The sequence below is a fragment of the Moschus berezovskii genome, chromosome 12 (genome assembly GCF_049115385.1).
Source record: "Moschus berezovskii isolate FMDL1 chromosome 12, NW_MosBer_1.0, whole genome shotgun sequence".
Lineage (NCBI taxonomy): Eukaryota > Metazoa > Chordata > Mammalia > Artiodactyla > Moschidae > Moschus > Moschus berezovskii.
Window position 1 is genome coordinate 45,401,184 of NC_142471.1, and position 59,844 is coordinate 45,461,027.

The 59,844-nt window shown below is 39.8% G+C and overlaps 2 protein-coding genes and 2 pseudogenes across 2 annotated transcripts; 2 read left to right on the forward strand and 2 right to left on the reverse strand.

Moving 5' to 3' along the window:
* Positions 1-6,358: 6,358 nt before the first annotated feature.
* On the reverse strand, positions 6,359-7,520 carry LOC129555169 (shugoshin 1 pseudogene; annotated as a pseudogene).
* A 4,030-nt stretch (positions 7,521-11,550) lies between these two features.
* On the forward strand, positions 11,551-12,531 carry LOC129555994 (olfactory receptor 6C75-like). Its single transcript, XM_055425951.2, has one exon. It carries the CDS (start codon positions 11,563-11,565, stop codon positions 12,529-12,531), a length of 969 nt encoding a protein of 322 aa, XP_055281926.2. The 5' UTR covers positions 11,551-11,562.
* Positions 12,532-16,952: 4,421 nt separating this feature from the next.
* Positions 16,953-19,337, forward strand: LOC129555112 (olfactory receptor 6C2-like). The gene is made up of 2 exons (XM_088842487.1): positions 16,953-16,973; positions 18,342-19,337. Exon 2 carries the CDS (start codon positions 18,354-18,356, stop codon positions 19,335-19,337), a length of 984 nt encoding a protein of 327 aa, XP_088698613.1. The 5' UTR covers positions 16,953-16,973; positions 18,342-18,353.
* Positions 19,338-47,680: 28,343 nt separating this feature from the next.
* LOC148775987 (olfactory receptor 6C75-like) lies at positions 47,681-56,073 on the reverse strand (annotated as a pseudogene).
* Positions 56,074-59,844: the final 3,771 nt, after the last annotated feature.

Consider the following 59,844-nt stretch of genomic DNA (forward strand, 5'->3'; position numbering starts at 1 on the left):
AGGTGGATTCTTTACCATATGAGCTACCAGGGAAGCCCTTATTGACATTGGCATATTTTTAAAACCACTTTACATGTTTTACAGTATTATCAGTTTGTAAATAAATGCAACAGTAATAGTAGTAACACTTCCTTTAAATATCTAATTTAAAATATACAACAAACTCTATGGTCCAAATCATCATTTGATGAGGACTCGACCATTGCCTGATACTTTGCTGGTCGCCAAAATTTAGTATTTCTGTTTCTATCCACCATAATCATGTTAGGCATTATGTTTTCCTCACCTGTTCTTCTATAAAAGGAGAAATTGAGAATTAAGAGTTCCAGGGGAGTATGTCACCTAGGTGGGATTTTAGCTCTATCTCCTAGAATCCAGAGCTCCTGCTATTTCCAAATGCTGTGACCAAAATATTTTAAAATAGGAAGAAATATATTGTTGATGATTTCAAGCTTAAGTGAAAGCTCAGGTGTATTTAAATTTTCTATCATCCTGTTAGTATCATTAATTAATTAACATTAGTCGCTCAGTCGTGTCCGACTCTTTGCGACTCTAAGGACTTTAACCTGCCAGGCTCCTCTGTTCATGGAGTTCTCCAGGCAAGAATACTGGCGTGGGTTGCCATTTCCTTCTCCAATCATTGATTAATGCTGACCTACAAAAAACACAGGCCTTAGAGATGATCTTCAGAATAATCGATTTATAGAAGAGACTGGAGGCCAGAGATATTGGGGGTTTCTCAACAGCATGATATAAGTTGTAAAGCCAGGATGGACTCTGCCGTTCTGAGACTTCTGCTGGCATGTAAGTGAGATGAAGAGTAATAGCAGTTTACAAGATTGGCCAATTTATGAAGGATGGTCTGGGAACAATGGCACCAGTATGGCATCGCTCATATCAATGGTCAATGAGCATTCTCTTTCTCTCTTCACTCTCCTCAGTAAATTCTATTTTGAGAGTGTTGTGCTCTAGAATCTTTATAATAAGCTGAAAGCCTGCAACATGGAGTGAATCTTTCTTTCTAATCTCTCATGGGTCAAGTTGTGAGAACTGGTGCTCATACAACCAAACTGTTCACCCCAGACTGGCAATGCCCCCAGGGTAGTCTGGAGGAGCAACTGCGTGTCTTCCATTAACTGCAGCAGGTCCTCCAAGGTACCACTGTCTCTGAGGCCAGGAATATACTCGTCATCTCATGAGGGGTAAGGCCTTCTCCTCCTGCAGTGATTCTCTTCCAAGAAATCCCGTGCTTGCTCTGGGCTGAGCAGAAAGTAGAGGAAAAGGAAGCTCAGTTGTCAAAGTCTGTTGTCAGAGAGTGAGGTGAATATGCATCCCATGTTCCCAGTGTCCCTGACTGAGGAAATCCTATTTCTAAAGCTCAGGTTCTTTCATACCACAACAAGGCTTCACAGAGCTTTGACCACTGAAGTCCCAGAAAGGAGCAGAATTGAATAAAACAACCACATCTCATGGCCTGCAATTCTGGGGGAGAACTTAACGCTGGGACTACTTAGGGTTCTGACAGTAGGTCTGGACTTGCCTCTCTCAGTGGGTAATAGAGCATCTAACATGCAACATTGCTGCCTCATCCTTTATCAGGTAATAGGAGCAGGGGTCTTCCGAACCCACCCCTGGGTGATGCTGAGACAAAGATTCTTATGCTGAAGCACATCATTTTGCTGACATGTTTGCTCCAAGTCACCTTCTGTTACACTGGCCTCCTCCACCATATGCTCACCTTTCCTTGTGCAGAAGCCTGCTTGGTCCACTGCATTGATGTCAAGATGTTCCCGACATGCACATCTGGGGCCTCTGTGATAGTTTTCCAACAAGATTGTGTTTGGTCACCAAGCAGGATGTATTCAGCCAGTGAGTAGCAAGGACAGGCTCCCTTGCTGGGAGCTGAAAGGACATGGCCAGAAGTAAAGGCAAGGCCAGTGCCCTGGGTGCAGCCAATCGGTCACCATTGAGAATACTAGTTATTTGCACAGACCTTATATTTATCTTCTTTTGTCTGTAATGACACTGGCTCCCATACGTTCAGAGTTCTCTGCCAAGATTTTTTCAAAGAAAACGCATGACTTCATTTCCCAAGGGCTCCTAAATCCCAATTTGAATGTTGCTACTGACGTGAAGTAGAATTCCAGACTAAAATTTCTGCATGTGATGTGTACACTGAGGCCGAGAATTGGAGGTTAAAAAAACAAATTTTATTGTGAGAAAGAGCTGAATTGACAGAGCTGTGAGAAAGGCTTTTGGGAAATATACTGGTTACTGAGAAAGGAGATGGTAGAAATCTACTTACCTCTCTCAACCATCTTCCTGCCTCTGCCAGCATTATGATGTTACAACTCTTTTCATTGGCTGTTTCTATCTGCAGAATATTTTTGTTGCCTTCCTGAATCGTCTTGAAAAAATAAGATGTCTTCCTCTTTCACACATCTCCCTCTTTCAGGAAGAAAAGGGAATGCTAGTTGCTTTCTGTGACATATCTAACCTGTCCAGATTCTCTCTTTTTAAAGAATCTGTAAAGTGGGTTTTGAATTTCTTTGATACAGACAAGGAGAATGAGATGCAATACTCAAGGTGGAGAAAGTTTGAAAGTGAAAGTGTTAGTCGTCACTTATGCCTGACTCTTTGCAAGCCTGGGGACTGTAGCCCGTCAGGCTCCTCGGTCCATGGGATTCTTCAGGCAAGAATATTGGAGTGGGTAGCCATTCCCTTCTTCAGAAGATCTTCCCAACCCAGGGATCGAACCCAGTTCTCCTGCATTGCAGGCAGGTTCTTTGTCATTTGAGCCAACAGGAAGCTATTGCCATAGTAATCACTGGCTTGGAAGGCTACTTTTCTTACTGGGTACCTCAGTTGGACTATTGTGGCCTGAGTGACCAATTTTTCTGTGGCCTCTGGCCTCAAAACCATAATGAGGTATCAGCTCACACATGTCAGAATGGCTATCATCAAAAGGTCTACAAATAACAAATTTTGGAAAGGATGTGAACTGTAAATAGGTGTATCCACTATGGAAAACAGTATGGAGATTCCTTAAAAAACTAAAAATAGAGTGGCCAGGAAAGGGAAAGTCACTCAGTCGTGTCCGACTCTTTGCGACCCTGTGGGCTATACAGTCCATGGAATTCTCCAGGCCAGAACACTGGAGTGGGTAGGCTTTCCCTTCTTCAGGGGATCTTCCCAACCCAGGGATCAAACCCAGATCTCCCGCATTGCAGGCAGATTCTTTACCAGCTGAGCCACAAGGGAAGCCCAAGAATACTGGAGTGGGTAGCTTATCCCTTCTCCAGGGGATCTTCCTGATCCAGGAATCAACCCGGAGTCTCCTGCATTGCAGGCATATTCTTTACCAACTGAGCTATCAGGGAAACCGAAGTGAAAATCACTCAGTCGTGTCTGATTCTTTGTGACCCCATGGACTATACTGTCCATGGAATTCTCCAGGCCAGAATACTGGAGTGGGTAGCCTTTCCCTTCTCCAGGGGATCTTCCCAACCCAGAGATTGAATGCATGTCTCCTGCATTGCAGGTGGATTCTTTACCAACTGAGCTATCAGGAAAGCTCAGAATGACCATATGATCCAGTAATTCCACTCCTGGTATATATCCAAAAAAACCCTGATGTAACTAATTTGAAAATATACATGCACTCCAATGTTCACAACAACACTATTTACAATAATCAAGACATGGGAGCAAACCAATTGCCCATCAACAGATGAATGGATTAAGAAGATGTAGTATATATACAATGAAATATTAGCCATAAAAAGAATGAAATACTGCCATTTGCAGGAACTTAAGTGGACCCAGAGAATATTATGCTTAATGAAATAAGTCAGAGAAAGACAAATACTATGTAATATCACTTACATATGGAATCTAAAAAATAATACAAATGAATGTATATGCATAAGAAAAACAGACTCACAGATGAGAAAACAAACTTGTGGTTATCAAAGAGGAGAGGAAAGTGTGTAGGGAAAAATTAGGGTTATGGGACTAACATACAAATTACTGTAAAAAATAGATAAGCAAATGACATACTGAATAACACTGGAAGTTATATCCATTGTCTTGTAATAACCTATAATGGAATACAACCTACAAAATATTGAATAACTTTGCTATACATCTGAAACTAACAGAATATAATAGTTTTAAATCAACTATACTTAAGAGAAACAACTTACAATATCAAGTGTTGGAGCGAAAGTGTAGCACCTCCATTTATCATGCATTGTTCAGAAGAGCCCTACCCCGAATTTTGGAAACTGTTTTACAGTCTCTTATAGTGTTAAGAACTATTCTATAATTAATTCAGTATCTGCACTCCAAGTTATATACTCAGAAGAAAATGAATGGTATAACTTCAAAAAGACTTATATAAAAATATTTATAACAGCTTTATTCATAGTAGCCCTTAACGGGAAAGGAAACAAATGACCTTCAATGGAGGCATGGAAAGCTGTGGTGTAATATACACCAACTTTGTAGTGGACTACTGCAAAGCAATGGAAAAGGATGTCGTTGATACATGAAATAATCTGGACAACTCCTAGAAACATGTTGAGGAAAAACAGCAGAGAAAAGGAACACACGCTGTGTTCAATTTATGTGATCTTCTAGAACAGGCAAAAGTAAATTTTGATGATAGTAATCAAAGATGTTTTCTCTTGATGTGGACTAGTGACTCAGAAGGGGCAAAGCAAACTTAACGATCAGATGGAAATGTTTTGTAGTTAGATTCATTGGTGGTTAAATGGCTGTTTACATATGAAAAATTACTGATCTGTACAGTGAAATGTGGGATTCCCTGGTGGCTCAGCAGTAAAGAATCGGTTTGCAATGCAGAAGTTGCAGGAGATGCAGGTGTGATCCCTGGGTGGGGAAGATTTCCTGGAGGAGGGCATTGCCACCCTCTCCAGTATTCTTGGCTGGAGAATCCCATGGATTGAGGAGCCTGGTGGACTACAGTCCATAAGGTTGCAATGAGTTGGACATGACTGAGGTGACTTAGCTTGCACAAATGCACAGTTAAATGTGGTACATTTTATAGAATGCAAATAATACCTCAATAAAGAAAATACCAGGTTAAAAAGATAAAAAAGCATGCTGGGTCCAGCTCTTTGTTTTTTTTTTTTTTTTATCTTATACAAACTTTATTGCTCTCTAAACACAAATCAAAATTTATAGAAGTATATAAAAGTATAGGCTTCAAGCTCTCAGAACTGGACTCTCATTGAATTTACTTTTTTCTTAGAAACGTAGATTCTATTCTTTAGTTAGGAACCTTGAAGAAATGAAGTCACACCAGGATTTACAGGCAGAGGCAGAGACCCCAAACCAGCTGGTCCGCCCCGGGCAGGCTGGAGCAGTTAAACCAGGCCAGACCCACTCCAGCTCGGGCCACTGTCTACTCCACATTGGGGTCGCAGGTTGGCTGGGTCACAAACTGGCTTCACGTCACCTGAGGACCTGACTCGAGTGAATTTGTGGCTTCAGGATTGAGCACACTTCACTTCTGCCACTGGAGTGTCCCTCGGCCACGGACTTAGGAATTTGATCAGATGCACAAAAAGAGGCCTTGGCTTTCACACATTTAACATTTGGCATTTTTGACTAAACAAGGAGCTATTCTGACAGGCCATGACGCAGTAATTTGTGATTTTGCTAACGTAGCACTTTCAACAACGGGCATGTGGAGCTGTGGGTTTAGAGGTAGTCACTTACCCAGTCCCTGAGCCTAAGCAACCATCAGTTCTCTAATCACGATCTCATACACATTTTGTCTGAAAAAATCAAATACAACGATGGTATAAGGAACCCACAAACAGCTTAGCGTATACTCTACTGTGAATGACAAGGATTCATTTTAGTCAAACACTGTACAAAGAGTTTCAAAAGATCTTCAGTCTGTCTTCAAAAACTCATTCAATCATAGTACTACCCACTTAAGGGAAAAAAAGATGCCTTATAACGAAAACATCTTAATTTGAAGAAACATGATTAATTTCCCAATGCTAGTATAAGATATATCAATTAAGTTTTAGGCAATATAAAAAATCTAAACTATGATAGTACCTCAGTCCAATTATTTATAGCTAGAAGAAAAATAAACAAAATGTATCAAAGGTTTAAGAAGACACATCACTTTTGAAATATAGTTTTGAAGACATGTTCATGATCTACAGTCTTGTCAAGAGAATATTCTATAGCAATAGTTCAACTATTTGAATACTGTTTTACAGATTCCCTCTTGGCGCCACAGAAGCGGATGAATGTAGGATGAATTTCAATAGCATGTAACACAGGCTTCATTGTAGTTGCTTCACACTTATTATTATTATTTTTTAGAACAGTGTCTGGAATCTTTATTCTGCTTGAAAATAGGTGAATTCAAGAAATGCAAATCTGTAAAAGGGTCCCTCTTCTCAATTTCGAAGTGACCGTGGGTTCGTTATAGTTCAGGATGGCGGCTTTGCACCTACGTTTACGTAGTGACACTGGTGGGCTTTCTACATTCTTTTTTGGAGAAAGAGAAAGCTTTCTGGTTTCCACCACAGGATACAAAGGGACATTCGTGATATCCTTCAGGCTAGAATGAGGTGACCGGTGAGTTTCAGGCGGTGCACCAGGGGGCGTTTCCACTGTCTTAGAGCCCTCTGTCTCCTTTCCGCCCCCATGCCTCAGTGTTCCTTTAGGTCGAGGCCTGGGGACAGCACTCCTGCTTGATTCACTGCTGAGATCTGGACTGGACTTGCACGTGGGAACATAGAGGTCATCAGAATCATCTCCTGAACAGCTTGATTAACAGATCTCACTTCAGAGTCATTGTCGGTTTCTTCTCTTGGAGCATCATTGCACACTTTTGGCCGGAAAGGAGTGAGGTGAACACCTTCTTCCAAATTAAAATCGTAAGCGTCACAGGAGGTGACAGCTTCATTCAACCTTTTTTTTGAAACAGTTTTGTTTTCACTTTTGCTCCCTTTATACTTTGATACAGATTTTGATTTTCCCCTTTCGTTAGCTTTCTCTTCTCCTTTTCTTTCTTTGGCACCTCTGTGCTTACTTTTAGTTTGTTGTGATTTATAGTCATAAACGTCTGTCTTTGTTTTGGTATATTGTCCTGGGTGAATCAGCCTTGGTGATAAGTAAATTTGACTCCTGTCGTACCGACAAACACTTTGTTCTACATTTTCAAGTATCCGTGTGATTATTGGTGGGTCTACAAGTCTAATCCTTTCTAGTTCCAAAGAGAAGGGACCATTTGTACCGAGTCCAGCCGGCAGGAACCCGTCACCAAACCAAGCATCACACACCTGAGCAGCTCTCCTTGTTACTACTTTTACCAAGCGGAGGACGGGCGGCACACGTTCCTGCACCCTGTGAACGCGCGCTGCCTCGTGCGGGAATACGGCAGCCTGGAGCGGAGCCCCGAGAAGATCTCGGCCACGGTGGTGGCGATCTCCGGCTACTCCATGTCCGAAGATGTGCGACCGCGTCATAGATACCTCTCTCACTTGCCGCTCACCTGCGAGTTCAGCATCTGTGAACTAACTGGCTCTTCAGCCTCCTCTGGTCTCTAAGGAAACCCTAGAGATATTCCCAGATGACACTGAGAAGAGGAAGCGGCAGCGCCAGAAGAAGGCCCAGGAGGAACGCCGCCGAGAGCGCCGGATCGAGATGGAGGAGAAGAAGAAGCAGGGCAAGTACCTGGAAGTCCACATTGCCCTGGAGAATCTCCAGCAGTTTCCTGCCTTCAATTCCTACACCTGCTCCTCTGATTCTGCTTTGGGGTCCACCAGTACTGAGGGCCGTGGGGTGCTCTCCCTTTCTCCTCTTAGCAGAAGTCCAGGTTCCCAAGCAGACTTTCTATTGACCCCTCTGTCACCCACTGCCAGTCAGGACAGTCCTTCCTTCTGCGTTGGAAGTCTGGAAGAAGACTCTCCCTTCCCTTCCTTTGCCCAGATGCTGAGAATTGGAAAAGCAAAAGCAGATGTATGGCCCAAAATGCTCCAAAGAAAGATGAAAACACCTTCGGTCCTCCTGCCCCTGTGGACAGCGATGGGGAGAGTGATACCTCAGACCGCGTTCCTGTGCCCAGTTTCCAGAATTCCTTCAGCCAAGCTACTGAAGCAGCCTTCGTGAAACTGGACACACCGGTGACTTCAGATCCGCTCTCTGAAGAGAAAGGAGGAAAGAAAAGAAAAAACCAGAAGTTCCTTTTCAGCACCTCCATCGTCCATACCAAGTGACACTACTGGCCCAGGCTAACTTCTCCGTCTGGTTTTCTTTTTATTTGCGCTTTTGTCTGCTGCTGTAATTATTAAGTATTTGAGTTTGAACAGATTAGCTCTGGGGGGAGGAGTTTCCACAATGTGAGGGGGATCCAAGAAAAATTTAAATACAGTGTATTTTCCAGCTTCCCGTCTTTACACCAAAATAAAGTATTGACACACACACACACAAACCAAAGAGCTTCACCAAAGAAGACATACAGATGGCTAACAAGCACATGAAAAGATGCTCAACATCACTCATAATCAGAGAAATGCAAATCAAAACCATAATGAGGTACCATTTCACGCCAGTCAGAATGGCTGCTATCCAAAAGTCTACAAGCAATAAATGCTGGAGAGGGTGTGGAGGTAAGGGAACCCTCTTACACTGTTGGTGGGAATGCAAACTAGTACAGCCACTGTGGAGAACAGTGTGGAGAGTCCTTAAAAAACTGGACGTAGAACTGCCATATGACCCAGCAATAGCACTTCTGGGCATACACACCGAGGAAACCAGAATTGAAAGAGACGCGTGTACTCCAATGTTCATCGCAGCACTGTTCATAATAGCGAGGACACGGAAGCAACCTAGATGTCCATCTGCAGACGAATGGATAAGAAAGCTGTGGTACATTTACACAATGGAGTACTACTCAGCGATTAAAAAGAATACATTTGAATTAGTTCTAATGAGGTGGATGAAACTGGAGCCTATTATACAGAGTGAAGTAAGCCAGAAAGAAAAATACCAATACAGTATACTAACACATATATATGGAATTTAGAAAGATGATAACAATAACCCTGTATACGAGACAGCAAAAGAGACAGAGATGTATAGAACAGTCTTTTGGATTCTGTGGGAGAGGGTGAGGGTGGGATGGTTTGGGAGAATGGCATTGAAACATGTATATTATCATATGAAATGAATCACCAGTCCAGGTTCGATGCATGATACAGGATGGTCGGGGCTGGTGTACTGGGATGAACCAGAGGGATGAGATGGGGAGGGAGGTGAGAGGAGGGTTCAAGATGGGGAACACATGTACACCTGGGGCAGATTCATGTCAATGTATGGCAAAACCAATACAATATTGTAAAGTAATTAGCCTCCAATTAAAATAAATTAAAAAAAAGATGAAAAAGCAAAGATAATTCTAATCTAAAAAAGAGTTTCTGTTGTTTAAGTCTTTCTTGATATACGTAATTTGTGAATCTGTAAATTTGACAACTCTAGGGCAGTTGTGCAAAATCTACCTTTAAGGACTTTCAGAGAGGACTGTGAAGCCTATTGAGAAAGATAGTAGATATGCAGTGAAAGGGTAATATAATATATGTCAGCTGGAATTTTCCATTTCCAAATATGAAGTAATTAAATGTCCTCTGGGGCTCTGTTGTGATTTTAGTTCCTATTCCATTAAAAAAAATCCCCTCTAATGAATTTGAAAGTTCCAAATCTGTGTCCACTGAACACTGAGCATCCTCCCTGGTGATGGTAAATAAGCCTGTAATAATTATATCATAAGGGCATTTGAATGTGTTCTTGCTTATGACTGCTGTGATCCTTCTCTATATGGAGTGGGGTGTCTGGTTGATGGAAAAGTGACTGATAACAGGGTCATTAAACAAGAAATTGTCCTTTGTTGTTTCATCTTTTTGACTTTCTTCTGGGATGGATACATAACCAAAGAAGTTTGATGTTCACGATGCATTGTAGCATGGAAATAAATATGTCCAGGTATTCCAAACACAGAAAGTGCTAGTGGACAGTTGGGGCAGCTTGTATTGTCTTAATGTCCAGAATTTATCAGGTCGTTATGGGGGAAAACTATGATGTAGGTTACTCCGGAGTTTGGAAATGTATCTTTTTAAAAAGTGGAACCTTAGTAATTTCCTATTAATTTAGGACACTAGGCATCCATTAATTTTGTATGAGGTCCAAGAAAGGTATATCTCAACTAAAACTGTTTTTTACCCTTTTCCAGTAGCCTTGGAAAAACATCCTGGTTTGTTTTAAGAAGAGAAGCACATTGTCAACAAAACACTGTTTCCTGTGAGCTGCTTCGTGGTGAGTACTTGATCGTGGGGCTAGCTTGCAATCTAGCAGGTCAGAGATTTTAACCAGAGATTGGCTATGTTTAAGTTTCTAATGTGGATCATGCATAGTTAAAGTAATAGATTTGGCCAAAAGGAATTAAGTAAAATACAATTAAATTATGGTTACTTATTTATTCAAGCACTGACCCCTTCCCCAAAGATTATATCAATATACTTGGATTCTAGTTAGGCATTGGCATGTTTTTTAAGAAAAAAAAATAATGTTCCTCTAGCAATTGCAATGAAAACAGTTTTAATTCAGCCACACGGAAGACTTACAATGTAAAAAATTATTCCCAGAAAAATGAATGTTGAAGAGTAATCTATAACTAATAGCGGAATGAAACACTGCCATTCTGCTGGTTGGTAGAGTGTGAGGGAATCTGATTCACCCACTGTATGTGTGTTCATTGAATCTGAATAAGCCATTCATGAAACCATTTCCCCTCCAATTTAGGTATGGTTTCTCTAAACCCACAGACTAGGTGGTTAGGATAGCATAAATAACTACCTTTATTGCTCACCCTAGGGTCTTAAAAAAAGAACTCAGGCTGAAAAGACTTCAAGAAAATAACTGATTTGAAACACACCCGGGGTGGATTCATGTCAATGTATGACAAAACCAACCAATATAATATTATAAAATAATTAGCCTCCAATTAAAAAAATTAAAAAAAAAAGAAAATGGCTCTTTCACATTTTTTATTTTCAAAGGGCTAACATCAGTGCATAGGAGGGTTCCTACATTGCATGTCCTGCTGAAGCATAGAATGAAGAGTGAGTCCATGAGATGTATTTCTGCAGGATGATAGCTTTCATTGTTAAACCATTAATGGTGTATGTGTCTGCAAAAAATCATTTTCATTTTGTGCTGTTTATCTTGTGGACTGTTATTTACAGATATTATTTTCCGAAAAGTTAAGTGACACATTAAAATGTATTAGCAAAAACAAAAATAAATCTTTAATTTTATAATTTAATAACTATTGTTATTATTAATATAATGTAATAATAATATAATATCATTTATAGTAAAATATTTCAAAATATGAAATGATCTCATTCAAAAATGTAGCATAAGGTAGTATTTTTATATTATTTAATAGTTGACATCACTTAAATGCTTTATTCTTCGGTGATAGTGTTTTCTGCTTTACAGATTAGGCAGAGGATGATGCCAAACAGAGAAACAGAGATAACTATGGAGGTAAAAAATGAGTCTCGCATCCAGGAGTTCATTCTGGAGGCGTTCCCTGCCGTCCAGCACTGGGGGAGCCTCCTCTTCCTGGTGCATCTGCTGGCGTACCTGGCCTCGATCATGGGAAACATGGTCATAATCACCATCACCTGGGCTGACCATCGCCTCCAGACGCCAATGTATGTTTTACTGAGCACTTTCTCTTTCTGCGAATGCTGTTTCATCACCACAGTTATTCCTAAACTGCTGTCCATCTTCCTTTCAGGAAGGCAGACAATTCCCTTTCCTGCTTGTCTCACACAAGCCTTTTTCTTTTTATTTATTGGAGCAGGAATTTTCTTTCTCATGGCAGTGATGTCATTGGATCGATACCTGGCTATTTGCAAGCCTCTGCACTATGCATCCATCATGAACCTGAGGGTTAGTTTCCTCCTGATTTTCTTGTGCTATTCTTTGTCCTTCATCTTCTTCACTGGTCTGATGCTCAAAGTTTCCCAGTTATCATTCTGTGGCCCCAATATCATCTCTCACTTCTTCTGTGACCTTGGCTCTTTAATTCGTCTCTCCTGCTCTGACACCAGCTCTGTTGAAATGTATTTCTTCTTTGTTACTTCGTTTGTCATTCTACTCTCCCTCATTGTAACCATCATTGCATACAGCAACATAGTCATCACAATCCTGCGACTGCCATCAGCCAAGGAGCGACAGAAAGCTTTCTCCACCTGCTCCTCTCACCTCATTGTCCTCTCCCTGATGTACGGCAGCTGTGTGTTTATATACGTGAAACCAAAGCAGGTGAACAGGCTGGACTCCAACAAGGAGGCTGCCCTTGTGAACACGGTGGTGACCCCGATGCTGAACCCTGTCATTTATACTCTACGGAACAAGCAGGTCCACCAGGCTCTGAGGGACATGCTGTCTAGGATGAGATTGCAAAAATAGAGTTTGGAGGCTGAGTGGGTCTGCTTGATCCTCTAGCTCAGTTCCCACCATTGGCAAAGTCTGTTTTCAAGAAGCTCTCCATATGGAGATCTATCTTGTGCTACTTTTCAGCTGGATGGGTACTGTCTTATTTTATTATTTAATACCTTCTTCTATTTGAAAATTTCGTTTGTTCTCTATATTCTGCTAAAGCTATCTTCCTTGATTTTTCTATTGATTGGTCTTAAATGGATTCAATTCAAGCAATATTGTGAAGCAACTATTATACATAAATCATAAGCTACAAAGTCATTAATGCAATAATAAAAATGTTGCAAGATTTTATCATTTCTATCCATGATACATTTTTATGCTCAAAGTTTATGATACCTCAGAAAAGATAGATAAACTTCTTTACCATTTGATACTCAAGGTTTGAAAATTACAGTTAAAAATTATTTCTGAAAATTATATAAAGTCATAGTACAACTTAATGGTGTTTTATCATTTGAATCTACTTATGTGAATGCTCACTAGTTCTTCTTCCTGTCTAGTTCTTCTTCATATCTATTGGCTTTCTTTTTCCACTAGTTCTTCATGTCTATTGGTTTTAGTGTCCAAACAGCTCAGTGTAACTCCAGAGTTTTAGATGAGCTCTTTCAGTGTATCATCTTCCAGATGTATCAAATTTTATCAATAACATTTTCTTTAATTCTTTCTTGAAATATAAACAAACTGAAAAGCTTTCAAATTATGTCAAGTTTATTTTTTCTGTAATTGATGTTGCCAAATCCTAGAAGCAAAAATTGCTCAAAGGTAGATAATCCCAGTAGCAAATTCTTTCCTCCCATATAAGAGGTATTTTCAGCTTAGTGTGATCTTGGGTGTAGGAGATGCCAGTGTCATCTATGTTAAGCTAATTTGTGGTTGAAAATTTGTGTAGCAAAAACTAATAGAAATCATAATTAGAAAAATATAAAAGGAAAATGAGTGCATTAATAATAAAAAAGGGGCATCAAAATGGAGCCATTTACTGTGTTTGAAGTTTCATTGAGGAAGTGGCTCCTACCTGAAGGTAATTGGCCCTAAAGGGGCATAGATCCCATCACATCTAACACTGCGTGTGCATAATGTGCATTTGATTTTTACTTTGTCTGATGTGAGTGTATATTTCCCTTTTAACTTGACTTGAAAATTACTTCTAATTTAAGGCATAATATTGTTAGGAAGAGTTTTAGATTGTCAGGAATACTGGGTGATTTAGATTTTTATGTCTGGGAGTGATTTGATGATAAGTTGTCCTAGGAATTACAGTCTTCCAAGGACATCTGTGCCTTTGTCTCTCACTTTTCCAAAATAGAAGTTAAATGAGTAATTTTTGAATCTGACAGAAGTTGGGAAGTCCTGAGAGTCCTCTGTGTTGGTCTCTGTCCATTAGATAAAAGAACCAATCTTCACAGTCTAGCCCAGACTAGTGCAGGAGATGGACATCACCAATCACCAAAAACCTTGGTGACCCAAACCTTGTGCTCATCTAAACCACTGTGTCTGTTTTAGTGTGTCCCAAGAGACTAAGGTGTGTCATCCTTATTATTCCAGCCCTAAGACAGGTAGATAGAATCCAGTCCTTCTATTAACAGCTGGGAAAGTTGGGGTACTAGAAATGTTGTCCAGTTCCTTCTATATTCAGTGGGAAACTAAGAGCTGATACGCTTGTCTGTTCATACTGTACTGAGTTGGGGGGCGGAGCTGCGAGAAGTGACCCATTACTCCTTAGAAGAAGCTGTAAGTTGGTAGGTCTGATCAGATTGTAAGGTGCTGTGTTGTGTTAGAACTCACAGTTTCTCCTTGCCTAAGACTGGCTTGCTTCTGACTGCTTAGCCCATGTGGACCAGAATAAGTCAGAATGAATATGTTCAGGAGTTCCATCAATAACTTTAAGTCACCAGTATGATGAGTTTAAACTGTGTTTCCTGTGTTTGAACTCTATTAGCCAAGACTTTCATAGGAATAAAACCAGGTTCTTCATGCGTTAGAAAGTTCCAAGTACACAAAAAAATTGCAGGCATTTCTTATTGTGGAATCTTTTGAGGCTATTAATGAATAGGGAATTTTAAGCTAAAATAAAGATAGAAATATCTCCAGTTAAATTTTTCTTCCTTAAGATCAGTTAAAGCATAATTTTATTATTTTAGACAGGGAAAAAAAAGCAAAACAAAGTTCAAATTCTGTGAAATACATCTAGCCGTGTATGTGACTTCGATATGATTGATCAACTAGTAGTGTTATAAACTAAACCTAGCTTTGTGCGAAACACAATGGTTGGGCAATGAGTTTGGCCACATCAAATAACTTGTTTAGACAACTAAGCCCTAAACAGTAGAGATTTCCATGGTACTAAAGGAGAACTTTAAGGGAGATAAAAGGGAAGCTTCTTATTTTTTGCCTAGGTCCAAGCAAGGGATCGGAGAAGGCAATGGCACCCCACTCCAGTACTCTTGCCTGGAAAATCCCATGGATGGTTGAGCCTGGTAGGCTGCAGTCCATGGAGTCATTAAGAGTCGGACACGACTGAAGCGACTTAGCAGCAGCAGCAGCAGCAGCAAGCAAGGGATAAAAATCAAAGATAACATTGGTGAATTGTGGATCACAGGCTCTAGGTGCTTGGGCTTCAGCATTTGCATTGCACAGGCTTATTGCTCTGAAGTATGAGGAATCTTCAAGGAACAGGGATCAAACCTGTGTTCCCTGCATTGGCAGGCAGATTCTTAACCATTGGTTCACCATGGAAGTCTCAGTGGCTCACATTTTTAAAATATTATGCTCAATTTATTTTTTTTAAAAAAATATGGGCTATTTTTTCTGTGTTGTACAGTCTATCATTGTAGCTTATTTATTTTATACATAGTGGTTTGTACCTCTTATTCCTGAACCCTATTTTGCCCTTTCCTTCTTCCCTCTCCCCACTGGGAACTACTAATTTTTTTTCCTACATCTATGAGTCTGGTTTATTTTTTAATATTCACTAGTTTGTTTCATTTTTAGAGTTCACATGTAAGAGATAAAATATGGGTGCTTGTGTATGCATAATTGCTCAGTCTTGTCTGACTCCTTGCAAATCTTTGGAGCTAGGCTCCTCTGTCCGTAGGATTTCCCAGGCAAGAATACTGGAGTAGGTTGCCATTTCCTTCTCCAGGGGATCTTCCTGACACAGAGATCGAACTCGTTTCTCCTGCATAGTAGGTGGGTTGTTTTATTTGCCACTCAGCCACCAAGGAAGACCTATAGGGGTCACATTCTCAATTAAAAATGTACAAAAACTAGAAATTAGCAAGAGTTTTATAAAGAATACTTTGCTTGACAGTTGAAAACCTTCCTATACAACTTCAAGTCTTCATAGGTGGGACAGTGGTGAAGAATCCTTCTGCCAATATAGGAGACAGGAGACGCAAGTTCGATTCCTGGGTGTGGAAGATCTCCTGGAGCAGAAATGGCAACACATTCTTGTACTCTTGCCTGGGAAATCGCATGGAAAGAGAAGCCTGGCGGGCTACAGTCTATGGGGTCACAGAAGAGTCGAACACACCTAGGCGACTAAACAACAGGCAGTTGTGCAAAATGTACCTTTGAGGACTATCACAGAGGACTGTGTAGCCTATTGAGAATGATAGCAGTATCTTACCATATGCAGTGAAGGGGTAATTATGACACATGTCAGCTGGAATGTCCTATTTCCAAATATGAAGTAATTAAATGTCATCTGAGACTCTGTTCTGATTATAGTTCCTATCCCATTAAAAAAAAATCCCCTCTAATGAATTTTAAAGTTCCAGAGGTGTGTCCTTTGGACCCAATGGGTTCTCACTGGTGAGGATAAATAAGTCTGTGATAATTATATCATAAGGGCATTTGAATGTGTTCTCACTTATGACTGCTGTGATCCTCACCTATGTTTGGTGGGGTGACAGGTTGATTGGGAAGTGACTGATAACAGGGTCACTAAACAAGGAAATTGACCTTTGTTGTCTCTTCTTTTTGATTCTCTTCTGGGGTGGATGCAAAACTAACAGTTTGTTGTTCATAGTGCATTGTAGAATGGAAACAAATATGTCCAGGTATTCCAAATAGTAATATCAGAAAGTGCTAGTGGATGATTGGGGCAACTTGTATTATCTTAATGGTTCAGAATTTATCAGTCAGATTGCCATGGAGAAAACTATGCTCATTAATCCTCCAGAGTTTGGAAATGTACTTTTTTTAATGGAGCCTTAATATTTTCCTACTAATGTAGAACATAAGGCATCCATTAATTTTGTATTAGGTCAAAGAAAGGTATATCTTAGCTAAGAGTGTTTTTCCCCTTTTCCATCAGCCTAGGAGAATGTTACATTAGCCTGCTTTGTTTTAAGAACAGAGAGAAGCACATTGTCAAAAATATACTGTTTCCTGTGAGCTGCTTCGTGGTGAGTACTTGATAATGGGGCTAACTTGCTATCTAACAGGTCAGATATTTTAACCAGAGATTGGTTATGTTTAAGTATATGATGTAGATCATGAATAGTTAAAGCAATGAAAATTTTACTTTTATTTATTAAATAAAAATTTAAGAAAAAGTACTAGCTAGTCAGTCATATCAACAGTTTGAAACACCTTGGACTGGAGCCCACGAGGCTCCTCTGTCCATGGGATTCTCTAGGCAAGAATACTGGAGTGGGTAGCCATTCCCTTTGGCAGGGGATCTTCCCAACCCAGAGATTGAACCCAAGTCTCCTGCATGGTGGATGGATTCTTTACCATCTGAGCCATCAGTTAAAGTAATAGTTTTGGCCAAGAGGAGGTAAGTAAAATACAATTAAATTATGATTTCTTATTCACTCAAGCACTGATTCATAGCAGATGCCCAGACCCCTTCCCCAATGATTCTATCAATATACTTAGTTTCTAGTTAGGTTTTGGCATTATTTTTTAATAAAGACAAATGTTTGTCTAGTGATTGCAATGAAATACAGGTTTAATTCTGCCACACTGAATACCTCCAGTGTAAAAATGTATTCCCAGAAAAGGAATGTTGACGAGTAATCTATGACTAATTGCATAATGAAGCACTACCATTCTGCTAGGTAGGTGGAGCGTGAGGGAATCCGATTCACCCATTCAGTGTGTGTTCATTGAATCTGATTAACCAAGTCATGAAACCATTCCCCCCTCAATTTTAGATATGGTTTCTCTTAAATCCACAGACTGTGTCATTATAATATTATAAACTAGCTTTACTGCTCACACTGCGGTTTTGAAAAAAGAATTCAAACTGAAGCGACTTTAGGAAAATAACTGATTTTGAACATGGTAATAAGAAAATGGCTCTTTCACACTTTACATTTTCAAAGGGTTTGAGTCAGTGTGTAGGAGGGTTCCTCCACTGCATGTCACACCTGAATGAAGCATAGAAATGACTGTGAGCCCATGAGATGTACTTTCTGCAGGATGACAGCCTTCGTTGTTAACCGTAAGTTGTGGATGTGTCTAGAAACAATCATTTTTATTTTGCCCTGTTTACTTTGTAGCCAATTATTCACAGATGTTATTTTCCAGAAGATTTAAGTGACACATTAAAAATAATTATCAAAAATAAAAAATGAATCTTTAATTTAATAATTAGTATAGTTAATGTAATGTTATAATAGTAAAACGTCCTTTATAGTAAAATATTTTAAAAATATGAAATGATCCCTGCTTCACAAATACAGCTGAAAGTATTGATTTTTTTTTTTTAAGATTTGTTATCATTTAAATTGTTTTGTTTTTCAGTGATAGTATTTTCCGTTCCACAGGTTAAGCAGAGGATGATGACAAATAGACAAATAGAGATAACTATGGAGGTAAAAAATGAGTCTCACATCCAGGAGTTCATTCTGGGGGCGTTCCCTGCCGTCCAGCACTGGGGGAGCCTCCTCTTCCTGGTGCATCTGCTGGCGTACGTGGCCTCGATCATGGGAAACATGGTCATAATCACCATCACCTGGGCTGACCATCGCCTCCAGACGCCAATGTATGTTTTACTGAGCACTTTCTCCTTCTGCGAATGCTGTTTCATCACCACAGTTATTCCTAAACTGCTGTCCATCTTCCTTTCAGGAAGGCAGACAATTCCCTTTCCTGCTTGTCTCACACAAGCCTTCTTCTTTTTATTTCTTGGTGCAGTGATTTTCTTTCTCATGGCTGTGATGTCATTGGATCGATACCTGGCCATTTGCAAGCCTCTGCACTATGCATCCATCATGAACCTGAGGGTTAGTTTTCTTCTGAGTTTTTTCTGCTATGATTTGTCCTTCATCTTCTTCACTGATCTGATGCTCAAAGTTTCCCAGTTATCATTCTGTGGGCCCAACATCATCTCTCATTTCTTCTGTGACCTTGGCTCCTTAATTCATCTCTCCTGCTCTGACACCAGATCTGTTGAGACACATTTCTTCTTCCTTACTGCATTTGTCATTCTACTCTCCCTAATTGTAACCATCATTGCATACAGCAGCATAGTCGTCACAATCCTGCGACTGCCATCAGCCAAGGAGCGACAGAAAGCTTTCTCCACCTGCTCCTCTCACCTCATTGTCCTCTCCCTGATGTACGGCAGCTGTGTGTTTATATACCTGAAACCAAAGCCGGTGAACAGGCTGGACTCCAACAAGGAGGCTGCCCTTGTGAACATGGTCGTGACCCCGATGCTGAACCCTGTCATTTATACTCTACGGAACAAACAGGTCCACCAGGCTCTGAGGGACACGCTGTCTAGGGTGAGGTTGCAGAAACAGATCTTTGGAGGCTAAATGGATTCTCTTGACCCTCTAGTTCAGTTTCCCACCATTGGCAAAATCTATTCTAGAGAAGCTCTCCATATGATGATCTAGCTTGTGCTGCTCTTCAGCTGGATGGGGACTGTCTATATTTTGCAATTCAATCTTGTGAATGTGCTCAGTTGCTCAGTCATGTTGTTTGTGACCCCATGTCCTGTAGCCCACCAGGCTCGTCTGTCCATGGGATTTCCTGGGCAAGAATACTGGAGTAAGTTGCCATTTCCTCCTCCATGGCATCCCAACCCAGGGATCAAACCTTTGTCTCCCAAGTCTCCTGTATTGGCATGCAGATTCTTTCCCACGGTGCCACCTGTGAAGCCTTGTTTATTTGAAAATTTCACTTGTTCTCTATGTTGCACTGATGATATCTTCATTGATTTTCTACTGATGGTCTTATATGAATTTAATTCAAACAACATTTATGGAGCAACTACTATACATACATCATACAATACAATATCTTTAAAATAATAATTCAAGTGTTGCCAATCAGATTTAATAAATGTCATTCATGATGTATTCTGATGCTTTAATTTTCTGATACCTATGAAAAATAGACAGAACTCTTCTTTACCATTAGATATTCTGGTTTGAATTTTAAGAAACAAATCTGTTTCTGAAAACTATGAAAAGTCATAGTACAAATTAATGTAGTTTCATTAACTGAATTTGTTTATGTAAATGAATCCGCTATATGCTCACTGGTTCTTCTCTGGGTCTGTTGATGTTAGTGTAGTAACAAGTCAGTGTATCTCCAGGTGGTTAAGATGAGCTCTTCAGTGTATCATCTTTGGCTGTGTCAAACATTATTAATAAAATTTTCTTTAACTTCTTAAAACACAGACAAAAGCACATTTTTTTTTTTGTATTTCTGTAACTTTATTACTTACAATGGCAACTGGGAGAGTGTTTTAGGGGATTTCCTAGCATAATAAATCTGGATGTTTGATTGAAATCTACCCTGGATGATAAGGAAATAAAAAATGGTACTGTTAATAACATATGTAATTACTAAATAAGTCTAGTTCATATGGTTGGCTAAACTTTTTATTTATTTATTTATTTTTTGCTAAACTTTTTAAAACCTGAAGATCAAAGGGGAACAATTGAGAAAATGCATGGAGCTGCGTTCTCTGGTGGGAACCTTTCGTCTACAATCCTGGGTGGTTCCCTGCCCTATTACAGGAGAGACAGGACAATTAAGGTAAGCAAGTTTAAACCTGTGCACTTATTTTTCTCTAACTGATGTTGCCAAGTTCTGGATTCAACCATCTGTTGAAAGGCAGGTGATCCCAGTAGCAAATGCTTTCTTCCCACCTAAGAGGTATTTTCTCCTTGGTGTGACCTTAAGGTGTGGGAGCTGCTTCCCTTAACATGTCTTCCATGTTAAGGTAAATTCTGGTTGACATTTTAGGCAGCAAACACTAATAGAACTCATACTTAGAAAACTTTAAAAGGAGAATGAGTACATTAATAATTACAAAGTGGATGAAAATGGAGTCAGTGATTGTGTTTACAGGTTCACTGAGGAGTGACTCCCATCAGCAGATAACTGGCCCTCGTGGAAATTAGGCTCAGTCACACCTGATACTGCATGTGCGTGGTCTACACTGGAAGTTTAGTATGTCTGACTTGAGGGCAGATCTTCCTTTTAGCTCGTTCTGAGGAAAAAGTATATATTTAAGGAGTAATCTCACTATGAAGAATTTTAAACTGTCAAAAGAGTGTTCTTTAGATTTTTAAGTTTGGGAATGGTTTTATTATAAGCAGTCCTGGGGTTATGGTTTTCCAAGGACAGGTACGTCTATGTCACTCCTTTCTCCAAAGTAGAAATTAGATGGGTAATTTTTGAGCCTGATCTAAAGATAGGGAACTCCTGAGAGTCCTCTGTATTGGTTTCTGTGCATTAGATAAAAGAGCCATTTCTACCAGTCTTCACAGATTTGATGTGGTCTAATTCACCAGTTTTTCATCTTATAGATCATACATTTGATATCAAGCCTAAGAGCTGCTTAGCCCTAGATTCAAAAAATTTCCTCATAGTTCCTAAAAAAAATTATTTTTGTGTTTAAAGTTTGTCTGCAATCCATTTTGAGTTAGTATATGTATAAGCTGTCAGGCTTAGACTGAAGTTTTCTTTTGCCTGTGAATGTCTAATTGATCCATTACCATTTGTTGAAAAATTATCCTTCCTCCATTGAACTACTTATATATCTTTGTGAAAAATCAGTTGGGCTTATTGTTAAAGGCCTATTTCTGGTTTATCTATTCTGTTCCACCAATCTGTGTGTTTATATCTCCACCAATATCACACTGTCTTGATTCCTGTACCTACACAATAAAAATTAATACTGAATAATCACTCCTATTTTCTTTATTTTTCAAGATTAAAAAAACTTATTATATGGCCCAGGCCTTTCAATATAATTTTTAGAGTAAGTTTGTCTATATCTACAAAAACTTTTCTGATATTTTGCTGAAAACTGTGTAAAATCTGTTGATCAATTTGGAAAGATCCTACATCATTACCGTGTTGAATCTCCCAATTAATGAACACTGTGTTTCCTCATTTATTTAGGCTTCTTTCATTTCTTTCATCACAGTAGTCTAGTTTTCCACACATAGATTGTGTACATATTTTGTTAGATTTATACCTAAGTATTTTTTCCTTTGGAGCTATTATAGATGGCAATGTGTTTTAATTTGTTTCCACAATTTTATTGTTATTATATAAATATGTGATTTTTCTTTTGAGGGGTTGATCTTGCACCCTGTGACCATGCTGAAATCACTTATTAGTTCTAGTAATGCTTCTGTAGGTTGCTTAGGGTTGTCTATGTAGATATTCATATAATTTCCCAACAGTTTTCTTTCTTTCTTTCCAGTCTTTGTGCATTTTATTTCTTTTTCTTGCCTTACTGCAGTGGCTAGAACTTCCAGAGTTGTCATGTTTGCTATCTCAGAGAGGAAGCATTTAGTCTTTTAGCATTAAGTATGATGTTACCGCTCTCTTTTTCGTAGATTTTTTTTTTTTTTGCCAAGTTGAGATGGTTTCTCTCTGCTCTGAGCTTGCTGAGAATTTATTTATGTTTATCTTTTATCATGAATATGTGGGGAGGCATAAATCACTGCTCAACCTTGATGAAGAAGGTGTGGTTTTTCAGGTTGGCATGAAGATAGAGTAAGATTGGTACTGACAAAAATTCATTTTCTATTAGGCCACTGTCTTCTCAGTCCTTTGGCTAAGGGGCACAGGCTTTTTTTTTTTTCTTGAAATATTTAAAAAAATCTACCTACTGGCGATTCTATGCTGGAGGATTCTGCTGTACCCTGTCTGGGAAATACGAGAGGCAATAAGGAAACTCAGGGAAAGAACTGGCATGATGTTCTTCAAGACTGTCCCTAGGCAGTCCACTGCCTTCTTTCTACTCTTCCAGAATCTTTCTATGGTTCTTTGTTGTGTTATGTCCAGGGTATTTTAATTAAAGAAGGAGGACCTGGGAGAAATGGGTTACTTTACCTTGGTGAAAAAGTCCTTGATGAACTTCTTATAAATCAGTTTTTTTTTTTGATGTGAAAGACATTCCTCATGCAGAAACCCATGTACATTTAGATAAAGGATTGATTCACAGAAGAACCTTCATATTATTGTGTGTGTGTGCATGTGAGTGCTCTTTTGCTCAGCCATGTCCAACTCTTTGTGACCCCCTGGACTGTAGCCTGCCAGGCTCCTCTGTTCATGGGATTTCCCAGGCAAGATTACTGGAATGGCTTGCCATTCCCTTCTCCAGGGGATCTTCCAGACCCAGGGATGGAACACGAGTCTCCTGAGTCGCCTGCACTGGCAAAGGATTATTTACACGTGAGCCACCAGGAAGCCATATTATTACTGTGTACATGGACATGCTTGGTCACACAGTTGTGTCTCACCCTTTGTGGCCCCATGGACTGTAGTGACCAGACTCCTCTGTCCCTGAGATTTTTCCAGGCAGGAATACTGGAGTGGGTTGCCATTCCCTCCTCCAGGGGATCTTCCCAACCCAGGGATCGAACACATGTCTCCTGAATCTCCTACATTGACAAGCAGATTCTTTATCACTGAGCCACCTGGGAAGCACCTATTGTGTATATAAATTTGGACAAAAGTTGTGAATTTCTGACTATACCGCATGTTATAATTATTAAACCTCTGTTTTGAAACAAGAAAAAACGTTGTGAATTTTTGAAGAAATGAACTAGGTAGTAGTAGAAAATTCAGTATCTGATTTGAATTAGTCAGAAGTAGACCTGTAAGCAAGGATTTGAAGATGATTAACTTATTTGAAATGTTCCCTTGGAATCTCTAATTTTCTTGGAAGAGATCTCTTGTTTTTCCTATTCTGTTGTTTTCCTCTATTTCTTTGCATTGATCACTGAGGAAGACTTTCTTATCTCTCCTTGCTATTCTTTGGAACTCTGCATTCAGATGCTTATATCTTTCCTTTTCTCCTTTGCTTTAGCTTCTATTTGTAAGGCCTCCTCAGACAGCCATTTTGCTTTTTTGCATTTCTTTCCCATGGGGATGGTCTTGGTCCCTGTCTCCTGTACAATGTCACGAACCTCCGTCCAGAGTTCATCAGGTACTCTATCTATAAGATCTAGTCCCTTAAATCTATTTCTTACTTCCACTGTATAATCATAAGCGATTTGATTTAGGTCATATCTGAATGGTCTAGTGGTTTTCCCTACTTTCTTCAATTTAAGTCTGAATTTGACAATAAGGAGTTCATGATCTGAGCCACAGTCAGCTCCTGGTCTTGTTTTTGCTAACTGTATACAGCTTCTCCATCTTTGGCTGCAAAGAATATAATCAATCTGATTTCGGTGTTGACCATCTGATGATGTCCATGTGTAGAGTCTTCTCTTGTGTTGTTGGAAGAGGGTGTTTGCTGTGACCAGTGCGTTCTCTTGACAAACCTCTATTAGCCTTTGCCCTGCTTCATTCCGTGCTCCAAGGCTAAATTTGCCTGTTACTCCAGGTGTTTCTTGACTTCCTATTTTTGCATTCCAGTCCCCTGTAATGAAAAGGACATCTTTTTTGGGTGTTAGTTCTAAAAAGTCTTGTAGGTCTTCATAGAACCGTTCAACTTCGGCTTCTTCAGCATTACGTTTGGGGCATAGGCCTGGATTACTGTAGTATTGAATGGTTTGCCTCGGAAATGAACAGAAATCATTCTGTCGTTTTTAAGATTGCATCCAAGTACTGCATTCCGGACTCTTTTGTTGACCATGATGGCTACTCCATTTCTTCTAAGGGGTTCCTGCCCACAGTAGTAGATATAATGGTCATCTGAGTTAAATTCACCCATTCCAGTCCATTTTAGTTCACTGATTCCTAGAATGTCTATGTTCACTCTTGCCATCTCCTGTTTGACCACTTCCAATTTGCCTTGATTCATGGACCTAACATTCCAGGTTCCTATGCAATATTGCTCTTTACAGCACCGGACCTTGCTTCTATCACCGGTCACATCCACAACTGGGTATTGGTTTTGCTTTGGTTCCATCCCTTCATTCCTTCTAGAGTTATTTCTCCACTGATCTCCAGTAGCATACTGGGCACCTACCGACCTGGGGAATTTCTCATTCAGTATCCTATCATTTTGTCCTTTGATACTGTTGCTGGGAGAAATATCAATAACCTCAGATATGCAGATGACACTACCCTTATGGCAGAAAGTGAAGAGGAACTCAAAAGCCTCTTGATGAAAGTGAAAGAGGAGAGTGAAAAGGTTGGCTTGAAGCTCAACATTCAGAAAACAAAGATCATGGCATCTGGTCCCATCACTTCATGGGAAATAGATGGAAAAACAGTGGAAACGGTGTCAGACTTTATTTTTTTGGGCTCCAAAATCACTGCGGATGCTGATTGCAGCCATGAAATTAAAAGACGCTTACTCCTTGGAAGGAAAGTTATGACCAACCTTGATAGTATATTAAAAAGCAGAGACATTACTTTGCCAACCAAGGTCTGTCTAGTCAAGGCTATGGTTTTCCCCGTGGTCATGTATGGATGTGAGAGTTGGACTGTGAAGAAAGCTGATCGCTGAAGAATTGATGCTTTTGAACTGTGGTGTTGGAGAAGACTCTTGAGAGTCCCTTGGACTGCAAGGAGATCCAACCAGTCCATTCTAAAGGAGATCAATCCTGGGTGTTCATTGGAAGGACTGATGCTAAAGCTGAAACTCCAATACTTTGGCCACCTCATGAGACGAGTTGACTCACTGGAAAAGACTCTGATGCTGGGAAAGGTTGAGGGCGGGAGGAGAAGGGGACGACAGAGGATGAGATGGCTGGATGGCATCACCGACTCTATGGACATGAGTTTGAGTGAACTCTGGGAGTTGGTGATGGACAGGGAGGCCTGGCGTGCTGTGATTCATGGGGTCGCAGAAAGTCGGACACGACTGAGCGACTGAACTGAACTGAACTGAACTTATTTGAATGCTGATTCTATGAAACACCTGCCAGGTGGAGAGAAAGTGACATAGTAAGAACTGTGCTTCATCAAGCCAGTTGGGAAATTGGAATTCAGTCTTGCTGTGGATTTCTGGGTGGTAGTATAGAACACTCTTCAGAGTTATTCAAACCAAGAGGAAAATAAGACAGAGTATGTACATAGCAAGTCTCTTCATTGACTGAAGATTACTCTTAAAAGATTACTCTTAAATCTCCAGCATTTCTGGCTTGTCCTGTGCATGAGAAATGTATCCCACTGTCAGAAGATAGTGCTCTGGCAGAGTCTGCAGAATTTTTGCAGTAAACAATCCATAGGATGCCAGTCAAGTTGAATACCAAGGTAATATTGGTGGGGTTCTACTGGTGTCTTCAATTTATCCATCACACTATTTATATTTACTTGCCTACCACAGTGAAAGTAAGTGCAACCTGCCTATTACTTATTCTTCAATGTAATGGTTGGTCGTGTTTAAAAAAAATAAACCAGACTTACAGTAGGAAGATAAATGTGTAAACTATGTTTTAATCTGCTGTCATTGGTCTCTTGGTCAAATAAATGTTACATCTTGTCTTTCCATGATCATCCATATTAGACTTTTCTTTCATCCTTGGCCAGCACAACTACTGGCTTAATTTTCTTGCCCTTTAATTTAACATAGACCTTCATACCTGAGGGCTCCCTGTCCCTAGTCACCAAGTCCTTAACCGATCATGAGCATGACTGCTGTAATTTAACTTACAACGTTATTACCATGGAAATAATGAGGAACATCCTAATGAATCCTATTATTTCCAGATATATTTCTTACTTCCTTTGTTATATCATAGAAGCCTTGTCTCCTTGTGCTTAAAAGGCCAATTATTATTGCTTACGTATACTGTTTTTTGCATGGTAGCCTATTGTCATAAGATATACAAAGTGAACTAGGTTTAGTGGACCTCTTCCTGGGTTCCCTTTTAGAAGCATTCTGCATCTCTCCCATCTACTGAAATAGAACCTCTGTTACAGTAGAACTTAAACTTGTGATTTTTGGAGACACAAAAATCCCCAAGTCAAAAATAAAGGACCAAATCAAAAAATGGGCCAAAGAACTAAACAGATATTTCTCCAAAGAAGACATAAAGATGATCAAATAAATGTTACACATGAAAAGATGCTCAACATCACTCATTATCAGAGAAATGCAAATCACATCCACAATGAGGTACCATCTCAAGCCAGTCAGAATGGCTGCTATCCAAAAGTCTATAAGCAATAAATGCTGGAGAGGGTGTGGAGAAAAGGGAACCCTCTTACACTGTTGTGGGAATGCAAACTAGTACAGCCACTATGGAGAACAGCGTGGAGATTCCTTAAAAATCTGGAAATAGAATTGCCATATGACCCAGCAATCCCACTGCTGGGCATACACACCAAGGAAACCAGAATTGAAAGAGACACGTGTACCCCAATGTTCATCGCAGCACTGTTTACAATAGCCAGGATATGGAAGCAACCTAAGTGTCCATCAGCAGACAAATGGATAAGAAAGCTGTGGTACATATACACAATGGAATATTACTCAGCTATTAAAAAGAATGCATTTGAATCAGTTCTAATGAGGTGGATGAACCTGGAGTGAAGTAAGCCAGAAAAAGAAATACCAATACATTATACTAATGCATATATATGGAAGTTAGAAAGATGATAACGATAACCCTGTTTATGAGATAGCAAAAGAGACACAGATGTAAAGAACAGTCTTCTGGACTCTGGGAGAAGGCGAGGGTGGGATGATTTGAGAGAATAGCATTGAAACATGTATATTACCATATGTGAAACAGATCACCTGTCCAAGTTTGACGCATGAGACAGGGTGCTCAGGGCTGGTGCACTGGGATGACTCTGAGGGATGGGATGGAGAGGGAGGTGGGAGGGGGGTTCAGGATGGGGAACACATGTACACCAATGGTTGATTCATGTCAATATATGGCAAAAACCACTACAATATTATAAAGTAATTAGCCTCCAATTAAAATAAATTAATTAATTTAAAAAAATCCCCAAGTCAGTAAATCGATGAAATGGTAAGAATTGGCATTGCTTCTACCTCCTTGGTTTCAGATTCACACATTTTACCCTCAGGAGCCAGAATGTTATAATGGCCAATGGTTCCAATGGTTGTATATGCAAGGGAGGCTGTCATTCTCAAGCTAGCAAGTGGTATAGCCTTTTTTCAGAACCTGAAGGTCGTATGCTGTATTGTGACCTGCTCATATTTCACCTGGTGTTGTCTCCCTAATGCACAGCTTGAAAGTCACGAGTAAAGTTTTATCTGGGTCAAAATGAGGACTGCAGCCCCGGAGACATCATCTCAGATAGCTCTGAGAAGCTGCTCCAAAGAGGCAAGAGCAAGGTCAGTATATATGTGATTTTAGTGAAGGGAGAGTACATTCAGTCAAGCACACATTTTTCCAGAAGATTTTTGCTAGTCTCGTGAAGTTTTATGCTAGTCACAAGGAACAGTCATCAGGAATTAATAGCAGGAATTAACACAGCATAGTAAATAAACTCTACTTAATGAAAAATCCATTGTTGTCAATTAATGTAAAATCTATGGAGAAGATAGTTATGCAAAACCAGGCAAATGTAACTTTGAGAAAACAGAGATTTCATTTTCCTGGGAATGTGTAAACAGAGGTCATATGAGGTTGGCCACAGACTCTCCACCAGAAACCCTGTGGACTTCTACATTGGCTGGATGAAAACACATGGTTTTCTGAAGCCTTCCACTCTTACTCTGCCATATTTATCCTTCTTGTGAATGCAATATTGTCTTAAAGCAAACTGTACTTTGTTTTTCATTTAGTTTTTGCTGGGAAGGAGGTAGCAGCATTTATTTTCACCCCCTCTTTATCCTCTCTTCCAGATTATAGCAGCTGGAATCTGGGGAACTATGTTTAAGGTCACCCCTTGCCATCAGGGATTTAATCCCTCTAGTGAAAGGCCTCATGGGATAGCTAGCAAGAAGGAGAAAGAAAAGTAGAGCCATTATTATTCCCATAGAAGTGTTTGGTATGTGGGCAGCAAGGAAAATGGTACCCAAGATTCAAGGCTGAAGAATACTGTGTGTTTGTGATAAAATATTTAGCAAAATTATAGGCTTCCCTGTTGCTCAGCTGGTAAAGAATCTTCCTGCATTGTGGAAGACTTGGGTTTGATCCCTGTGTTGGGAAGATCCCCTGGAGAAGGAAAGGTTACCCACTCCAGTATTCTTGCCTGGAGAATTCCATGGATAGAGGAGCCTGGCAGACTACAGTCCATGGGGTTGCAAAGAATCGGATGCAACTTTCACTTCACTTGATAAGCTCCAACTAATCAGAATGCCACTCAACCCCCAAATCAGCCACAGTGGTCATACCTTTTCAGTTAAAAAACACTACTGACTTCTAGTGCCCTCAGGTAAACTTATTGATAAGATGGCGTACATACATGTCTTCCTAGGTACTATACATAACTGATCTAATGTTTCACTTAAAGCTGATGCTCCCTTGTGGGCTTTCTGTTTGTATGATCTACCCATTAATGTAAATGGGGTATTAAAATGTTCTGCTATTATTGTGTTGCTGTCAATTTCTCCATTTAGGTCTGTTAATAATTACTATGTGTATTTTGGTGCTCCTGTGTTAGATGCACGTATATACTATAAATGTTATTTCTTCATGGATTGTCCTCTTCATTATTATATATTTTCCATCTTTGTCTCTTGTTACATTCTGTGGCTTGAAGTCTATTTTGTCTGATATGAGTATGATTATAACTGCTTTCTTTTGGCTGCTCTTTGCTTGGAGTATCATCTTCCATACCTTCACTTTCAGCCTGTATTTATCTTTAAAACTGAGAAGAGCCTCCTGGAGGCAGTTATCATTGGTTTTATCTTTTAATCCATCCAGCCACTCTGTGTCTTTTGATTGATGAATTAAATCCATTTACATTTAGGATAATTGTAATATGAGAACTTAATGCTTCAATTTTGTCTTCTGTTTTCTGATTATTCTGACTCCATTTTTTATTTTTCCTTGCGATTCTATTTGCCATTTCAGTTTGATGGTTTCTGTGATATTTTGCTCAGTTTTTTTTCATGTTTCATGATTCTGTTCTTGATTTTTGTCTTGTGGTTACCCTGAGGCTTATATAAAAAGGTTTCAAAGATAAATTACAATAAGTCACCTACATACCAGTGAGTTCCATTCTAAGAGTGCATTCATAAGTCCAATTTGTTCTTAAGTTCAACAAGGTTAACCTAGGTACCCAAGTAACACAATCAGCTATATAATACTGCACTATAATAGGTTTATAAGGCTTTCTCCACAAATAATACATAACAAACAGACAAGCACAAAAAATAAAGACAATATTTTTAATCTTAAAGTATGGTACCTTGAAAAGTACAGTGGCACAGTATAACAGCTGGCATACAGGAGCTGGCATTGAGTGAACAGGCACGAAAAGTTACTGACTGGAGGAGGGAAAGGAGATGGGAGATGGTAGAGCTGAAGGATCATCAGTAACAGGAAATGGAGGGAAAGCTGCATTTTCACTCATGCCTGTCATTGATGGCACAGGTTCTGGTTCCTTGCTGGATTCAATTCTATCTACCCTTTTGAAAAAAGAAATCCAGTGATGTCTGGGGAATAAGCTCTTTTTTTCTCATCATAGATGACCCAGTACCATGAGATTGAATTCTAAACAGCTGCTGTAACCTTCATGTACCATTCTAGGTTCGGTTCCCGTGCCCCAGAAACTATAACAGTGCCTCCTCAAAAAGAAAATCCTCTTAAAATTTCCTGCACTGTGAATCTCTTTGGTTCTTCAGTTATTTCTTCTTCCTCTTGTCTCTGTCCTTTCTTTCGGCTTCCAATTCCATCAGTTTTCATTAGTAAGTTCCACGTTCATATCTTTGACGTTCACAACTTGAAGCTTCATATGTAGGGAACTTACTGTAGTCCTTTTTCTTTTGATAGCATCTTATCTTCATTTGCCTATACAGGTTCCATCCCTTTTCTCTTCCTTTATCCAGTTTTTAGATTGTGAGTTCATTCCAGAGTTGAAGTATCTATTATTTTTAATGCTTTTTCCCTTTGATTTTTATGCTATAATTGTATTTAGCAAACTATTCTGATATATATTTGCAATTTTCTGATTCTATTTATCACCTACTCAAAAGTTTTGTGTATCTTTGCCTTTTGTAGAAAAGTTCCTTTCAACACTCTTTGTAAGGCAAATCTGCTGCTGCTGCTAAGTCACTTCAGTCGTGTCCGACTCTGTGCGACCCCATAGACGGCAGCCTACCAGGCTCCCTGTCCCTGGGATTCTCCAGGCAAGAACACTGGAGTGGGTTGCCATTTCCTTCTTCAATGTGTGAAAGTGAAAAGTGAAAGTGAAGTCGCTCAGTCATGTCCGACTCACAGCAATCCCATGGACTGCAGCCTACCAGGCTCCTCCATCCATGGGATTTTCTAGGCAAGAGTACTGGAGTGGCTTGCCATTGCCTTCTCCGGTAAGGCAAATCTAGTGGTTACGAATTCCCTCAGCTTTTGTTTGTCTGGGAAAGTCTTTATACTCCATATCTGAAGAATAACTTCGCTGGATAGAACATACTTGGTTGAGAGCTTTTATGTTTGCAATATTTTGACTATGTCATTTTTAGATTTCTATTTTTTAATTAATTAATTTTTAATTGAAGAATAATTGCTTTACAGAATTTTGTTTTCTGTCAAACCTAACATGAATCAGCCATCAGTTCAGTTCAGTCGCTCAGTCGTGTCCGACTCTCTGCGACCCCATGATTCACAGCATGCCAGGCCTCCCTGTCCATCACCAACTCCTGGAGTTCACTCAAACTCATGTCCATCGAGTCGGTGATGCCATCCAGCCATCTCATTCTCCGTCGTCCCCTTCTCCTCCCGCCCCCAATCTTTCCCAGCATCAGAGTCTAGGTATACACATATCCCCTCCCTTTTGAACCTTGCTCCCATCTTCCTCCCCATCCTACCCCTCTAGGTTGATACAGAGCCCCTGTTTGAGTTTCCTGAGCCATACAGCAAATTCCCATTGGCTATCTATTTTACATACGGTAAGTTTCCATGTTACTCTTTCCATACATCTCACCCTCTTCTCCACTCTCCCAATGTCCATAAGTCTGTTCTCTATGTCTTTTTCTCCATTGCTGCCCTGTAAATAAGTTCTTCAGTACCATTTTTCTTGATTTCTTATATATGCTTTAGAATATGATATTTACCTTTCTCTTTCTGACTTACTTCACTCTGTGTAATAGGTTCTAGGTTCATCCACCTCATTAGAACTGACTCAAATGTGTTTTTTTTAAATGACTGAGCAATATTCCATTGTGTATATGTACCACCACTTCTTTATCCATACCTCTGTCAGTGGTCATCTAGGTGCTTCCATGTTCTGCTGCTGCTGCTGCTGCTAAGTCACTTCAGTCGTGTCCGACTCTGTGTGACCCCCTATTGTAAATAGCGCTGCAATGAACAATGGGATACATGTGTCTCTTTCAATTTTGGTTTCCTCAGGATATATGCCTAGGAGTGGGATTGCTGGGTCATATGGTGGCTTTATTCCTAGCTTTTTAAGGAATCTCCATACTGACTTTCATAGTGGCTGTATCAATTTACATTCCCACCAACACTGCAAGAGTGTTCCCTTTTCTCCACACCCTTTCCAGTATTTATTGTTTGTAGTCTTTTTGATGAGGGCCATTCTGACCAGTGTGAGGTCATTGTAGTTTTGATTTGCATTTCTCTAATAATGAGCGATGTTGAGCATCTTTTCATGTGTTATCCATCTGTATGTCTTCTTTGGAGAAATGTCTGTTTAGGTGTTTTTCCTACTTTTTGATTTGGTTGTTTGTTTTTCTGGTATTGAGTTGTATGAGCTGCTTGTATATTTTGGAAATTAATCTTTGTCAGTTGTTTCAGCTGCTATTATTTTCTCCCATGCTGAGTGTTATCTTTTCACCTTGCTTACAGTTTTCTTTGCTGTGCAAAAGCTTTAAGTTTAATCAGGTTCCACTTGTTTATTTTTGTTTTTATTTCCATGACTCTCGGAGGTGGGTCATAGTGGATCTTGCTTTGATTTATGTCATCGAGTGTTCTATGTTTTCCTCTAAGAGTTTTATAGTTTCTGGTCTTACAGTTAGGTCTTTAATCCATTTTGAGTTTATCTTTGTGTATGGTGTTAGGAAGTGTTCTAATTTCATTCTTTTACATGTAGCTGTTCAGTTTTCCCAGCACCATTTACTGAAGAGGCTGTCTTTGCCCCATTGTATATTCTTGCCTCTTTTGTCAAAAATAAGGTACCCATAGGTGCATGGGGTTATTTATGGGCTTTCTATCTTGTTCCATTGGTCTATATTTCTGTTTCAGTGCCAGTACCATACTGTCTTGATGACTATAGCTTTGTAGTATAACCTGAAGTCAGGAAGCTTGATTCCTCCAGCTCCATTCTTTCTCAAGGCTGCTTTGGCTATTCGGGATCTTTTGTGTTTCCATATGAATTGTGAAGCTTTTTTTTGTTCTAGTTCTGTGAAAAATGCTATTGGTAATTTGATAGGGATCACATTGAATCTGTAGATTGTGTTTGGTAGTATAGTCATTTTCACAATATTGATTCTTCCTACCCAGGAACATAGAATATGTTTCCATCTGTTTATGTCATCTTTGATTTCTTTCATTCAGTTCAGTTCAGTTCAGTTCCTCAGTTGTGTCCGACTCTTTGTGACCCCATGAATTGCAGCACGCCAGGCCTCCCAGTCCATCACTAACTCCCAGAATTTACTCAAACTCATGTGCATTGAGTTGGTGATGCCATCCAGCCATCTCATCCTCTGTTGTCCCCTTCTCCTCCTGCCCCTAATCCCTCCCAGCATCAGAGTCTTTTCCAGTGAGTCAACTCTTCGCATGGTGTGGCCAAATATTGGAGTTTCAGCCTCAGCATCAGTCCTTCCAATGAACACCCAGGACTGGTCTCCTTTAGGATGGATTGGTTGGATATCCTAGTGTCTTATAATTTTCTGTGTACAGTTCTTTTGTCTCCTTATGTAAGCTTGTTCCTAGATATTTAATTCTTTTTGTTGCAGTGGTGAATGGGATTGATTCCTTAATTACTTTTTATGATTTTTCATTGTTAGTTTATAGAAATGCAAGTGATTTCTGTGTATTGATTTCATATCCTGCAACTCTGCTAAATTCACTGATTAGCTCTAGTAATTTTCTGATACTATCTTTAGGATTTTCTATGTACAGTATCATGTCATCTGCAAACAGCGAGAGCTTTACTTATTCTTTTCTCATCTGGATTCTTTTTATTTCTTTTTCTACTCTGATTGCTATAGCTAGGACTTCCAGAACTATGTTGAACAATAGTGGTGAAAGTGATAGGCTTTTCTTGTTTCTGATCTTAGTGGGTGTGCTTTCAGTTTTTTACCATTGAGAATGATGTTTGCTGTAGGCTTACCATATATGGCCTTTATTATGTTGAGGTAGGTTCCTTCTATGCTCATTTTTTGAAGAATTTTAGTCGTAAATGGGTGTTGAATTTTGTCAAAGGCTTTTTCTGCATCTATTGAGATAATCATATGGTTTTTATCTTTAAATTTGTTAATATGGTGTATCACATTGATTGATTTGAGTATATTGAAGAATCCTTGCATCCCTGGAATAAATCCAACTTGATCATGGTATATGAGCTTTTTGATGTGTTGCTGAATTCTATTTGCTAAAATTTTGTTGCAGATTTTTGAATCCATGTTCATCAGTGATATTGGCCAGTAGTTTTCTTTTTTGTGTGTTGCCTCTATCTTGTTTTGGTATCAGGTGATGGTGGCTTCGTAGAATGAGTTTGGGAGTGTTCCTTCCTTTGCAATTTTCGGAAAGAGTTTTAGAAGGATAGGCATTAGCTCTTCTATAAATGTTTGATACAATTCTCCTGTGAAGCCATCTGGTCCTGGGTTTTTGTTTTTGGGGAGATTTTTGATCACAACTTCAATTTCAGTGCTTGTAATTGGGTTGCTCATAATTTTTATTTCTCCCAGGTTCAGTTGTGGAAGATTGAACTTTTCTGAGAATCTGTGCATTTCTTCCAGGTTATCCATTTTATTACCATAACATTGTTCATAATAGTCTCTTACAATGCTTTGTATTTCTGAATTGTCTGTTTTAACCTCCTTTTTCATTTCTAATTTTGTTGATTTGATTCTTCTTTTTTTCTTGATGAGTCTGGCTAAATGTTTGTCAATTTTGTTTATCTTCTCAAAGAACCAGCTTTTAGTTTTATTAATCTTTACTATTGTTTCTTTCATTTCTTTTTCATTCATTTCTTCTCTGAAGTTCATTTCATAAATTTCTTTCCTTCTACTAATTTTGGCTTTTTTTTGGTTCTTCTTTTCCCAGTTGTTTTAGATGTAAAGTTAGGTTGTCTATTTGATGTTCTTCTTGTTTCTTGAGGTAGGATTGTATTGCTTAAAACTTCCCTCTTAGAACTGCTTTTGCTGCATCCCATAGGTTTTGAGTTGTGTTTTCATTGTCATTTGTTTCTAGAAATTTTTTTATTTCTTCAGTAACCTGTCAGTTATTTAGAAATACATTGTTTAATCTCATGTGTTTGTGTTTCTTACGGTTTTTTTCTTGTAGTTTTATCTAATTTTTATCTAGTCTCACAGTGTTGTGATCAGAGAAGATGCTTGATACAATTTCAATTTTATTAAGTTTACTGAGGTTTGATTTGTGACCCAAGACGTGATCTATCCTGGAGAATGTTCCACAGGCACTTGAGAAGAAAGTGTATTCTTCTGCGTTTGGATGGAATATCCTGAAGATACCAATGAGATCCTTCTCATTGAATGTATCATTTAAGACTTGTGTTTCCTTATTAATTTCCTGTTTTGATGATCTGTCCATTGGTGAGACTGGGGTGGTAAAGTCTCCTATTATTGTGTTGCTGTTAATTTCTCCTTTTACGTCTGTTAGTGTTTGTCTTATGTATTGAGGTGCTCCTGTGTTGGGTGCATAGATATTCACAATTGTTTTGTCTTCCTGTTGGATGGATCCCTTGATCATTATGTTGCATCCTTTTTTATCTCTTATAATCTTCTTTATTTTAAGGTCTATTTTGTCTGATATGAGGATTGCTACTCCAGCTTTCTTTTGCTTCCCATTTGCATGGAATATATTTTTCCATCCTCTCACTTTCAGTCTCTATGTGTCTTTAGGTCTGAAGTGGGTTTCTTGAATATATGTAGGTCTTGTTTTTATATCCATTCAGCCAGTCTGTGTTTTTTGGTTTTAGCATTAAATCCATTTACATTTAAAGTAATTATTGATATATATGTTCCTACTGTTATTGTTATATATGTTTTCTTAATTGTTTGGGGTTGATTTTGTAGATTGTTTTTCTTCTCTTGTATTTCTTGACCATATAAGCCCCTTTCACATTTGTTGTAAAGCTGGTTTGGTGGTACTGAATTCTGTTAACTTTAGCATGTCTGAAAGCTTTTTATTTCTCCATCAATTTTGAATGAAGTCCTTGCTGGATACAGTAATCTTGGTTGTAGATTTTTCCCTTTCAGTACTTTAAATATATCCTGCCATTCCCTTCTGGCCTGCAGAATTTCTGCTGAAAGATCAGCTGTTAAGTATATGGGATTTCCTCTTTTATGCTACTTCTTGCTTTTCCCTTGCTGCTTTTAATATTCTTTCTTTGTGTTTAGTCTTTTTAGTTTGATTAGTATGTGTCTTGGCATGGTTCTCCTTGGGTTTATCCTGTATGGAACTGTTTGTGTCTCTTGAAGTTGATTGACTATTTCCTTTTCCATATTGGGGAAATTTTCAACTATAATGTCTTCAAAAATTTTCTCACACCCTTTCTTTTTCTCTTCTTCTTTTGGGACCCCTATAATTTCCCAGATGTCTCTGAGACTATCCTCAGTTATTTTTGTTCTTTTTACTTTATTCTGGTCTTCAGAAGTTATTTCCACCATTTTATCTTCTAGCTCACTGATCATTCTTCTGCTTCAGATATTCTGCTATTGATTCCTTCTAGGGTATTTTTAATTTCAGTAATTGTATTGTTTGTCTCTGTATGTTTATTCTTTAATTCTTCTAGGTCTTTGTTAATTGATTCTTGCATTTTCTCCATTTTGTTTTCAAGTTTTTGATCATCTTTACTATCCTTATTCTGAATTCTTTTTCAGGTAGTTTGCCTACTTCCTCTTCATTTGTTTGGACTTCTGTGTTCCTAGTTTGTTCCTTCATTTGTGTAGTATTTCTCTGCTTTTTCATTATTTTTTTAAACTTACTGTGTTTGAGATCTCCTTTTCCCAGGCTTCAAGGAAAGTTGAATTCTTTCCTTGAAGCAGGTTGAATTCTTTCTTCCTATTGGTTTCTGCCCTCAGTATGAAAAGGCAAAATGATAGGATACTGAATGAGGAATTCCCCAGGTCGGTAGGTGCCCAGTATGCTACTGGAGATCAGTGGAGAAATAACTCCAGGAAGAATGAAGGGATGGAGCCAAAGCAAAACCAATACCCAGTTGTGGATGTGACTGGTGATAGAAGCAAGGGCTGATGCTGTAAAGAGCAATATTGCATAGGAACCTTGAATGTTAGGTCCATGAATCAAGGCAAATTTGAAGTGGTCAAACAGGAGAGGGCAAGAGTGAATGTAGACATTCTAGGAATCAGTGAACTAAAATGGACTGGAATGGGTGAATTTAACTCAGATTACCGTTATATCTACTACTGTGGGCAGGAATCCCTCAGAAGAAATGAAGTAGCCAAAATGGTCAACAAAAGAGTCCGAAATGCAGTACTTGGATGCAATCACGACAGAATGATTTCTGTTCGTTTCCAAGGCAAACAATTCAATATTACAGTAATCCAAGCCTATGTCCCAACCAGTAATGCTGAAGAAGCCGAAGCTGAATGGTTCTATGAAGACCTACAAGACCTTTTAGAACTAACACCCAAAAAAGATGTCCTTTTCATTATAGGGGACTGGAATGCAAAAGTAAGAAGTCAAGAAACACCTGGAGTAACAGGCAAATTTAGCCTTGGAGCATGGAATGAAGCAGGGCAAAGGCTAATAGAGTTTCATCAAGACAATGCACTGGTCATAGCAAACACCCTCTTTCAACAACACAAGAGAAGACTCTACACATGGACATCACAAGATGGTCAACACCGAAATCAGATTGATTATATTTTTTGCAGCCAAAGATGGAGAAGCTCTATACAGTTAGCAAAAACAAGACCAGGAGCTGACTGGCTCAGATCATGAACTCCTTATTGCCAAATTCAGACTTAAATTGAAGAAAGTAGGGAAAACCACTAGACCATTCAGATATGACCTAAATCAAATCCCTTATGATTATACAGTGGAAGTGAGAAATAGATTTAAGGGACTAGATCTGATAGATAGAGTGCCTGATGAACTCTGGGTGGAGGTTCGTGACATTGTACAGGAGACAGGTACCAAGACCATCCCCATGAAAAAGAAATGCAAAAAAGCAAAATGGCTGTCTGAGGAGACCTTAAAAACAGCTGTGAAAAGAAGAGAAGCTAAAAGCAAAGGAGAAAAGGAAAGATATAAGCATCTGAATGCAGAGTTCCAAAGAATAGCAAGGATAGATAAGAAAGCCTTCCTCAGCGATCAATGCAAAGAAATAGAGGAAAACAACAGAATAGGAAAAACAAGAGATCTCTTCAAGAAAATTAGAGATTCCAAGGGAACATTTCATGCAAAGATGGGCTCGATAAAGGACAGAAGTGGTATGGACCTAACAGAAGCAGATGATATTAAGAAGAGGTGGCAAGAATACACAGAAGAACTGTACAAAAAAGATCTTCACGACCAAGGTAATCACGATAGTGTGATCACTGACCTAGAGCCAGACATCTTGAAATGTGAAGTCAAGTGGGCCTTAGAAAGCATCACTACAAACAAAGCTAGTGGAGGTGATGGAATTCCAGTTGAGCTATTTCAAATCCTGAAAGATGATGCTGTGAAAGTGCTGCACTCAATATGCCAGCAAATTTGGAAAACTCAGCAGTGGCCACAGGACTGGAAAAGGTCAGTTTTCATTCCAATCCCAAAGAAAGGCAATGCCAAAGAATGCTCAAACTACCGCACAATTGCACTCATCTCACACGCTAGTAAAGTCATGCTCAAAATTCTCCAAGCCAGGCTTCAGCAATATGTGAACCGTGAACTTCCAGATGTTCAAGCTGGTTTTAGAAAAGGCAGAGAAACCAGAGATCAAGTTGCCAACATCCACTGGATCATGGAGAAAGCAAGAGAGTTCCAGAAAAACATCTATTTCTGCTTCATTGACTATGCCAAAGCCTTTGCCTGTGTGGATCAGAAAAAACTGTGGAAAATTCTGAAAGAGATGGGAATCCCAGACCACCTGACCTGCCTCTTGAGAAACCTGTATGCAGATCAGGAAGCAACAGTTAGAACTGGACATGGAACAATAGACTGGTTCCAAATAGGAAAAGGAGTACATCAAGGTTGTATATTGTCACCCTGCTTATTTAACTTATATGCAGAGTACATCATGAGGAACGCTGGGCTGGAAGAAGCACAGGCTAGAATCAAGATTGCCGGGAGAAATATCAATAACCTCAGATATGCAGATGACACCACCCTTATGGCAGAAAGTGAAAAGGAACTCAAAAGCCTCTAGATGAAAGTGAAAGAGGAGAGTGAAAAGGTTGGCTTGAAGCACAACATTCAGAAAACAAAGATCATGGCATCTGGTCCCATCACTTCATGGGAAATAGATGGGGAAACAGTGGAAACAGTGTCAGACTTTATTTTTTTGGGCTCCAAAATCACTGTGGATGCTGACTGCAGCCATGAAATTAAAAGACGCTTACTCCTTGGAAGGAAAGTTATGACCAACCTAGATAGCATATTAAAAAGCAGAGACTTTACTTTGCCAACCAAGGTCTGTCTAGTCAAGGCTATTGTTTTTCCAGTGGTCATGTGTGTATGTGAGAGTTGGACTGTGAAGAAAGCTGATCACCAAAGAATTGATGCTTTTGAACTGTGGTGTTGGAGAAGACTCTTGAGAGTCCTGTACTGCAAGGAGATCCAACCATTCCATTCTAAAGGAGATCAATCCTGGGTGTTCATTGGAAAGACTGATGCTAAAACTGAAACTCTAATACTTTGGCCACCTCACGCTAAGAGTTGACTCACTGGAAAAGACTCTGATGCTGGGAGGGATTGGGGGCGGGAGGAGAAGGGGACGACAAAGAATGAGATGGCTGGATGGCATCACCGAATTGATGGAGTTGAGTCTGAGTGAATTCCGGGAGTTAGTGATGGACAGGGAGGCCTGGTGTGCTGTGATTTATGGGGTCGCAAAGAGTTGGACACGACTGGGTGACTGAACTGAACTGAACTGTAGGTTGATCCAGTGGTTTGTTTGAGCTTTGTATAGGGTCAGATTTGTGCTGAGTTTTTGTTTGTTTGTTTTTCCTCTGACGGGCAAGGCTGAGTGAGGTGGTAAGCTTGTCTGCTGATGATTGGGTTTGTGTTTTTGTTTTGTTTGTTTTTAGATGAGGCATCCTGCACAGAGTGCTACTGGTCATTGGGTGATGCTTGGTCTTGTATTCAAGTCATTTCCTTTGTGTGAGTTCTCACTCTTTAATACTCCCTAGGGTTAGTTCTCTGGTAGTCTAGGATCTTGGAGTCAGTGCTCCCACTCCAAAGGCTCAGGTCTTGATCTCAGGTCAGGAACAAAGATTTCACAAGTGGTTTGTTATGGCATTAAGTGGAATTAAGACAAATATCCAAAAACGAGAAACCAAAGATGAACCCCAGACAAATGGCAGTTACAAAATCAGGCAAATAATAATTAAAATAATGGAATATAAACATATACATATACACCCATGAGTAAAGTCAAAATAGTCCAAAAAAATAAAGTACAGCAAATTGACCTGGCGAACAAAGGAAATAAAAATTATATTTTCCAGTTAAGAACAAAACTAACTGAAGCACAAACTGGAAGACTAAATTAAAGCAATGTGCCAAGTGGGAAATAAAGCAATGAAAACAAAACTAACAAATATTTTGAGAGGAAAGGAAAGAAAGAAAAGAAAGAAAGAATAGATATGCAAAGTTAAATAAAAGTAGATAAAGAAGATTTAGATTTGTTAAATATTAACTGCAAGGGGAAAAGAACAGTAGGAAAAGCAAACAAAGGAATAAATGTAGAAAAAATAATAATAAGTTTAAAAAATTAAAAATTCAAATTAAAAGAGAGAGAGAAAAAAAAAAGGAAAACTCTACAGAACTGCAAAAGCCCAACGTAGAGGCAGATGTTTACAACAATAAAATATGTGACTGAGGAAAAAAAAACTCAAAAACTTAACTGGATTTCATAGTGCAAATAAAATTGACAACTGCAACGGGGCGGGGGGCAGGGGGAGGAAAAAAGAAGAAAAAAAAAAATCCCAAAGGATCCACAGAACAAGTAAAAAAAATGAATAATAAATGTTTTTCTTGAGATACTGCTGTCATAGTCTTTTCCCTCACTGGGAGTCACAGTCCACCTTTCCTCATAGGATGCCCTCCAACTCTGTGCGGATCTCTGGACATGCTGTGGGGGCAGCTCAGATTCTAATAGGGTCCTACTCTTTCCTGTGTGTTCTTGCCTCCAATATCCACAGCTATCAAAACTAGCGCATTTTCTTTTGTGGGAGCTTTCAATGATCTTTTATATAATCCATAGATACAGAGTCTTCCTAGTTAATTATGTGGGTTTAATCTGCAGCTTGTACAGTAGGTGGGAGGTTTGGGGTCTTCTTCCTTAGCCACACTGTGTCTGGGTTTCAACTCAGGGTTGAGACCACCTCTACATGTGGGTTATCCACTGGGATTTGCTCCTGAGGCTTCCCTGGAGGACTTGGTTTGCCCCTGTGAGGGCCAGGTGTGGAGGTGGAAGAGCTGCTTGAGTTGGCAGCTAGGGAAGCAGGAAATATAGTGCTCTAGAAGGGTATGGCAACCTGTATTGGCCAGTACGCTCCAGTATTCTTGCCTGGAGAACCCCTCTCCCTGACAGAGAAGCCTGGCAGGCCACAGTCTACAGGGTTGCAAAGAGTCAGACACGACCAAAGCAACCCTGTGCACATAGACGTGAGAATTTTTTGCCTGTGGCAACGCTGCCCCAGTGAGAGTTGAGTGTAAAGGTGGCACACCTGCCTGGCTTGTGGGGGACCCTGGCGGTGCCAAGTGTGCAAGGACATGGACTGCCTCTGTCTCAGGAGTTATAGTCTTATCAGAGTCTTTCTTTGAGCCTCTTGTAGCTGGTGATCAGAATGCCTCTTTAACCAATCTTTCTCTATTGCTCCACCCATTCAGGCACTTAGTTGGCTCCCTTGCCTAGGGTCCTTCTCTGTTGTTTGGCCCATCAGGCACATAGAGGGGCCCCCTTGACTGGGGTCCTACTCTGTAGATCAGCGTGTCAGGCACTTAAAGGGGCACCTTGGGTGGGTTCTACTCTGTAGTTTGAGGCATCAATCACTTAAAGGAGCACCCTGGGTGGGGTCCTACTCTTTATTTCAGTGTGTCAGGCATTTGATGGGCCAGCCTCTCTATTGTTCAGCTGCTGATGCTGCCCTGTGGGGAGAGGGAGTCTATGGTGATGGCTCCACCCCTACATGTGACTCAGCAGTATTGTTTTGCTTCCGTGGCTGCCTGGCTTTCCTCCACTGGCATTTCCCACCAGGATCTCCTCCCTCACATCCCCTCAATCCATATATCTGTAATCAACAGTAACCCTTGCCGTGGGATTACTCCACAATCCTTAAACTCCAGCTCCCAGCGGCTGTGCCTTCCAGGCGACCAGCGTTCCTGCCTGTGATGTGTATGGTTGTGGCAAGGACTGTCTGATTCTCATTCCATTTAGGCTGGCACAGATCAGCTGTTTCACTCTCAGTCTTAAATGTTTCTCCTCTGACTGAAACAGTTGCTCCGCTGTGGGGATCAGACCCCGGCTTCAGTTCTCCCAACTGCTGAGGATAGGTCCAGTCCTACTAACACTCCTGTTTTTCCCCCTAGTTCCTTTATCCTACTGAGTTTTGTGTGGTTCTATATATTCTTTTCCACTGGTCAGGTACTCCTGTCCTCTCTGTATGCACTTTTGTGTCTGAAGGTGTATTCCGGATGCATCCATGGAGAGAGAAGTACTCCATGTCCACCTACTCCTCCATCATCTTCTAGATTTTTATTTTTGAGCTTGCTAATTCTCTCTTCCATATGGTCTGCTCTATTTCCAGAGTTTCCTAATGAACTCTTTATCTCATTTATCAAGTTCCTCAGCTCTATAAATTTTGTTTGGTTGTTTTTAGAGTTTAAGTCTCTTTGGTAAAGATTTTCTTCTTTCATTAATTTTATTCCTGAGCTCATTGAACTGCCTTTCTGAGCTTTCTTACAGCTAATTGAGTTTTTTTATGACCACTATTTTGAATTCTCCATCAGTTACATCACAATCTTTCATACTTTAAGTTTGGTTTCTGAAGAATTGTCATCTTTTTGTGATACTGTGTTACTGTGGTTTTTCAGGGTGCTTAATAAGTTGTTCTTCAGCCAGTCCACATCACGTAATGAACACCAATCTCATTTAGGCAAAGATGTGTTTATTTTGATTCTAACAAGTCAACAGATTGGTAGAGACCTTTCTTTTGTTTTTCAGTAGGTGGCATTATAGCACAAGTTTTTGGTTTTTCTTACCTGTGCTGCCTCTGGCTATATCTGAGAATCTGCACTTTCTACCTTCCATTGTCCATGCCAGAGGTGTTGCTCATACCCTCACTGATACTACTTGAGCCCCTGGGGTTTCTGGTGCCTTGAAGCTGCCAGTAGCATTGCTGTCACTAGTGTTGGTACTGGGGGCACTGGGTTGGAAACAAGAGACAAAGAAGGTTATTCTATAATGAAAAAGGAGTCAATCCATCAAGATGATATAACAATTGTATATATATATATAATGTAAATTATATGTATAACAATCATATATGTATATGCTACATATGTACCAAACATCAAAACACTTAAACATATTAAGCAAATACTAACAGAACTGAGGGAGAAACAGACAATAATACAAGTAGTGATTTCAACACCCCCTTCTCATCGTGATGATTTCATCAAATTCATGCAGACTGAAAATCCACCAGAAAACATGACTTGACCCATATGCTAGATCAAATGAACCTAACAGACATTTAAAAAACATTCCATCCATCCATCCAGCAGCAGCAGAATACATATTATTCTTGTGTGCACAGATCATCCTTCAGGATATACCATAAGATCAAAAAACAGGTCTTAGCAAAATTAAAGACTGAAATAATATCAAGTATCTTTTCTGATTACCATTGTTTGAAACTAGAAATCAAGAACATGAGGAAAATGAGAAAATCTACAAATATGTGCAAAATAACCAACATATTCCTGAACACTCACAGTCAAGGAGAAGTCAAAAGAGAAATAAAAATATTTTGCAACAAATGGAAATGAAAACACAACATACCAAAACTTATGACATGTTGGGAAAGCAATTCTGAGAGGGAAATGTATGATGGTGAATGAATATGTTAAAAAAAGAGAAAGATACCAAATAATCAACCTAACTTTACAGCTTAAGAAATTAGAAATGAGTAGACCAAGTTGAAAGTCAATAGAAGGAAGGAAATAACAAAGATCAAAGGTGAAATAAATGAAATAAACAAAAAGAATGGAAAAGCTAAGCAAAACTAAGAGCTGGTTTGAATGATAAACAAGGGAAGTCTGGTGTGCTTGTAGTCTATGGGGTTGCAAAGAATCAGAGATGACTGAGCTACTGAACTGAACTGAAACAAGGGAAAAAGAGAGAACACTCTTCCCAGGTGGCACGGTGCTAAAGAATCTGCCAATGTAAGAGTCGTGGGTTTGATCCATGGGTCTGGAAGATCCCCTGTAGGAGGAAATGGCAACCCACCCCAGTATTCTTGCCTGGAATATACCATGGACAGAGGAGCCTGGCAGGCTACAGTCATGGGGTTGCGAAGAGTCAGACATGACTGAGCACACATAAGCATGAGCACTTAAGTAAATTTTATTCAGCCTTAAAAAGACAATCCTGCTATTTGTGACAACATGGATGTACCTGGGGACATTATTCCAAATAAGATAAGCCAGACATAAGAAGGAGCAACACTGTATGATTTCACATATGTGTGGAGTTTAATCAAATCCATAGAAGCTGAGAATAGAATGGTGATGGTCAGGGCTTGGGTGAGGGAGAAATAGGGAGGTATTGATCAGAGGGTACAAAGCTTCAGTTATATAAAATAAATAATTTTTGGAGATATCTGCAACATAGGGCCTATGATATAATACGGTATTGTCCATGAACAAAGATGGCAAGAAAAAGTCTTTGGAGGTGATTTGTTAGTGATGATTTCACAGACGTTTATGTTTCTCCAAACATAACAAACATTAAATACCTATAGCTTTTCTGTCAATCATACTTCAATAAAATTATTTTAAATGTTATGGATGGAAATATCTTTGATGCAGAATTAGGTTAGGGGATTTGTCTCAATAAATGTTTTACAGCACCAGAATCTAGTGCATTAATCTTCACATTAGAGTTTGTCCTCATTGGCTACCACCTGTAACTAGCAATGACCAGGCTAGATTTATAAATTAAATTTTGGCTTTCTGGGGTTCATTTTTCTATTTATCAAGTTCACCATTCAATCGTATTCTATCTTAAGTAACATAAAGTACATCTGAATAGTTTAAGTATAATAAATTATAATAAAATCTTGATTAAACCTAAAAAGGCTTCCTGTCATTTCTTGATTCCTCGACTTATTAATAAAATACTAAACATCAATGACTTCAACACACTTTTCAGTATTTTATATCTCAGGGTGGAACATTATTTCCATGCTCCTATAACATCTTGAGCCATTTTCAAGTGGACTTGAGATTATCTAGCCCAATCTCCACATTCTATGGATAACATGACCTAAACATTTTAGCAAGTTGACCAGTTAGAGGAAGGCAGCACGAGGCTTAGAACTCAGGGCTTCCAATGCAGATTATTTCAGAATCTACTAGAGGTCCCTTTGTATTCCATTTCTACTGCCAGTTCCCTAAGCCATCATTCTCTTTCTCATGATTTCTGCAACAGTCTTTGTATCCACTTTCCTCCTTTGATCTTGGTTTTCCCAATGTCTTTTTCATACAAAATCCGCAGCTATGAATTATAATACACAGCTAATCAGAACATACCTGTGATATTTTTAGAATGCATTTGATACTTCTTCATCGTCAGTAAGATGAAATCTGAACTTTGTAATATGACCTTCAAGGCCAAGTATGATTCAACCATGGTGTAGGACATATTTCATAAAATTCATTTGTGATTATTTAATCTCAGAGTTTGGGTTAAAAAGCAAACAAGAGAGAAGAAAAATGGTATTAAACTTCTAGAGTTATTTCCTCTGGAAATGAAACAGACACATTTCTATCCTGGAAATAAGAGCTAAAACCACACAAAGGTTGAGAATTGAGATAATAGAAATGTTGCTTTTAAAAGAAGTTATCATTCAGAAGATAACCTTGTAGTTGACAACAAAAGCCTACCAGAAAAAACTGTTTTCATTAGTAACATGAACTAGGTTGATAAGCAAATAACTTTGATTTCATTGCCTTGTGACTTTGGAAGCGGATTAAGTGGATTAAGTGTTCCTTTTCACTGATGAGCACACCCATTTTGTAGTAACAATTTTAGGATAAGAACCAATCATAAGTATATATTTTGCTACTGGAGTTGGCATAAATTATTTAGAAAATAGAAGCATTGATCAGCTGTGGAAAGTTGTAGTTAATCCCCCTTCTTAGAGGATGGTCTGAGAGCTAACACAGTTCTGTTTCTTTCAGAATGAAAGTGATTCATACATGTGTAGCTAAACTATCTAAAAACAGCAATTAAGATGTCATCAGGTGCAAGCTATCTATATCCCATTATGAAGGGTACTATAACCATTATTTCCTTGAGGTAGGCATGAAGGGCATGTAGACCTGAGCACTGGTACTATAGTTATCATTTCCTTTATTGTTTTAATTATATGGATGCTTGGAGAGGGTTGCCATACCCTTTTCCAGGCAATCTTCCCGACCTGAGGATCAAACCTGTGTCTCCTATATCTCCTGCATTGCAGGTGGATTCCTTATCCATGCGGAGCCACCTGAGATGCCCCAAATAATTGTTAATTCAGTTGAATGATGTTTATGGTCAGATAGTACATGCATGCTAAGTCATTTCAGTCATGTCCAACTCTGCGGCACTATGGACTATAGCCCACCAGGCTAGTCTGTCCGTGGCTGTCTTCAGGCAGGAATACTGGAGTGGATTGCCATTTGGGCCAGACGGTAGTAAAATAAAAAGAGTATAAGTTACTAAATTTCGGAAATGTCAAAACATGGTTTATATCAGAGGGAAGAATAAGGGATTTTACAATCAAAGTCAAATGCCATCAGTATGTGGCATATTTAGGGAGATAATATTCATGCACACCAAGGTGAAAAGTGGCCTTGAGGAAACAGATCTTCACTGTTGGGGATGAGTAAACAGAGATCAGGTGAGGTCTGCCACAGACTTCCCACTACAGCTCTGGGAACTGCTACAGTGTCTGGAATGAAGACAAACGGTTTTCTGAAGCCTTCCACTCCAAGGCCATATGATTATTTTTTTAGTTTGATATTTTCATCCTGAACATAATTTTTCTCAGAGCCTGGTGGACTTGCTTGTTCCATAGAGTGTAGATGACAGGGTTCAACAATGGGGTCACCACCATGTTCACAAGGGCAGCCTCCTTGTTGGAGTCCAGCTTGTTCACTTGCTTTGGTTTCATGTATATAAAGACACTGCTGCTGTACATCAGGGAGAGGACGATGAGGTGAGAGGAGCAGGTGGAGAAAGTTTTCTTTGGTTCCTTGGCTGATGGGAGATGAATGATTGTGGCTACTATGTTGCTTATGCAATGATGGTTATGATGAGGGAAGTCAGAAGGACACACAAAGCAAGGATAAAGGCATACATTTCAAGTTTAGTGTCAGAGGAGGAGAGATGGATCAGGGGGCCAAGGTCACAGAAGAAGTAAGGGATGACTTCAGGGCTGCAGAAAGATAACTGGGACACCTTCACCACCAGACCAGAAATAACGGTGAACCCCAAAGCGCAGCAGGCTGTGAACAGGAGGCAGCAAGTGCTCAGGTTTGTGATGGCTGTGTAATACAGAGGCTTGTCAATGGCCAAGCACTGGTCCAGAGATGACACTGCTATGAGGAGGAAGCCTGCTGCTCCCAGAAATACTAGCACAAAGGCTTGTGTGAGACAGGCAGCGAAGGAAATTTTTGTTTGCCTAAAAGAAAGATGACCAACACTTGAGGAATAACTGTCCTGGTGAAGCAACACTCAAAGGAGAACATGCTGAGGAAAAAGTGCACAGCTGTTTGCAGCCTGGAGTCAGCACAGGTGATGGTGACTATGAATGTACTGCCTGCAACGGGTGCCAGGTATGCCAGCAAGTGCACCAAGAAGAGGATTTTGTCTAGGTGCTGGACACCAGGAAAGCCCTCCAAGGTGAACTCTTAGACAGTTGTCCCATTCCTCATTTCCATCAACATCTCTTTCCACAGCAGCATCATCTGTGGGTCTTAGCCTACAATAGAGACATCACAGCAAGAACAAAGGTTTTAGATGAGCACAAAATCAAGCTCCTTAACTACCCAAGATGGCAGCTACATGGAGAGCAAAGTAGTCCCGTTCGCTGGTTATTGGATCAAAAAGACATGACTTCAATACTAGTTCAATACTGGGTTCTAATCCCTTGAGACGTGGGGATGTTCCTCTTGGCCGCCGCCCCTGACCTTGGGTGAGAGGTAGCTTCTCTCAGCCTCACTTCTGCGCAGCCCGTCGCAGCTGGATGATGCTGTGAAAGTGGTGCACTCAATATGCCAGCAAATTTGGAAAACTCAGCAGTGACTACAGGACTGGAAAAGGTCAGTTTTCATTCCAATCCCAAAGAAAGGCAATGCCAAAGAACACTCAAACTACTGCACAATTGCACTCATCTCACACGCTAGTAAAGTCATGCTCAAAATTCCCCCAGGCCAGGCTTTAGGAATAGGTGAACCGTGAACTTCCAGATGTTCAAAGTGGATTTAGAAAAAGCAGAGGAACCAGAGATCAAATTGCCAGCATCCATTGGATCATCAAAAAAGAAAGAGAGTTCCAGAAAAACATCTATTCCTGCTTTATTGACTATGCCAAAGCCTTTGACTGTGTGGATCACAACAAACTGTGGAAAATTCTGAAAGAGATGGGAATACCAGACCACCTGACCTGCCTCTTGAGAAACCTGGATGCAGGTCAGGAAGCAACAGTTAGAACTGGACATGGAACAACAGACTGGTTCCAAATAGGAAAAGGAGTACATCAAGGCTGTATATTGTCATCCTGCTTATTTAACTTATATGCAGAGTACATCATGAGGAACGCTGGGCTGGAAGAAGCACAAGCTGGAATCAAGATTGCCGGGAGAAATATCAGTAACCACCTTTATGGCAGAAAGTGAAGAGGAACTAAAAAGCTTTTTGATGAAACTGAAAGAAGAGAGTGAAAAATTTGGCTTAAAGCTCAACATTCAGAAAATGAAGATGATGGCATCCAGTGCCATCACTTCATGGGGAATAGATGGAAAAACAGTGGAAACAGTGTCAGACTTTATTTTCTTGGGCTCCAAAATCACTGCAGATGGTGACTGCAGCCATGAAGTAAAAGACGCTTACTCCTTGGAAGGAAAGTTACGACCAACCTAGATAGCATATTAAAAAGCAGAGACATTACTTTGCCAACAAAGGTCCATCTAGTCAAGGCTATGGTTTTTCCAGTGGTCATATATGGATGTGAGAGTTGGACTGTGAGGAAAGCTGATCGCCAAAGAATTGATGTTTTTGAACTGTGGTGTTGGAGAAGACTCTTGAGAGTCCCTTGGACTGCAAGGAGATCCAAACAGTCCATTCTAAAGGAGATCAGTCCTGAGTGTTCACTGGAAGGACTTATGCTAAAGCTGAAACTCCAAAACTTTGGCCACCTCATGTGAAGAGTGGAAAAGACTCCGATGCTGGGAGGGATTGGGGGCGGGAGGAGAAGGGGACGACAGAGAATGAGATGGCTGGATGGCATCACTGACTCGATGGACATGAGTTTGAGTGAACTCCGGGAGTTGGTGATGGACAGGGAGGCCTGGTGTGCTGTGATTCATGGGGTCGCAGAGTCGGACATGACTGAGCAATTGAACTGACTGAATCCCTTGAGAGATTGATTCTTTTGGAAAGTTATTAATGGTTAACATTTGTGAACTTCATTTTAACTCTGTGTAAAAAGAAGACAGAATCTACAGTTCACATACTGGTGAGAATTAAATAAAATAAAGGATATAATTCACTTGTCATGTGATATCAATGATTCTTATGTGTTCCTCAAGGTCTAATATCAATATTGGAATCACTAGTATATTCTTAAATATGGTATGTTGAATAGGCAGCGTTATTCACATCTGCAAGTTATCAAATATTTTACAGTATCACCAATTTATATTTAAATAAAGACAACAGTAGTATAATAACATTCCCTTTGAATGTGCCTTTTACAATATGCAACAAATTCTATGGTTCAAATTATAATCATCATTGTTGAAGACTTTACTAATGCTTGGTATTATGCTGGTCACTGAAATTCAGCGTTTCTCTTACTCTACACAATAATTATGAATGTTAGACTTCCCTCACTCCTTCTTCTACACAAGGAGAATCTGAGACATACAGAAGTTCCAAAGAGGTTAGGTCACACAGCTGGGACTTTAGCGACTTCTGTCCGAAAGCCCTTACTACTTCCAAATGCTACGACAAAATATTAAAATAGAAACAAATCTCTTGGTGATGTTCTCTCAACCTTAAGTGAAAGTTTAGCTTTATTTATCTTAATTATTCATCATTCAGTTAATATCATTGATGAATTACTGACCCACAGTATGACAGGTCTTAGTTTAGTATAACCAGTTCTAGTTTAGTATAATCATTTCACAGGAGAGATTGGAGACCAGGGATGTTGGGGAAGTGCTCAACAACATGGCGCAAACTGTCAATCCAGGATTTTCTCTGCCCTTTTAAGTCTCCATGCTGGCAGGTAAGAGAGATGGGGAATGACAGCAGCTCACAGAATTAGCATACTTAGGAAAGTAACCTGGGAACGTGGCACTTGCTTGCACACTCACTTTTGCATCAAAGCACATTCCTTCAGTCTGCTCAATGAATCACTTCTCTTGTGATGATGCTTGGCTCTAGCATTTCAATACTAAGCTAAAGATCTGTTGTTATTTAGTCGCTCAGTCACGTCTGATTCGTTTGCGACCCCATGGACTGTAGCCCACCAGGCTCCTCTGTCCATGAGATTTCCCAGACAAGAATACTGAAGAAAAAAAAAAAAGGAATACTGGAGTGGGTTGCCATTCCCTTCTCCAGGGGATCTTCCCAATCCAGGGATTGAGTCCATGTCTCCTGCATTGGCAGGCAGATTCTTTACCACTGAGCTACCAGGGAAGCCCAAAGGTCTGTAGCAGAGAATAAATCTTTCTGTCTTGCTGAGAGGCTAGTTCTCTTTAGTGATGCTCATGCAACCAAACTGTTTGCTCACCCCAGAGTGACACTGCTCCCAGGGCAGCCTAAAAGTACCTCTGCTTCTGTTTCAGTTAGAGTAGCTAGTCCTCAAAGCTACCATGGTCCCTGACCCAGGAATACAGGAGTCACCTCATGGGGAGGTGGGTTCCCTCCTCTTACAGTCATTCTGTTTCAAGAAATCAAGAGCTTTCTCTGCGCTGAGGGAAAAGGGGAGGAAAAGGAAACTTGTCACAGCCTGCTGTTCCAGTGTGGGGGGAGTATGCATCCCATGTTCTCTGTGTCCCTGGCTGGCAAAACCCAATTTCTATAGCCCGTATTTTTTTACACCAAAACAAGGCTACATGGCAGCCTTGACCACTGAAACACCAGAAAGGAGCAAATTGCTGCCCCCAATTCTAAGTGAAAGCTTGATTCTAGGACTACTGAGGATTCTGATGAAAGTTCGGGCTCTGCTTCCCTTAGTTGGTAATTGCCCAGCCTAACATGAAGCACCGCCATCCACCTCCTATACCAGCTAATGAGAATAGGCAGCTTCTTTTGAGTTCAGCTCTGGGAGCTTCTGAGACAAGTCTTCTGCTGAAGTACACTGTGGTCATGGGCACTTCTGCTCCAAGACGCCTTTTGTTGCCCTACACTCTTCCATGATATCCTCACCTTCCTATGTGAAGAAGCATCCTTGTTCCACTGAGTCAACGATGAGAAGATCCAGATGTGCAAGTCTAGGGCCTCTGTGACAGATTTCCCATAAGATTGTATTTGGTTACCAAGCAAGATGGACCCAGTTGGTGAGCAGAGTGCAGGCTCTCAAACCTCATTAGCAGCCAAAGGGACAGGTTCAGAAAGTAAAGGCAGGGCTGGTGCCTTAGGGACAGCTAATGGGTCGCTGTGGAGAATAAGATTTACTGGCACAATGCTTATGTTTATCCTTCCATTGTTTGTCGCTACAATGGCTCCCAAATTTCCACGGTGTTCTCTGCCAAGATTTTCAAAGAAATTAAATGACTTAATTTCCCATGGGTTTTTAAAATCCCAATTTGAATGTTGCTACTGATTCCAGGTAAAAGTCCAGACTACAACTTTCTACATGTTATGTGTACCCTGAAGCCAGATCACAGAGGTTAAAAGAACATATTTTGTCATGAAAAATAGCTGGCTTACTGGCTTTCATCAGGCTTTGGAGAAGATCGTTTCTGAGGAAGGAAATGTGGGGAATCCACCTTCTTCTCTTAGCTATTCTTCAAGCCTCTACCAACGTTAAAATTTTTTTATTGGCTTTATGTGTCTGAAGAATATTTTTGTTGCCCTCCCCAACCCCCTTGAAAAAAGGGAAGTATGCACTTCTTTAGAGAAAAGAAGGGAACTGTGGGTGTTTTCTGTGACATCTCTAACCTGGCCTGCCTCTCTCTTTTTAAAACAATATATAAAGTGGATCCCTCAGTTCAGTTCAGTTCAGTCGCTCAGTTGTGTCTGACTCTTTGCGACCCCATGAATCACAGCATGCCAGGCCTCCCTGTCCATCACCAACTCCCGGAGTTCACTCAAACTTATGTCCGTTGAGTCGGTGATGCCATCCAGCCATCTCATTCGCTGTCGTCCCTGTCTCCTCCTGCCCCCAACCCCTCCCAGCATCAGAGTCTTTTCCAGTGAGTCAACTCTTAGCGTGAGGTGGCCAAAGTATTGGAGTTTCATCTTTAGCATCAGTCCTTTCAATGAACACCCAGGACTGATCTCCTTTGGAATGGACTGGTTGGATCTCCTTGCAGTACAAGGGACTCTCAAGAGTCTTCTCCAGCACGACAGTTCAAAAGCATCAATTCTTCAGTGATCAGCTTTCTTCACAGTCCAACTCTCACATCCATACATGACCACGGGAAAAACCATAGCCTTGACTAGACCGACCTTGGTTGGCAAAGTAATGTCTCTGCTTTTTAATATGCTATCTAGGTTGGTCATAACTTTCCTTCCAAGGAGTAAGTGTCTCTTAATTTCATGGCTGCAATCATCCGTAGTGATTTTGGAGCCCAAAAAACAAAGTCTGACACTGTTTCTACTGCTTCCCCATCTATTTTCCATGAAGTGATGGGACCAGTTGCCATGATCTTAGTTTTCTGAATGTTGAGCTTCAAGCCAACTTTTTCACTCTCCTCTTTCAGTTTCATCAAGAGGCTTTTTAGTTCCTCTTCATTTTCTGCCATAAGGGTGGTGTCATCTGCATATCTGAGGTTATTGATATTTCTCCCGGCAATCTTGATTCCAACTTGTTCTTCTTCCAGCCCAGCGTTCCTCATGATGTACTCTGCATATAAGTTAAATAAGCAGGGTGACAATATACAACTTTGATGTACTCCTTTTCCTGTTTGGAACCAGTCTGTTCCATGTCCAGCTCTAACTGTTGCTTCCTGACCTGCATACAGGTTTCTCAAGAGACAGGTCAGGTGGTCTGGTATTCCCATCTCTTTCAGAATTTTCCCAGTTTGTTGTGATCCACACAGTCAAAGGCTTTGGCATAGTCAATGAAGCAGAAATAGATATTTTCTGGAAAGCTCTCCAATAATCAGAATTTTTTTTGCTTTTAATGATACCTTGGGTCTCATGTATCTTTGAAGTTTTTCTGAATTCCTTGTTGTTTGAGGATTTAATTAGTCAGGTAGGGTAAAGAAAGGGATAATTCTTAAAACTGTATTTGTGATAATCTAAACATGGAAGGTAAGGCAAACATTGCTGTGTGGACTTTCCTTTACAGAATATTGTTTTGTTTCTCAGTCTGTCTGTGAGCCAGTCTTGAAAAAATTAAGCTGCACCAATATTTGGAATCTAGAAAATATTTTGGTTTAAAATGTATATGATTAATGTAATCTATTCATAGAAAGATTTTGATTTTGAGGGGTTTATCCCTGAGTAAGAAGTCTACATGGGCTTCCCAGTTAGTTCAGTGGTAAAGAATCCACCTGCCAAGCAGGAGGTGCGGATTCAATCCCTGGGTCAGGAAGATGCCTGGAGAAGGTAAGGGCAACCCACGCTGGTATTCTTGCCTGGAGAATCCCATGGACAGAGGAGCCTGGCGGGCTACAGTGCACAGGGTTGCAAAGTCAGACGCCACTAACACTAAACAACAAACAAGAAGGCTATGTAAGGACTGTAGAAAGGTAAGTCCTATCAACTATGATGCTGTGGGAGAGGGACTAGGGGATGATGTGTTGAATAGGAAATGGAGGTTGGGAAGGGAGAAAGCACTGTCAGCAGGCTGAAACCCAGTTTGAGGGTGGACTTGGTATGATACTAATAATACTTTGAGAACAAAACTAGCCCTTCATGGAATTTCCATTAAAATAAGCCAATAATCCAATCCCAAGGGGGACCCAGAACACATCAGTTCTGATCCAGTTCAGTTCAGTTCAGTCACTCAGTTGAGTCTGACTATTTGCAGCCCCATGGACTGCAGCACGCCAGGCCTCCCTGTCCATCACCAACTCCTGGAGATTACTCAAACTCATGTCCATTGAGTCAGTGATGCGATCCAACCATTTCATCTTCTGTCGTCCACTTCTCCTCCCGCCTTCAATCTTTCCCAGCATCGGGGTCTTTTCAAATGAGTCAGGTGGTCAAAGTATTGAAGTTTCAGCTTCAACACCAGTTCTTCCAATGAATATTCAGTTCTGATTTCCTTTAGGATGGACTGGTTGGATCTCCTTGCACTCCAAGGGACCCTCAAACACAGTTCCTTTAAAATGGGGGCAAGGTTCACATTTGTAAGTTCACGTGTCTCCTAAGATCCTCACAGTTTATCACATGATATACAGTTTTACCATTTTGGGAGGGGAACCTACTAGGAGTAAAAGATGAAAGGTGTGCAAAGAAGAGAGAAAATGAAGTTATATAATCCCCTTTTAGAAAATGTGGTCCTTGTGACTGGGCTTAAGACATCACCTCACCAACTAACATTATATAGGTGTGTGTCATAAAGCCAGTTTCTAAAATTCTGTGAACCAGATAGATCTCTTTCCACATGTGGAACTCTGTGGATCTCAGGGTTCAGAATTGTTTGTAAAGATGTTGGGGAGATATTCCCCAGAACAATAACATAATAAAATTCTGTCTTATTTAGTCATTGCTTAAAGGCAAAGTTTCTGAGAAGAACTCTCAGGAACTAGGGGAGATGTACTAGGATTCTTCAACAACCTAGTATGATTGGACTGCTCCACTTTGGGTGGAGGTAGCTATCTACCTCTTCTCCATTACTTGGGAGGTGAGGCCAGCCACAAAGCAGTGAAGGAAAAGGGCCAGTGCTGGCATAGTGGGGGAACCTGTGCTCAGGATTACAGAGAGACACGCTTCCAGGGCAAGGAAGTGCTATACCGTCAGAAGGCTGGCTTCTCCTGGCAGTGTACCTCTCTTTATACATCATGTCTGAGAAGGAGAAAGACATATACAGGCAAATGTAAAGGAGCTGGGTGGGCACAGCTCTGCCTTCTCCATATATCTATTTTGGTTTGACTCTGTTTTGAAAAGAAGGGAAATCTAATCAATCTTGGTCAATTGAAAGGGTTTTATTTCATGAGCGGCATCTCATTCATAGAAATAAAAAAAAAAAGATGTCACAATAGCCTTGGTCCTCATGGACACTAAAGGTGGAGAAAGGTCCTAAGTTTAAGGCAATTCTAGGAATTTCAGCATCAGTGTTTTTGGATCATCTTCCATTGCTCTCTCCAAAGCACTCTAGCCACATTCTTTGTCTGCCTCTTTATGGCCTTCTACCAATGGTGTTTCTGTACTCTTAATTTTTATCTCTTTAACACTTCAGTGACACTGTCTATAGCAACTGTGATGCTTTCTTGTGGTACATTTCAGTGCTTTATTTAGGGGAGAAGCGATGTAAATCTTAAGCACTCTTGCAAAAAGTATGAAAAGAATTTATATAATAAAATTTCCAATATATTCTATGCAGAAGATTATCATTCCCCCCCACGCCGGGTTTATGCAGATGCAATTTATACATAATATGTATGTTTAAGGTATATATAGTAATGATTTGACACGTGCATATATTACAAAATGTTTTCCAAGATAAGATTAGTTAACCCATCCTTCACCTCATATGATTACTGTTTTGTTGTTCTTATGGTAATAACATTAAAGATCTACTCTCACAGCAACTTTCAAGTATGCAATGCAGTTTTTTGACAAGGTCACCATGCTGTACCTCAGGTCCTAGGAACTTACTCATCTTATATGAGTCAGTTATAGATAAATAAATTACAATGGAAAATCTGACCATTTGACCAATCTCTTTTCATTTCCCTTACTCAGCCCCAACACCCACCATTCCAATCTGAGGTCAATGTTTCAGATTTCATGTATAATTGAGAACAAAAAGTATTTGTCTTTTTCTGTCTGACTTGTTTTATTTAGCAAAATGCCCTCAAGGTCCATTCATGTTGTTAAAATGACAGGATTTCCTCCTTTATAAGTCTAAACAGTGTCCCACTCTGTTCCGCTCCATATATCACATTTTATTTTTTTCTTCTTCTTTAATTTACGGTAGTCACACTGCTATAAAATACATTCCCAGGACTATTTATTTTATAAATATAATTAATTCTGTGCTTTTTGACCTCCTTCATCCATTTGCTGGGAAGGATGGGGGGCGGGAGGAGAAGGGGACGACAGAGAATGAGATGGCTGGATGGCATCACCGACTCGATGGACATGAGTTTGAGTGAACTCCGGGAGTTGGTGATGGACAGGGAGGCCTGGCGTGCTGTGATTCATGGGGTCGCAAAGTGTCAGGCACGACTGAGCGACTGAACTGAACTGACTGAACACATCACACCCTACTTTCGCAGCCACCAATTTGTCTATGTATCTATGCATTTTTTTTGTTTTGTTTTTGTTTTAGTTTAGATTCCACATATAAATGAGATCATGCAGTGTTTGTCTTTCTATGATTGACTTACTTCACTTACCATAATGCACTCAAGGTCCAGCCATGTTTTCTTACATGGCAGGATACCTTTTTAAAATAGCTGAATACTGTTCTATTGTATTTGTCAATCACATATTTTTATCCATTCATCTGCTGATAGACATTTTTCCATATCTTAACTATTGTAAATAATGTTGCAAAGAACATGATGAAGCAGATTTATCTTGGAGTTAGTGATTTCATTTCCATTGGACATATACCTAGAAGTAGGATTGCTGAACCATGTAGTAGTTCTATATATAATTCCTTGAGGAGTCTCATACGATTTTCCATAGGGCTGGACCAATTTACTTTCCCATCAACAAGGTACAAGTGTTCCCTTTTCTCCGTATCTTTGCCAGCACTCATCATTTCTTGTCTTTTTGATAATTGCCATTCCAGCGGGTGTGAGGTGGTAGCTCATTGTGGTTTCTGTTTGCATTTTCCTGATGATTGGTTGTACTGAGTACCTTTTCATGTACCAGTTATGCATTTGTGCTACTTCTTTAGAGAAATATCTATTCAATTACTTTCTCCATTTTTAAAACGGGTTGTTTGTTTTGGCAGTAGGTTGTTTCTTATATGTTTTGGATGTTAATTCTTTATCAGATACATGGTTTGCAAACATGTTCTCCCATTACTTAGGTTACCTTTTCATTTTGCTGATAGTTTCACAGCAAAAAAAACAAAATTAAAAAGTTTATTGTTTAGAAACACAATCTTCTAAAACAAAATTGACCCTTGAACAATATGGATTTTAACTGCACAGGTGCACTTTTTCAGGGATTTTTTTTTCAGCAGTAAATACTACAGTACAAAATGATTCAAGGTTGGTTGAATCTGTGGATGTAAAACCACGTATATGGAGAAGCCAAGTATATGGAGGGCCAACTATAAGTTATACACAGATTTTTGACTGCCAGGAGGGTCAGCATCCCTAACTGCTGCCTTGTTCAGAGGCCAAATATAATCACCTTTGAGCTGTGAGTATATCTTTGTGCAAAAATTAAGTGTTGTAAAACTCTTTCTGATTTTAATGTTTTAATGATATTTTAATGATTAATGCTTTAATTATTAAAGTTTTATTGGTATTTATGAGTAAAGTAAAAAACTTTCCTCTGACTCTAATGTTCATATCATTTTATATCTTGTTTGCTGACTTTAAGGAAACTTCTAAAAAATATGAGTTTTTTTAGGTGCCAGTGTTTCTATTGATAGTGAATTGTAGTGTATTTAAAAATATGTATACCTTCCTGTTTCTTCAGTGGCTCAGCAGTAAAGAATCTGCCTGCAATACAGGAGATGTGGGTTTGATCCCTGGGTCAGGAAGATGCCCTGGAGGAGGACATGGCAACCCACTCCAGTACCTTTGCCTGGAGAAGCCCATGGACAGAGGAGCCTGATAGGCTATAGTCCAAGGGGTCACAAAGAGATGGACATGACTGAAGCAACTGAGTTCGTTCTGCACATACTTTCATACTCTTTATTTTCATGATGTTTAGATGGAAATGCCAAAGTAGGATCATTAGGATCAATTTCAATATTGCCATGGACATATTCCACTCTCTCAAAATTTCTCTGAAGAAAGAATTTTTCTTATAATAGAAGTTTTGTTTAACCAGTCACCATTTCCTTATTTCCCTTGTAGATTACAGTGATGTAGAGGAATGCTTCATAAAAAAAACCAAATTTTGCTCAATTATAAATTCTTGTGCAACATATAATTCTGTGTCCATCACAAGACATAGTGATTCAGATTTCAGATTATTTATAATGTTGAAATAATTGTATTATGCTAACAAAAGCCAGGTTTGGCTGAATAAAAATTTATGTGATGTTAAGAACTGTAAAAGCCAGCCAAGAAGTCTCAGTGGGTTATTGAAGTCATACACAGAGAAGAGAATAAGGCCATATTTGTGACTTCTGATTATTAAAAATGTGTTTGTCAAGTGCTCCCACGACCTTTGAAGGAGAAAAAGCCTAGCAGAACACTTCTCTATTGGAGAAGTGCCACTTGGGATAACTGCCAAAGTGTTCACAGCAGCCATAGAGATCACTGTGGAAACTGGTAGATGGAGCCGGGAGAGGTGGAATGAAGACTTTTGGCACTGTCAACCCATCTTGTCCATCTTAATACTTTGTCTCCTCTCCCCACTCTGCCCAGCCACTTGCTAGTGGCAAGTCTTCTTCCAAGCATTGTTGAGTAACCAG

Bases quoted from the DNA above. Each gene is read 5' to 3' on its own strand.
- LOC129555994 (XM_055425951.2), top strand. From the start codon at position 11,563: ATGATGCCAAACAGAGAAACAGAGATAACTATGGAGGTAAAAAATGAG.
- LOC129555112 (XM_088842487.1), top strand. From the start codon at position 18,354: ATGATGACAAATAGACAAATAGAGATAACTATGGAGGTAAAAAATGAG.